Below are 72089 nucleotides of genomic sequence, written 5' to 3' on the forward strand. Positions count from 1 at the left end.
CAAGGACAGTCAATCCGAGGCACACAACACCACAAAACATATCCAACAAGGCCAAATACATCCTATACACAGACCTGCAACTGACAAACAGAAAAACAGAGGCCCAAACCACTACCACTCCTTATAACACACCCACCCAAAGTTCAAACACAGCCACACCCACAAATGGACCAATAAAAAGGCCCAACACACACAAACCATGATCCTTTGCAACAGATCCACTGCTGCCAGACCCCAGAGACAATGCACTGCACCATACTTCAACCATCAATACACCTTACACTTGCACTCCTTCACACAACCACCATCACAAACACACCCTCATCACATTCACACACACACACCTGCACAACCACACTCACACACCCACAACCATCCACACCCACACCCCAAAAACCATCCACACCCACACCCCCACAACCATCTACACCCACACCCCACACCATGCCCACCAACAAGAATCCAAAGTTCACAAAGGTCGAGCTGGAGTCCCTTGTCGACGAAATCATCAGAGTCGAGCCACAGCTCTTTGGAACATTGGTCAGACGGACCAGCATATCAGAAAAAACTGCCATGTGGGAGAGGATAGTTAATTCCGTGAATGCTGTTGGGGCCACCAGAAGGACCAGGCATGAGTGCCAAGCCAGGTGGTACGATCTGCGGAGGACGGTCCGCCGCAAGATGACTGACGAGCACAACCAGTCCAACATCACTGGAGGAGGGCCGCCCCGCAGACCCGTACACTACCATCCCTGGGAGGAGAAGGTGATGGCCACGCTGCTGCCGTTGGGAGTCGACGGACTACAAGGAGTCCGAGAGCCTGGTGAGTACACAAACAACTCACCTCACATGGGGGGAACGCCATATACAACCCAAATACCAATCATGCACGCAACCCCCCCAAAGCCAGCACCGGACACAACCACACTCCAAAAAACACACACATGCCACTAGCGCCTCCATGCCCCATGCCCCAAGCAAGGCCATGCCAAGTCACAGGCCACACAAAACACCAACACAAGACAGGATGTCCCAGATGCCGGGAGGGTGGGCCTCAAAACTACCCTAGAGCAACTCTGAAGCACACAATAATGCCCTCAGCCCATATGGCTTAGGGCACAGCCATACCAACAGTGTGTCCCCACACAGTACTGTTTTGCCAGCTAATGGTGGCCGCGTTGCAGGACGACATGGGTATGAAGGCACAATTTGCACATAACAGCAGCCAATGAAGACGCAGCACACTGAAAGAGTGTCAGCACACACCGCCACAGCAGCAGCGCAGACTCAGACACTACGCCCAATGGGTGCCGGCAGAGAAGAAACAAACCCACATGAACAAGCCAATGGCCTTTGCAAGACCTGCAAACTGTGTGTGCCCAGGAAGCTGGGCTGAGGTGACAGAGGGTGACACACAGAGGGAGGGAGAGGGGCAGAGAGAGGGACAGAGACAGAGGTGGACACAGGGAGACAGACAGAGGGAGGCTCACAGAGGGAGGGAGAAGGGGAGACAGATGGAGACGGACAGTGGGAGGAGGCTGACAGAGGGAGGGAGAAAGGGAGATAGAGGGAGACGGACAGTGGGAGGAGGCTGACAGAGGGAGGGAGAAAGGGAGATAGAGGGAGACGGACAGTGGGAGGAGGCTGACAGAGGGAGGGAGAGAGGGAGATAGAGGGAGATCGACAGTGGGAGGAGGCTGACAGAGGGAGGGAGAAAGGGAGATAGAGGGAGACCGACAGTGGGAGGAGAATGACAGAGGGAGGGAGAAAGGGAGATAGAGGGAGACCGACAGTGGGAGGAGGCTGACAGAGGGAGGGAGAAAGGGAGATTGAGCGAGACCAAATCACCCTTGGGTGGTGTGGCCATGTCCGCTTGTCAGCAGGTGGACTGTGTGCATGTAGACAAGGTTTGGCAGTGCCTTAACCCCCCCTTCAACCTTTGATAAACACTAGGCCATGTGTCAATCTGTGCACGAGTACCTCCGTGCTGCAGGCACAAACAGAACCTTACACCCAGTATACCTACCCACTGTGTTCGTCAGAACCCTGTCACAAATTGTTAAGTTACCTACCTGCATTCTCAAATAGCATGGAATAAACACTATTTGGCCACGTACAGTGCAACACGTAAGACGGCTCTGCATGGCTTGCTACGCCCGCTCACTACACTGCTGACTGCGTTCCCAAAAGATGCATCAACTAAGATTGTGTCATACATAGGTAAAGTGCCGAAAGCTGTGGCCAAGGGACATACCCATGCACAAGTGCACTGTGTGTGGAATACTAGCCAAATCCAACCACCCAGAGGAACTGTGCCAAATCAAAAATGAATGAAACATGGATGTCGCAAGTAACACAATTAACACTGTCTCTCTCACACACAGGTCAACGTCATCGATCTCCCCCCAACACTGGGGGGGAAGACTCACAGGACCAGGCTCTGCGTGAAGAGGACCCCACCAGCAGCGACGACTCTCACCACTCCGTGGAGGACCCAGACCAACCTGGCCCCTCTGGTGTCCAACCACCTGCAGCACCTGTGTCAGGTACAACTGTGCCAACCACCACCCCCATTCCTGCCACATCCCAGGAGACACCCAGGAGCCCTGCCCGCACACAACAACGCAGCCAGTCTGTCCAGGAGGGACAAGGTTCTCCGGGCACCCAGGAGGAGGCAGGCGACACCGCAAATGCCATCCCTCAGGGGTCCCGGAGACCCGATGTGCCCACAACGGCAGGCCAGGCGCAAGTGGGCAGGGGTGGTGGGAGTGGAGGACGGCGGAGGCGCGAACCTGACCAGTTGGCTCAGGACCCGGCTATGGCACACGTCAGAACCATCCTGGACGCATACCGGCGTGACTCCAGAGGCATCGCCCAGGTAGTGGGGACCCTCAATGAGATGAAGGCCCTGCAGGTTGAGCATCATGCCAGGATGGAGGCAAGACTTGCAGAGCTCTTGGCAGTGCACAGGGACGTGAGCCAATCCCTCCATCAGATCGCCCAAAGCCCGTCAAACCCTCCCTGTGCCACCAGGCGTAGAGCAGCACCAGACACAGGGAGGGAGGAGGAGGAGGATACATCTGATGGAGCGTCCCATGCATCGTCAAGGCAGGCGTCTGAGGGTCCCCGCAGGAAGGTGGGTTGTCCACAAAAAAGACCGTGAGAGTCAGCGGAACATCACCATCCCTCAGGTCACCTGCCCTGGCACCTGACCCTCTGGCCCAACAGCAGCACAGCAGCAAAGGACATTCTCTGCCACATGGCCTTGCTGGTCACTGTCTGACCAATGTTGACAAAGACTGTGGCACAGACTCTGATGACTGTCAATGGCAAGGACACCAACTCCCCCTGTGAACTTTGGATTCTACACTCCCGCCAAGCACCTCTTGTCACCCCCCCAAACACGTACCCCAGCACTAATAAAATTCATCACAATCACAAGATGATGCAGTCATTTAGCATTATTCCACTACATGTCTGTGTTGTAAAGTCAAACCATGCCTGATTACTTAATTAACTCCAAACATCCATACCCTGGGGTCTGAGTCTGGCACAGGACACACATGGGTCACAACGTACCATCCAAGACAGACATGGAGCACCATACTCACCCGTGATGGGCCCAACCAACTGAGGGGGTGCCCGCACAACTGTGCCCACAGACCTATTTAGAAGAGCAACAGTCATGCGCAGAGGTCAGGGATCATGTGGAGTGTCCTGGGGTGGGAGTCCCAGGTATGTGTAGACACGTGGCAGAACCATGTCCTGCATGCTTGAGTCAGGTGGATGTGGAGAATGGTGGGCACAATTGGGTGTTGGATCACAGTGCCACAAGGTTGTGTTGTGGGTGTGGGCTGCATCCTGAGTGAGTGCGTGGATTGAGAAGGTCATCCTGCAGCTGGCAGTGATCCACTCCCCCGATCTCTGTTGGACGTTGATGTGGCCTGGTCGCCGGATGTAGTAGCAGAGCTGTGCAGATGCACCCTGGATGTGGACAAGTATCATGGGATTTCTAACGCACATGTCCGTAGAGTGAAGGGTAGGATTAGACACGGATGTCATAGTTGACCTGCGGGATGGTCTCCCTCTTGCCTTGAGGTGGATGGAACTGGGGATCTTGTGCATAATGCAGAGTGTGCTGCCGCATGAGGCTCAGATGCTGCTGATCAGCATAGCACATGTCAGCAAGCAATCCATGATGAACACCAGCTCGTTTGCGTGGACACTGGGTGCCCTTGCAGCAGGGCCTGCAGCAGCATGCACCATGTCAATGAAACAATGCCACAAGTAGCACACAAAGACAAGGATCTCAGGAAGGAACCATGCAAAAGGTGTATGTCAAGGAAGGAATGTCTGGTTCAACATGGCACACACACACACAATGGATTCACATGCGGCACAGTGGCCGTCATGGAGACTGACATGCCACAAAACCTACACAGCCATGGACATCATGCACAATACAGAATCTAATCCCTGACAAACAGCTTGCATCTTGCTACTCTACACATAGACTCATATGCACCATCTCTGAGAACAATGCCAGACATGCCGCATGCACAGTGGCAACAGACCACCATTGACAGAGATGAGGCACCTTGGAGGCAGAGGGACACCTTTATTACTCATGTGTGTCGGAATGCTAATGCAACTCTGTCAACACATACACAGGTCATGTGGATGAACACGTGGGACCAACACTGGCACCCCCCTTACCACCACAGATGCTGGAAATCCATGGCACTGGCACACAAGTGACGGATTACAGCTAAACACCCCCTGCTGCTCACGGAGAGCCTGCTATACACCATTGAGCCCCTAATGGGGAATTCACACACCATGTCAACCCGGTGCAACCCGTATATTTCTGAGGCCAGTGTTACACACATTGATGGCTCCATCACAATCCCATTACAGATGACTGTCACCAAGTCTGACCATCAATTCAGGTGAATTCTGCTCCAGGTCATGTGCCCCATGGTGAATCTACATGTATGTGAAGTATCCAAACATGAACAGGAGCAGTGCACACACATTCAAAACAAATACCACTCCCAAAAAGCTGTGTTGCATCCCTTGCCCGAAGGAGATTTTCGAACTTGTCCTTGCATGTCACGCTGATTCAGCACATGTAGCTGTGTTCATGAGGAATAGCAGGAGCACAACAATGCCACCAGCAGACAGCATGCGCAAGTACCTGTGGATGGGAGACACACCAGAAGTCAGCCAAAAGAAGCACATCCGCATGCATGTGCATGTACTCGACACGTATTAGGTTGTCAACATGCGAGGTGACAATGATGACTCTGGAACAACATTATTCTATTGCACCATCACTCCAGTGACACATCCAAACACCTCAGACTCACTTGGAAGACATGCTGATGGACACACACATTGCAACACATGCCACACACAGCCAAATGCGTGCACACTCAGACACTGGAACTCACCACTAAGCAATGAAGTCGCGTATGAGCCGACTCCGCATGTCCTCTACCGCCTCCTCCTCCTCCACATCACTTGCCTCGTGCCCAAACCCTTTATCCTCCACGGGTGGATGGTCCTGCTCATCTGGATCCAGAATGAGTGGCACAGCTTTCTCCACTGCCTTGTTGTGCAGCATGCAGCACACGAGGAATATCTTGCAGACCTTCACCGGTGCATATGGGAGTGCGCCACCGGTCTTGTGGAGGCAACGTCCTCTCTATCACTCGCCTTGTCCGCCCATGGGCGTTGTTGTAGCGGTGATTGGCAGCCGTGCTGGGGTCGCGGAGACGCGTGATCAGCCATGGCATGTTGGGATAGCCAGCGTCCCCTACATGGAAACATCATGGACAAGAGTGGGTCAGGAGAAGCAGTAAGACAGGAAGATGACGTTAAATACAGGACTGCCAGAGTATACCCACCAACAATACATGCCCGTTCGTTGCGCAGCTGCAGCATCATTTCAGGCACCCTGCTACGCCTCATGATGTACGCATCGTGTGCTGATCCTGGGAAACGAGCACAGACATGTGAAATCACCATGTTGGCAAGACACACCGCAAGGGCATTAATGGAGTGGTAATGCTTGCGGTTACGGAAGGCTACCTCCTGTGCCTGTGGTGGTACCAAAGCCACATGTGTTCCATCTATGGACCCAATGACATGGGGCATCCCTCCCAGGGCATAGAACTCATGCTTGACAGCTGTCAACTGCTCAGGAGTTGGGAATTTAATGAACTTATCAAGGTGCTCCAACACGGCCTCTAAAAAATCATGCAGAACACGGCTTAACATGGTTTGGGACATCCCACCCACATGGGCAATGGTATGTAGAAAGGTACCCGTGGCCAAGAAATGTAGGGCTGCCATCACCTTCATCTTGGGTGTCAGTGCACCAGGATACCTGTGTAGCGGTTGAAGGTGTGCTGCCAGCCGTGTCGTCAAGTCCACAATCAAACGTTGGGGGAAGCGGTAGCGGCGTATACAGTCATTTTCCCGCATGTCAGCCAAGTCCTGCACAGACAATGCCTTGATGTCCAGCCTTGGACAAGTATGTCAGCTCTATTCCTTTCTGTGTGCTGCCTGTCACCACTGTCAGGTGTGAAATGCACCGTACATGCGCTCTGAGGGCGTGTGTACGTTCCCCATCACTATGGGAGTGCTGCTGTAGGACTACCCATAGTGATACGGAGCGTACACGCGTGTGTACGGGGCGTATCACTATGGGTACGCATACGCGAGCAAACCCATAGTGAAACGTTTGGGGTACCCTAGGGCCCTGGAACTCACCGTACCTGTGTGTGAATGCCCAAATTACATAGGGGACACATGAGGGACAAGTATAAAGCCCTACATGCATGCTGGTTGTCATGGAGACGAGTTTAAAGTTTGAATTTATTTCATCAGGTGGCCAGCTAAAGTCGGTTTGAAAGAATCTACTTTGTTGCAAAGTGGTTGTTGAGTTGACATCATGCTCAATAAAAAAAAAAGCAAAGCCACTGACTGTGGTAGGTTTAAAGGGATTGGAGGAAACATAGGATGCAAATGTGAGTGACCAATCACTCTGTACTCCTGTGAATGAAACAGGGCAGCAAGGCAGATATAAGGCAGCCAGGTCCCATGAGAGAGCACTTGCCTGCACATCCTTTGATTCCACAACACTGCTGCTGCTCGTGAATCCTCTGGCACCATGTCCAGGTCTGTGGAGAGGGCCCAGCCTTTCACCCACGAGGAGAACCAAGCCCTGCTGGATGTGATCCTCCCACAGTACACCATGCTGTATGGTCGACCAGGGGTTCAGGTGAGTGCTGAGTCCACTAGCAAAGACTGTGCCCCTTTTTTGTGACTGTGACTTCTGCCATTGTGTCCAGGTGTAACACACATGCAATGTACTGTAGGGTGGGTCCCGGGTGGGGGAATGCCTAATGTCTCCCAGCCAGAGCATGCTGTGGTGCATGTCTGCTATCCTCACTTGCATTGTGTGTACTGTGACAATCACTGCATGTGACATTACACATTCTGCCTGTCTAATCCTCCTGGGAATGTTGTTACTACAGTCCTTATGTGAATCTGTGGTCCCCCCAGTGTGACAGGTGGCAGTACCCACAGATGTGTGTTTGTTTAGTGTACCTGTGCTGAGAGTGTACAAATGATGTGTTTGTCCCCTGGACATTGGTGTGTGTGTGTAAGTCCCCTGTCATGTGGGTGAGTGCATATGTGGAGTGTAGCACCCCAGCTGCATGAGGGATGGATATACCCTGCCCATCTGATGTGAGCAGGGAGCAGTGCTGTGTGTCTGCGGTGATGGGCCAGCCCCACACCTGTGACACACCCCAGTCTAGTGGCACATGTGCAGAGTGAGGTGTGTAGCTGCAGTCGGCAATGGCAGGTGATTGTCCTGTGGCTGTGTGTGTCTGTGTACTCTGCTGAGGGCGCCTCAGTGGCCTGTGGCATGTGACAGCTTTGAGGTGCTGCACATAATCCTGGTGTCACTTGTGATGCACAGTGTGAGCCTGGATGATTGATTGTGTCGTACCCCTCATGCCACCTGTGTACTCTACAATGCCACCTAGTGCATTTAGCCTTCCACAGAGGAAAATGTCCCTATGACACAGGTGTAATGAGTTTGATGCATTCTATGCCCTGTTAAAACCAACCAAATTGTCCTAATGTGTGTCTCTGTGACATGTCGCAGGTGTATTGATGTTGTCTCACTTTTTCATCCTCACAGGTAGGTGCCTGTGCCAAGGAGCAGATCTGGAAGGACGCCGTCAGTGCCGTGAGGAAGACGGAGGGTCGGAAGCGGCGCCTAGCCCAGGTGAGGAAACGCTGGCAGGATATCCGGTGCTGGACGCGGAGGATTGCACAGGTCCTGCTGGGGGACTCACCTGTGAGCCAAAAGAACCATGGGCGCCGCCGTCTGACCCACATCCACAAGCGTGTGCTGGCGGTCGTCTTCCCTGACATGGACAGGTGCTTACGGGAAAAGCAGCAGCAGGTAGGGGTTAGGTACATGTGTGTTTGTTGTGTGTCACCAGCATTTGTAAGTGCACAGTTGCATGGATACACTGCCAGGGTTTAAATGTGCAGTGCAGTTCCTGGTCCCCAAAGTGTAGCGGTGCTGTCCTTCCTCCCTTCCCCTCCTTGCCATGTGTACCCTGGTCTGTGTGTAGTCACACTTGCACAAGGTTATCTAGGCTGCCAGTTTATCGATGTGCCCAATGCTTGCAGCTTCATGTGTGGGGGTGGTGTGTAACAGGTTTTGGGACCTTGCCTGTGCCCTGTCCAGTTCAGTACTTGTGGGGTCCATGTCAGTTGTCACTGATGCTGAGTCCAGACATAGGAGTGTGTCTCAAAAGTGTAATGCTTTACAGCATGCATGTCCTATTTTGTGGCCTGTGACATGATGTGCATGAGTGTGAGATATGCAGAGTGCAGGGATGGTGCCTTGTGTTGCAGTCATTACCATTCAGGACCATGGAGTAGTCTGGCAACTACTGTCCCCTGGGGCATCTTTTCCTAGGTATCATGTGTGTAAACCAAAAATGTCGACAATCTCTGTGTCTACAGCATAGGTTGTGCTCTGTGCCATTGTACCCTGGCACCATTTGTATTTACGTAAACTCTGCTACATGTGTCCACTGTACAGGCTGACCAAATGTCCCTTGTTCATACTCACGGGGGCCAGTGCCTGTGTGTCTTGGTAAAATGATCTGATGATGGCCATTTGTAGATGATGTATTTGTACCGGCGCACCAGGGGTATTTTGTGTCCAATCAGGATTTCTTGCAGGCCATGTGTTTTTATTCCAGACTAAGAGATGTAAGTGCTTCCTGTGTCTCAAAAAATTGTCTCATGTAGGGGGTGGTTGGTGCGGGCAAGGCCTACATGTCTAAAGCTGAAGTCTCCTTGCTAGGTCTGGCCAGTGTGTGATGTTTGTCTGGACATACACTCAAGGTGCAGTGACCCATTAATGTTGGGCATGTTTTTAAGTATTATCTATGCAGCATGTGCCTACAGTTAATAGACATGGTTCCTGCTCATCCCTTTTTACGCCAACCCTGTGTGCTGCAGATGCTGTGCTGGATTGTCCCCAGTGCCTGGCTCCTCTGTCCAAATCCATATCATGTTATTTGCTTTTGTGTCATGCTCTCCATAGTTGGTCAGTGGCATGGTGGGTCAACCAACTGTGTGTTGCAGGGCCTACATATGTAGCTTGTATTGTAGATGTTACTCATTTTGCTTTTCAGGCTATGCACTGTGACATATGTGGATTTGACTCATGTGACATATGTATACAGGTGTCTGATTATTTCCTGTCTCTTCACCTTGCCCACAGCATCGTCGGGGGACACCGAGGGAGACACTGGCACGGACCGTGAGGAGGGAGCGAGCACCAGTGCCAGCAGCGCAGAGTTGTCTGGCACATCGAGTGGCACGGAGGCCGACGGGAGTGCAGCGGAGGACCTGTCCAGTCAAACCACCACTGACTATGACGCAGACGGGTCCGAGGCTGAGCACTCCGAGGGGTCCCACAGCTGACACCAGCACTCCATCACTACCCGCCCCCTCCATTCCGATCACCGGCCTCCCACTTGCTCGTGTCCCTTCCCGCCATGCTCGGTCACCACGTGTCTCCTTCTTGCCAGGCACCGCACCCCCTGCCCCTGTCTCCACTGCTGCCACCAATGCCGAGTCTGTGGACATCCTGCGGCAGTTGCGGGTTGGTCAGACTGTGACGCTTAATGTCCTCCATGGCCACAGCCGAGTGCTGAACCAGATGGAGGCATACTTGGAGGGCATTTCAGCCGCGCAGTCTGACCAACGCAACTTGCTGAGGTCCATAGACTCGACACTGACTGCAGCAGTGGGTCTCCTGCAGTGCTACGTCCCACCCCCTACCCCTGCCCCATCCACACTTCCCACTCCCATGCCTGTCCCACGTACACCCAGACGTCAGCATGCGCGCACCCCACCAGACACAGGCACCACACCAGCAGGGCAGGGCAAGCGCACACCTCCTGGCACGCACACACAGGGTGAGGAAGGCACACCCACTGGGTCGGGGGGCAAACGTAAGTCACGCAGCCAGAGAGGGAGTCCGCATTCCGCAAAATCCACTCCCTCCAAATCCACTCCACTCAGCTCTCCTGGCCACGAATCCAGCAAAGATTCCTTCATGGCCGCTCTGTCCCTGAGCCCAACAGTGACACCACCCCGCAAGCGGGCAAATGAGTCCCCAGTCAGGTAAGTTGAGTGCCCCCCCTGTCCACACCCTCTCACAGTAGCGCTGCGACCCATCCCTCCGACCCCCCCCCCTCCTTGGGGCCTGTGGTTCCTTCGGGTGCAGGGTAGACGCTGGGGGACCTTGCTGACGTGTGCAGCGCCATCCTCACCACCTCCTTTGGCGCTGCCCCACCCCCTGTGGTGGAGTCCTCCGTCCCTGCACCCACAACGCCTACCCTTGCCCCTCCTGTCCCTGCGGTGCCTGGTCCTTCTCCCCCACATTTATTTATTTATTGAATTTGTTGAGCGCGAACAGCTACCCCTGAGGGTTTCCCGGCGCTAAGAGACAGATTGACAACATCAGGCAAAAGATTTAGAGAGCGAAGAGCCAGGTCTTCACCGCTCTGCGAAATCGCATGTGACAGTTTTCCATCCGTAGGGCCAGTGGAAGTGAATTCCACAGTCTGGGTCCTAAGTTCGCAAAGCTACTACCGCCCATTCTGGTAAGTTTGAACTTAGGTACCTTAAAAAGATGATGGGATGAAGAACGGAGAGCCCGAGTAGGAAGATAGGGGCTGACAAGGGCCTGAAGGTAGAGGGGTGCTGATCGGATTTTGATCTTATGCATAAAGCTCAAAGCTTTAAATTTTATCCGGTTTTCAACACGAAGCCAATGCAGCTCTCTTAGGCGTTCTGTAATGTGGTCACGTTTATGACAGCTACAGAGAAGCCGAGCTGCAGCATTTTGTACCAGCTGAAGGCGCCGTGTGACGGCCTTTGAGGACCCCAGATAGAGCACGTTGCCGTAATCCAATCTGGAGGTCACCAAGGAATTCACAACAGATCTCTGGGTGTTTTTAGAGAGCATCCAGAGGATTTTACGCAGCCATCGTAGAATGGTGAAACAGGTGGCTGTGACTCTGTTGACCTGATCTTTCATGGATAGTCCCCTGTCAATAATTACACCCAGGTTACGCACTTGTTCAGATGGAGTTGGAAGGGGACCCATGGTAGTGGGCCAGTGACTCAGGTTCCAGAGATCAGGTTTGTTGCCAAAAATCAGGACCTCCGTCTTTCCGCCGTTTAACTTGAGTAAGTTGTTGCTCATCCATTTAGATATTTTGCTGAGTCCAGTTTGCAACGGGGAGGGAGTTGTGGGATGAATTTGAGACAGTGAGAAAACAATTTGTGAGTCATCGGCATAAGAATAAAGATTTAATCCAGAACTTTGTGCAACATAAGCCAAAGGTGTGACATATAAATTAAAAAGAAGAGGGCTAAGGATAGACCCTTGGGGTACCCCATGGGGGGAGGGGTAACTCTTAGAGGACGATGACTTGGAGAAAATGTGAAAAGTGCGGTCAGACAGGAAGGATGCGAGCCAGTCCAATGCTTTGTTTCCAATGCCAATGGCCGCAAGGGATTTGAGAAGGATACTGTGTAACACAGTATCAAAAGCTGCGCTGAGATCGAGTAAGATCAGCACAACTGTTTCTACTCGATCCAAGAGCAGACGCAGGTTGTCCGTAACGCCCAGTAGGGTCGTCTCTGTAGAGAAGCCGGGGCGAAATCCTGATTGGGAAGGATGTAACAGGTTATTTTCAATTACAAATTTTGAAAGATGGGCATGGATGTGACGTTACAAGATTTTTGAGAATACCGGTAATAAAGAAATGGGACGGTAATTGGCGGATATTTTGGGATCGGCTAGTGGCTTCTTCAAAAGCGGGGTGACCATGGCATGTTTCCAACAGCTAGGAACAATAGCAGTATCCAGTGAGTTGTTTAGCATTTTGCAGATGGTGGCTAAATGCGAAGAGTTTAGAGAGCGTAAAATCGGGGTGGGCAAAGGGTCCAGCGGGGATCCTGACTTGATTTTGCTCAATGTTTCTGAAAGAGTTATCGGACAGAGATCAGGCCAAGCTAGCAGTAGAGGTGAAGGTGACCCAGAGGAGTTCATAGACACGTTACTGGTCTGAGGGAAAATAGGGGGAACTTGGGTTTTGCTTTGAGCGAGAATGTCCTGATGTATGTTTGTAATTTTAGAAATAAAGTACTGGGCAAGCTCATCGCATTTCGTGTTGGACAATTGGGGAGGTGTTGCCGTGGTCTGTGAACCAGCGAGCTCTTTCACCACGTTAAATAGGGTTTTTGATTTATTTATTGCTTCGTTTATGGATTTGTTGACGTGGATGGCTCTGGTTGTAGCACACACCTTATGATAGTATTTCAGCTCAGTTTTATAAGCGGTACCCGATGTAAGTGAGTAGTCTTTCCTCCATAAGCGTTCTAATTTCTTGCACTTTGATTTGTGCAGACGGAGCGTCTCATTGTACCAAGGCGCGGGGGCTTTGTGAATAATACCTTTCTTGTGGGTAGTGGGAAGACAGGTATTTAAAGCTTCCGAAAGCCAGTCATTAGCAGCACTGGCTAACCCATCCATATCATTGGACGCAAATATATTTTCTGGCTTAAGATCAGATAGAATTTTATTGAAAGCAGCAGGGTCGAATTTTTTCCACTCTCTTTTCTGTGAGAAGGGATCAGATTTGTAAGTGGGTGTGTTCACATAGTTTGTAGTAAATTTGATTAGGAAATGATCAGACCAGATGATTGGCACCGCCGCGGAACACTTTACATGGGTACTGTTAGAGAAAATTGGGTCGAAGAGGTGACCGCCTATATGAGTGGAGCCCTTGTTGGATAGGCTGAGGTTCATGGAAGCAAGGTCTGTAATAAGATTGCAGGCCAAGTTATCATTTTGATCGTCCAGATGAACGTTCAGATCGCCAATGACGAAGAAGTTGCTAGATGTAGATAAGGCCGAAGCTATGAGTTCAGAGAGCTGTAACTGCCAGGCGTTGCCAAGACCTGGAGGGCGATACACTAGTAGACCTGAAAGAGTGATTTTGGGTTGGAGAGCCAGCTTAAAAAACGCTGCCTCACAGCCGTATAACGGGACAGGATCCAGATGGCATTTGTAGGTATTTTTAAAGATTATTAGAACATTGGAACGTTGGCAGCTCCATTGAAGACAATGGAGCGCTCCGGGCTAATACTGGCTGGTATAAGCCCGGAGCTCCAACATTCCAATGATTGTCTTTGTTCACAGCTCTGGCTGTGAACAAAGACTTCAGGGAGCCGGAGGGGATTTGAATCCCCTCGCGCTCCCTGAAGGGCTTCGTTTTGTTAGAACATTCTGCCCTCTAGTGGCAGAATGTTCTAATAGCCTTATAGCCCTTCGTAGCAGGGCTATACCGCTGTTAATGTCCCGCTGCTGTTGTTAAAGTCCATCGCCTTCGGCTCGGGCCTTTAACGCTGCAGCGGGCCATTAACAGCCGGTATAGCCCGCTACGGCAGGCTATAAGGCTATATTGCTATACCGCCCCCAATTTTCTTGGGGCGATCATGTCTAACAATCGCATATTGAGCAGGAAGAGCTTCTGCCATATCTGGTCCGGAACTATCACGGAGCCACGTCTCTGTAATGAAGAGTGCGTCAGGAGATTCATCCGTGAGGAGATCGAAAATCTCACGTTTGTGTTTGGGTAAGGAGCGGCAATTCAAGCTGAAGAGGATGTAGCTTGAAGGAGAGTGGATTACTGCTCGGGGAGATAGACTAAAACAACGTTGTGGGGTCTCCAGATGGAAGGAGCAGTGGGGGCAACATAGTGGGAATTGATCTAACATATTAAAAGTAGCTGTTGGATGGTTCAATTTAGAATTAAGAGCGAGAATCTGATCAGCGTCATAGCACAAACGCGGGCATACCGTTTGACCAGGGGATATGGCCCCTGGGCCCGGAAGGGCGTGGACGGGCGCAGACGGGCTTGCCTTAGGCGTGCCTTCGGCATGCTGAGGGCGCGCCCGCTGCGCCCTTCCGCTGCGCGTACGGGGAAAGCACATTTTTATAGGATGGAAAGTAAGGGGGAGGCGTGGCCTGTTGGAGGGGGGCGTGGCCAGCAGCCTCTGGAGAATGGCGGCGTTGATGTTGTGGCACCGCTGCAGCTATACGATCAGTTGCGCGGGAAATGCCAAGACCTCATGTGCAAGTGCCCAGGAGGGGAAGGTGAGTGAATAAAAATAACAATCAGTTATCACACTTTTTAAAATACAAATTTCGCTATCTCCCGGCTTCCGCCTCAGGAGTTCTATCTGCCTCTGCCTCGCGCTCGTATTCAGCGTGTTTTTAAAAGCTTCGGCGGGGGGGCGTGGCCTGTTGGAGGGGGGCGTGGCCAGCAGCCTCTGGAGAATGGCGGAGTTGATGTTGTGGCACCGCTGCATCTATACGATCAGTTGCGCGGGAAATGATGCCCCTCCCTGTGGAAGACAGGGTGGTCTGAACTGTGCAGGCAAGCTAGGGGACACGCGTCCCACTGTGTCCCCCATCCAGCTGTGACTTATGGACTGCCCTATGGGCTTTGTATATATTGAACTTTATCCACACAAACATTTTTTGATCATGCTGAATAAAGCAATTTTTTTTCCTTAGCACACGACTGCTTTTCTGGTATTGCTGTTGGTGGGGCTGCTACATGATTTTGGGTGGTGATCATGTGTTGGGTGTGTGGGAAATGTAGTTGTGTGCTGGTCATAGGGGGGACCCTGGTATCTGTGTGCCATCACAAGGTGTTAGCTAAGTTTCTTAGTTCATGTAAGCAGTTACTGCATGGTGAAATTGTCCCAAGGTGTGTTCCTTCCTCTGTGTACCCTGACATCTTCCCTGCAGGGTGTTTCCAATATGTTGTGCTGAGCTGTGTCTACATTAGCTGGGTGTGTGACGGACCCCTTAAACTTTGGCCATGCATGCAGAGCGATGTCTCCACCTGCATCATTCGTGGCATCCTTGGTGATCACTGTACTTGTGTATGTAGTCTGTTGACATGACTTCATGTGGACATGTTCCCTTTTACGCACTATGCATGTGTGTACTCCCAGCCTCGCACACATGTGTTACATGTACTGCAGGGTCTTTGTGCACCTGACTGACAATTGTGGCCATTGGATCTGTGGGTACTCCACCCTTTTTCTTTCCATGGGCACTGCTGGGGGCCTCTGCACCCACCCCTCCTGTGTCTGGGCACTGCTGGGAGGACTCTGCACCCACCCCTCCTGTGTCTGGGCACTGCTGGGAGTGATAGGCACCCACCCCTCATATGTCTGGGCACTGCTGGTAGTCCTCTACACCCACCCCTCATATGTCTGGGCACTGCTGGGAGGACTCTGCACCCACCCCTCCTGTGTCTGGGCACTGCTGGTAGTCCTCTACACCCACCCCTCATATGTCTGGGCACTGCTGGGAGGACTCTGCACCCACCCCTCCTGTGTCTGGGCACTGCTGGGTGTGATAGGCACCCACCCCTCCTATGTCTGGCCTTGTGCGCTCCCTACATACACGGGTGGGGGTAAGGTCCGTACATACACTGTTGGGGTGGGGGTACGCTCCATACATACACTGTTGGGGTGGGGGTACGCTCCATATATACACTGTTGGGGTGAGGGTACGCTCCATACGTACGCGGGTGTGGGTACGGTCCGTACATACACGGGTGGGGGTACGCTCCGAACATACGCGGGTTTGGGTACGTTCCATGCATACACGGGTGGGGGTACGGTCCGTACATACACTGTTGGGGTGGGGGTACGCTCCATACATACACTGTTGGGGTGAGGGTACGCTCCATACGTATGCGGGTGTGGGTACGCTCCATGCATACACGGGTGGGGGTACGGTCCGTACATACACTGTTGGGGTGGGGGTACGCTCCATACATACACTGTTGGGGTGGGGGTACGCTCCATACGTACGTGGGTGTGGGTACGGTCCGTACATACACTGTTGGGGTGGGGGTACGCTCCATACATACACGGGTGGGGGTACGCTCCATATGTACGCGGGTGTGGGTACGGTCCGTACATCCACGGGTGGGGTGTTGGTACGCGCTGTACATACACGGGGGGGGGTACGGCCGGTACCCAGGCCTTTAGAACGTGGGTACGGGCCGTACCGCCATTATTGGGGTGACGTAGGGGTGGGCGTGGTACGACTCGTACCCACGCTCTTAAGGCGTGGGTACGGTACGTACCGGACTTGTTGTGTTGCCGGTTCGCGTCTACATCCACTTCCGTTGCTGGACACGCCCCACCCCCTCGAAGTGACCAGGCCCTCAAGGTCAGGTATGTCCAGGGCATGTATGATTGGTGACTTGGGTGGGGGTTTTGTGTCCTGCCCCAGCCCCCCCCTTTGCCCCTGGGTGTTGTTCTGACCTTCTGCGGCATCTGCGTTGGTTCCTGTAGAGCAGGTGGACTGCTATGAGGGCTGGGATGACACGTAGGTTCGGGTCCATGGCTGTCCGTCGCGTACAGGTGGTCCTTGTGCGCGTCGTCCTGATTTCCCGGCAGTTTTTGGCAGTCGGAAAATATAATCCGTGCGGGGTGATGTCGGTGCGGATCGTACTTCCTGGTTCGTGATACGCAGCCTGAATGCGTCCCGACGTCACGCCGGCGCTTTCCCGGATCACATTTGTATGGATATTTTCGTCGGTCGGGGTTTTGTACGATTCGTACGGAAATAGTTTTTTCCATACGAATCGTACTTGCAATATTGTAATGTTTTCTGACCAGGTATGCGTCGGACGGAGAAAACGCTCCGACCGACGGTTCGTACCCGGTTTCTCCAGGGTCCGAATCGGCACCTATATGTTGAAAGAAAATACTTTAACTGTGTTCTGTGCTGCCCTAGTGACCATTGACTGATAATTAAGTAAAGAAAGACAGAAAGGCCACAGTAATAATCAACACGGAAAACGTCTGTAGGACTTGGCCTTTTTGGCTAAAGTTCCCTAAACCTTTTGCTTTCGCCCTAGATCGTTTTCCTGACATAGAGTTGCCAATTTGGATGCTTTGGGTACTTTGCCACTGCTGATCAGTGTAAAAGTACAAGTGTTCCCTGTGTAACATGTAATGGTAATTGGTTGGCCATGATTGGTATGTTTGCCTTACTAGTAAAGTCCCTAGTGATGTGCACTGTGTGTGCCAGGGCTAGTAATGCAAAGGCGCGCAGAGTTGGGAACTCAGGCCTGCAGTTTAGGGCCTGCGCACAGTTTGCTAAGTTAGCATGTTGTCCTGGCAAGTGCAACCACTTGTCAGGCCTGACTTTCCCTTTTACATACACATTGGGCACCCCGATGGTAGGTCCCGGGTAATCCCTGGGCAGGGTGCAGTGTAGGTAAAAGGCAGGACATATACTAAGGTGTGTTATGTCCTGACAGTGAAAAACACTCCATTTCGTTTTTCACTGCTGAAAGGCTATCCTGCCCATAGGACAGAATGGGGGAGGCTTGGTGTTGTGTTTAGTAGCCTACTTCCCTGTAAGTTTATACTGGAGAGGTGAAGTTTAGTATGTATGAACTCACAATGTAATAACACATCTTTCTGTGAAGGTTGTTTTGTCCCTGTGTGTTCAGAAACCACTCTTTTAGAAAGTGGCTGAGTTTTGTGCTTTAGGCATTTCTGTGTGTCTCTGCTGAAATGTGGATTGTCTGTCTGGATCTGAAAGGTGAGAGGAGCTGGGAGATGTCTTAACCCAGGGAGGGGTTGAGAAGGCACCAGGCCACTCTGCATCTGGAGAGTAGGGGGAGGAGAAGCCAGGAGGTGAAAAGGCTGGTGCTATAAACAAATTGACCCATCTCCTGCTGCGTGACTAAGGATCCAGACCCCCAATATCAAAGGGAGAGAAGTGACAGTGTGAGGGAGAAACCGAGAACTGATTTAGGGAGGGGTCAGGGACAACTGAGCACAAACGAACTTAAAAGACATTAAGGGGTATAACTATGAGAGCTGAAACCCCTGAACGTTGGAGTGAAACAGAAATGGATTGAGACTGAAAAGGCTTGGACCCATTCTGTGGTCAAGAGGAACCTCTGCTAAAGAAGGAGCAACGGAAGAAACTGCGGTGGAAAGACCAATCCTTGCTTCGTGATTTGGGGCTGGTCTGCAGTTTGCTGTTCTAACCAAGGGAGAGACTGTTGGGACTGTGCTTGGAGGTGCTGGGTCCCCCTGCTTAAAGAAGACTGCGCTTTGTGCTGGGTCTTGTAACCCCACGGGCCCGAGGTGAGCTGGCTCCCTGTTTGGAAATACAGGATCATAAAAGTTTCTTGAGAGGTCCCAAGCAATGCAGTGTGCGTGTGCTTATGCTGCTTGAGACCCTCAGAAGTTGTGCCTTGTGATCGTGGGCACTCAGGAGTAATCTGAGTCTCGGACACATGGGTGCGTGTCGTGGTGCAGGCCGAGGTGTTGGCGAGGAGCGCCTGGTCGTTGTGTGCACCAAAAGAAGAAGTGAGTCTCGGACGTGCAGAGAGCGTGTCGTGGTGCAGCCAGGGCATTGGTGAAGAGCGCCTGGACATTGTGTGCACCGGGAGAAGAGGAGAGACTCGGATGCACAGAGTGCGTGTCGAGGGGCAAACAGAGGTGCTGGTGAAGAGAGCCGGGTCATCATGAGCACCAGAGAAGAGGCGAGTCTCGGACACGGGGTGTGTGTGTCGAGGTGCAACCTGAGGCGCTGGTGAGGAGTGCCTGGGTAAGGTGTGCACCTAATTTGAAGTAAAGTCTCCACAGTGCTGAGGGCTGGTCTCGGTGTTCACTGAGACCGCCGGAAGGAGGGCCAAGTCATTGGGCCCTCGGAGTAAAACAGCAGCGGCCCGGACCGGCAGCCCCGGAGGAGCTGAGCCACCAGCCTGAGTCCGCCGCACCCCATGGCGGAGTTCTGGATCAAGACCCAAGTCGCTGAAGTCAGAGAGGAGAGTGGGGTCGCGCCCCCCCCAGGTACCGTGGATCACCACCTGGGGTGTGGTGCAGGCCCGGAGGGACACTCTCTTGGCCTCTCACTTCTGTCAGCTGCACAAGCCTGTTGCTTCGGCTCGAATCTCGGCCCTTGCTGACCCAAGGAGGGGCAGTACTGCGCCGGAGTGAGAAGCAGTACGTTTGTGTCATCATTTGATCCATATCGGGGGCACTGTTAACGGAGCACCTAAAACTGTCGCATTACACTTTGCATTATTGCTGCTAACGAACTATCGAACTGTCGTATGACGCCTAACCTCATTTGTGCCTGATGAACTACATGCTTGCTGCGCTACGCCCTGCGTTATTTTTCCCTTGCAGATTACCTGATTGTAACGTGGCGCATTGCATTATTTCTTCATTGCACAGTATTTGATTATAACGTGGCGCAGTGCATTATTTCTTCATTGCACGGTACAGGATTGCAGCGCGACCCATTGCTTTGTTTCTTCCTGGTACAGGGCATGCTGGTGGTGATACGCATTGCATTATTCCTTTAATTGCAAAGTAGATGACTGTGGAGCTACGTGTGGCATTGTTTCTTTGTTGCACAGTATAAGAGAATATCGTTACGCATTGCAGTATTTGTTTCTTTTTGCAACGTGTGTGATTCTAGCAATACGACTGGCCTAACCTTTAGGAAACGGTTAGAAGTGAATTTAACTGTCGGTTAGAAGCGTTTTTTGGGATTAGAACCGACCAACCCACCGGAAAGAATACTACCCTCTCTTATATGTTGATTTTGTATCGTGTGGTCATATCGTATAACTTCTTATATAAAGATTATACTAATTTTATCAAAACTTGTGTGGAGTCTATTTGTGGTGACATCATTGGGTTGCTGTGAGTGTGGTTGCACATACTGTACACTCGTGCCTTGGAGATAAGCCTGGCTGCTCGTGCCAAGCTACCAAGGGGGTGAGCAGGGCTATCTCAGATGGTGTCCTTACTTAGCCTAACGTTGAAGCGAGGGGTCGGGGACTCCCGCCTCCAGCATTTGGTGGCGGCGGTAAGCGATAAGGACCCCCACTTCCAACAACGTCATATAAAGTTCTACTTAAGAATCCCGTGTGGCTCTGCAAAATATTAACACCTGAACGAATGGCTGGTATTTTTCTCCGGCAAAGGTGGCAACCCTACCCCAAGGACACTATAAATGGGTACCCTATTCAAGCGAGCGTCTAGGCAAGCACTGGCAGTACCTAGTCCTACACAACACCTGAGGCAATAACAAATGCCCCTCCCCCATACTTTTACCACCACTTCCCTGCTCCAAATAATGAGAAATACAAAAATTCGAGACAGAGTAGAAAATAAACTCTATTGGCATTGCTAGTGTTTGGTGGGCTCTCATCTGATACACAATCACTTGTCTGAATGTGCCACACCGGTGAAGAGGTTTTGTGACATCATGCACTAATGCCCAATCAGATGATGCCAACCTACCTACTGGTGAGAAGGTTTTTTGACGTCATGCATTGATACCCAATTCGGTGAAGTCCACCTACCCAGAATCAGGCTGAGACTGACACATATCTCCATGGACCAATCACAGGTAGAGGGCGGGGTCAAACATGCGCACTTGAACAGCGGCGGCTCCTCCATTTTGGCAGAGGAGTATCGTCCCGCCTGCTGTAAGTGCAGTAGGCACACACAATAATAAAATGGTAATAAATACCATTTTATTGATGTGTCCCAGGCTCGCGCTGTTACAGCGCCATTGAGGACGGAGGGGCTGATTAGTGCAATTGCACAACTATTTCAGCCCCTGCCAGTGCGCAGGTCAGATCGGCCGGCTGCCTACAGCCGACCAATCTGACCTGCGCACTTCAGTGTCTGCAATCCCAGGGCTAGGAAACAGCCAAGGGATTGCAGCCACAAGCTACCAGTCTCAAAATGAGAGCTGGGTTAGCCTCTGCAGCTCCAGGATTGGTTGGTTTCATATTGTACTTGAGCGGAAGTCTTTCTCTTTTGCCCGTGTCAGAACTGACAGGAAGAAGGACACCGCATCCAGAGCCTGCGCTGCAGCAAGGACACGGAAAAGAGCATCGGCGCCAGGAGGAAGGTAAGTTATTTTTTTTTTTTATGTTTATATTTTTTCCATTTTCCCTCCCTCCTCCCCGTCGTCCCCATCCCCCACGCCCCCACACCAGCTGCTACTGCACTTGGAGATGGGAGGTTCATTGCATAGTGCACGTTTATGTTAGAGCACCACGGCTCTCCAGGTTGGACTTGAAAACAGAGCAATATCATAAGTTCTAAGATTAATTAAGAGAGCGATAGTGCAGTGTTTTCTTCTAGTGATTTAGTAGCACCGAGAATCATTTTAGTTGGTCTGTGCTGTCTTGGAAGGACAGCACCAAATCACACCATATTGACCTATGCCTTTATGGAACTGTCACCCAAAATACATGGTTTTGCCCTCGAGCCCCAGACTAAGGGCCTTATTTACAAGAAAGTGACGCAGTGCGTCACCGTAAGCCATTTGGCTGGGCCATGCTGCATCACTTTCAAAGCACAGGGATGCGTCATGTTTAGAACAATATGACATATCCCTGCGCTCTCCCCAGCGCTGCAACCACTGCTGCCATGCGCCGATGCAAGCACCCTTGCACCATGGTGCCCGAGTGTTGGCGTTGTAGGGGAGATTGTTTTTGTGCAGGAAGGGACACCTTCACAAGAGGTGTTTTCCGCTTTCTATGTGTGTTGCAGAATGCAGCGTGCACAGAAAGAGGAATAAACTGGAGAAATAATAAGTATTTCCCTTCGTTGGGCCTCGTTCTTACGCCTCCCCTGTAGAGGCGTAAAATTCTGACGCATTCCAAGGTTTACAAAATGCTGTCAATCTGGGAATGAGGCAGAATCCACCCACGGCAACACCCACGGGACGCCCCTTTCAATCACAGTGCTGTGTGAAAAGGGGCTGTATTTACATGTCCTTGTAAATATGGGGCAGCAAAATGCACCGCTGGTGTGTCACAAAAAGTGATGCACCAATGGCGCAAGGGGCTTGTAAATATGCCCCTATATGTGTTTGGACCCGCTGGTATTGCCAGCCCGTGAGCATCAGTTGGATGTTCCACAGCCCCTATGTCTAGCAGGAGATGGTCTTGGAGGCCAGGACCCCCCTGAAGGTTATTGAAACACTTATATCCCAGTGATCCCCACTTCCAAGACAAAGCTTCCCTGATGAGACACTGCCACTGCGAAAGGGCCCTTTGCTGCGCTCTCTATTTCCAACGCACAGCGGCGCCCATGAAGAATGTATGAACAGGGGGGATAGGTTTCCATAATTGTGGATTCCAGGGCCCTCCATCCAGACTTGGGGGTGTTCACCGTCGTTATTTCAGTTCTCGTTACATCAGCTCAGTGACCCGACGCCCCCGTCGCTGCCAGAGACCCCCAGAGTCCGGGTGGAAGCGAGGGATGCCATTAGCATTTTAATTCACCTCTTTACATATCCCTGTCCCCTTTGATTGGATTAACTAACACTTTCCACACAGTCAATTACGCCTTCATCTCTTTTTCCTGCAATTTACTAGCTGTCTGCTGCGAATGTCAATGTCTAATTAACTTGTCTCGGGTTTTCTGGGCAGTGACTGTGCACGAATATCCCGGTTTATTTTAGGAGACCTGTTGAATCCAGATTCAGATGCGGAGGGAATGTCCAGGTGTGGGTGTCGGTGCACCCCACATTAAAGAGCAGGTGCCTTGCCCAGGAGGATGCTGATTGGCATAAACTGATCTATCCGCTTCTGGTGCACGCTGGGTTGAAACTATGAGGCCCCAGGAGCCTTGTGAAGGGAGTCTTGCGGGGCAATATATTTCATCTGTGAGCCTGGGGGTGTAGTGGTAGCTTCCATCCCCTCCACCCACGGTTAGATGGGGAGTTGGTGCAGTCCTGACACCTGCCCACTCTGTCTGATCATGTGGGGGCATGGGTGTTTTGGAAGTGTGTGAGAGGGAAGCTTCTCTTTAGCTTTCACTGCAAACCTGCAGGGATCATTCTACCCCCCCCCCCCCCTCCCTGAAATGTTTTTGGCGGCTTCACCTACGACGGAGAAAGAGGAAGAAAGGAAGAGAAATAAAGATATTTCTACCTGTTAGTCCACCCCCGGAAGGTGTACGCTTTTGATGCATCTCCAGATTCTTGTAAGTCCGGGAATGCATCAAAATCCACAGGAGTTGTGTGGGCGCACCCACTGCAGTGCCCATGGGGCGCCTTCCAAGGGCAGAGTAACGCAGCGATCTGTGCAGTGTTGCGCTACTCCAGATTTTGGAAGCCACTCAGAGCCACACAAAGTGACAACAAAAATCAGACTTAGAGGTTTGCATCACACATGTACCACGTTGCGTGGTGGAAACATGACGCACCCGTCGCATAAATGAGGCCCTTACTCGGCTTCTGTCATATTTACAGCCACGGCTTTGCCTCCCCCCTCCTTCTTGCCGCAGGCCTAGCATTAAGCAGGGGACTTCAGATCTGTGAAACAAGTGGCTCATTGAACCATAGAAGATAATGCAAAATATTGAGCCCCCCCCTTGCCTGAGAAAACGGACATACGCTCTCAGCCCCATGGCAAGGCGTTGGCTTCACTTTGAGGCCGAGTTGTATGTGATCCTCTCACTGGTGGAGGAGATTGGGTCCAGAGTATGACCTGCAATGTGTATTGGGTAAGTGACAAGCTGGGTGAGTCCGATGTTGTTCAGGGGAATAACTACACAACAAAACAAAAAAGGGTGGGCAAAGAAGGAAACTCTTTTGGATGAAGAAGCGCTACGATGCCTAACCATACAGAATTCTCCATTTGCAAGGTTTCACAAGTAGGAGCAGAAGGTAGCCCGGACTGCAGGAACATACAGAAACAATGTAAATATCTAAGCAATTCAGAGTTTGATGCCACGAAGAACCACGTTAAATTATTGTGTATCAGTATGTCAGACGCGTCTATAGATTTCTTCCATCGGTGTTTCAACTATCGGCGTGTCAGCAAACCTTGCAAATAGAGGATCCTGTATGGTTAGCCATCGTTGTGCTTCTTCATCTGAAAGAGATACCTTCTTTGTCGTCTGGATACACTGTTGTTTTTTACACCTGCTGTCTTGTCAGGTAATCTAACCTCTACAGTGCTTAACAATTTTGCTCTGGGTGTACACCTTGCCTTTTTTCCGGCTTGAAGGTTCTAGCGCCCCGAAGAAGGTGTGACCAAGATTGTGGGTCATCACCCAAAGGCTCACCGGCACATTATCAGGAAACAGACACGTCGATTATGATATTCGTCTGATGGTAATAAGGTACCAATTCTCTTATTTGCAGACGACTCCCTTTTAATTTCTAAGACTTCAATGGCTCTCCAGCTCCTCGTCGACAAATTTACCATGTTTTGAGTGTCAAGGGGCTTGGAGCTCAATGAGAGTAAAACAAAGTATGTGGTATTTGGTAAGGGAGCGGTCAACAATTCACTTATACACGCTGGGGGAGAAGTACCTAAGAGGGTGAGGAGCTTTGATTACCTAGGAGTTAAGGTAATGGGGAGTATGAACTGGAATGATCAGTTAGAGTAAAGTACACTACTACTAGAGCACAGAGCAATTGCTATTAGTAGGCTGCATAGGCAAACAAGTTCTCGTGCACTATCGCCAGCCCTGCAAGTCTATCATGGCAAAATACAAGGGGCAGCCCTATATGGAGCCGAGAGAAGGGGCAGCCCTATATGGAGCCGAGAGAAGGGGCAGCGCTATATGGAGCCGGGATTTGGGGATGCACTGATGTTTCTCAACTCACTGCTACAGAGAAGGGATTCGCCAGAACACTGGTCTCTGTCCCCAGAAGTTCACCACTAATTCCATTGATGTCTGACTTAGGACTCAAAAGAATTGCAGATTTGGCCGCCCTTTGACCACTCGTTTACTGGATTCGATTATGGGTTACTCCCGAGCTGAAGGAATTCAGAGATTGCCTTGTTGAATTCTTGTGCATAAGACGTGCCAATTCAATACCCTGGGTCAAGTTTGTCTCCGACTGGTTTAATAAGCTGGGATTGACAAGGTTATGGGCTAACCCAGAGAGAATGTGTAAGACTGACCTTAATATCATAACATCTAGTTATTGGACTTACATCCAAGATATTCACTTAAATAACCATTTAATTGGTAATTTAACAAACAGATTTTTAGACATAAAGCCATTTTCTCGTTATGAAGGTTTTTTTTTTTAAGATTTCATCTCCTCTCCTCTAGCCAAAAGTCTTTATATCCGTTTTTAACTTGGACTCTCCCTTTGAGACCAGTAACGAGTCAATGGTACAAGGCCCCCGGTATTAACACTTGTCCTGCATGCGGCTTGGCAGATGAAGATGCGGCTGACATATTCTTCTTCTGTCCGAGCTAACATGACTCACGCCAGAAATGGATTATTCCTGTATGCCAAAATCTGAATCCAACAAAATATATAGTGGCCCTTAGAATATTAAGGAGCGACACCATTCCAGTAATAGCTATTGCTACGAGCAAATTTTTACTGGCGGTATGGCATAAATGTGGTAGACTATTGATTATGCCCTCAAGTGATTAGGCCCCAAAAAATTGTTATCACTGTTTTATTCTATCAATTCTGTTTTTATGTATATATATAGTTGGAAGATAGTTTTTATGTATTTATTGCTTGATTTACACACAGTTTTGCTTGACTTCTGCTTCCATTTTGCACATTAGTATTGGCTAAAGTAAATTTTTTGCATAGTGATATTTTCAATGAATTGTGCTGTGACATGTCTTAAAATGGTCTTCTGTTGTAATGTGTTTATACATGTGTACTTTGATGGTACTACTACTATTCGTCTGATGGTATATACAAATAAAATATTGTGATAATCTATAAATGCGATTAATTCACATGTAACAACTGAGAGACAAATAACTTACTTTTGTTGTTATGTTTATTGATTAATCTGTTTCATATGTATGTATGTATGTCTATATGTATTTTACATTTGTAGAGCGCACTGTAACCCTACGGGTATCCTGGCGCTAAGACACAGCAAAGAAATAAAACACAACTGCGAACTAAGCTGGACAGCTGGTTACGCTCTGGGAAATAGCCAGGTCTAAACTTGCTTGCGAAACAGCAACAAGTCCTGTATCTGTCTCAGCTCTAATGGAAGACTGTTCCACAGGCACGCGGCTGCAACGCTAAACGCTCGTCCCCCCATGGTAGATCTTTTTATCTTTGGGATCCTTGCCAAAGTAGCTGCCGAGGAGCGCAGGCTGCGCGTAGGTACATACCAGCTGAATCTACGTTGCAGCGGTCTAGGTCCGAGCCCATGAAGAGCCTTAAAAACAATGCACAAAGACTTAAACAAAATCCTTTGTCTCACCGGGAGCCAGTGCAGCTCCGCTAATGCCTGAGAGGTTGATGCTTTACATGTTCTCATTAAGGCAAGCTTTGCTGCTGCTGCCTGTATGCTCTGGAGCCGCGAAACCAAGTAGCCAGGAGACTCAAGCAGCAAAGCATTGCAGTAGTCCAGGCGGCTGAGAACAACACACCTGACTACTGAACCTCTTACCTTAGAGGGTAAGAGTGGTAGGACCCTACGTAGGCCTCTTATAATCAAGTGGCAGTTCGTGACCACTTTATTCACATGTGATTCCAAGCTGAGCTTCTCATTAAAGCTGACCCCCAGATTACGCACTGTCTTCGCGGGTACCAAAGGTGTGTCCGTGGGGAACGGCCAGAAGTTAGATGGTAGAACCATCGGCACTTTGCCCACTACACAGTGCAGAATTTCTGTTTTGGCATTATTAAATTGCAAAGCGTTGTTCCTCAGCCAAGACACCATTTCAGTCATACACTTATGGAAAATTTCTTGGGAGTCAGCATGGTCTCCCTCCAAGGATACAATCAATTGCGTGTCATCAGCATAATTGACCACACTAATGTTATTAGCTTTAATAATGTCCACCAGTGGCCGCATGTATACATTAAACACAATAGGGCTAATTGAAGATCCCTGAGGGACACCATGCTCATTAGGAAGAAAAGCTGATTGAAACGGAGGCATAAACACAGCCTGCCGTCTACCTAACAGGTAAGAGCGGAACCATTGCAGAGCCAAATTTGTCACTCCCACCTCCTCTAATCTTAACAGCAGAATGTCATGGTTAACCGTGTCGAATGCGGCAGACAGATCCAGCAATATCAACGTTTCAGATTGTCCCCTGTCCGCTCACATACGAAGATCATCCAGCACGGTGACCAAAGCGGTCTCCGTCCCGTGACCGGGTCGGAAACCAAATTGATCTTCCTCCAAGTTATTATTCCCTTCCAGGAAACCAGAGAGCGCCTGGCTCACCAAACGCTCCACTATCTTTACTGGATAAGGCAAAAGGGAGATAGGTCTGTAGTTCCCATAGCAAGTAGGATCCAATGAAGATGTCTTTAAAAGAGGTGAAACCATTGCTTCCTTCCAGCAGAACGGAACCACTCCACTACTGAGTGATTGGGTACACATCTGGTAGAGCTGTGGAAAGATCTCAGAGCCCAACTCTTTCCAGAATTTCTGAGGAATGGGATCCAACGGCGAACCAGAAGACACAGCCTTTGCCACCCTGATGAACTCCTCCTCTGTAGGAAGGGCCCAGTGATCAAGGGAGGTCCCTAGCATTGATAGCTTCGTCCCAGTAACCCTACATCGTGGAGGATTGTCTAACACTGTCTCCTCCCCTACAATAGTGCCCGGCAGGGAATCTGGTTTCAAGCCTTCAATAATTCCTTTTATCTTATCCTGAAAGAAAACTGCTAGGCCGTCACATAACTCCTGCGACGGAGTTACCTTATTACTAACACAGTCCGGATTAGCAATATCTCTCAGAATATTAAAAACACATTTAGCACTATTTGGAGCTTTTAATATAAGATCCGAATAATAAGTTGCCTTAGTGGCCACTATGGCTTTTTTATACCTGGCTAGACAATCCTTCCAAATAACTTTATCGTTATCCGTGTAATGCCTTCTCCACTGTCTCTCTGCACGTTTGCATTGCACCTTACAGCTCCTTAATTCCTCTGTAAACCACGGGGCAGAGGGTTTCCCCCGTTTCCTAATCTTCTTCAAGGGGGCATGCAGATCAATAGCATCCGTCAAGTGCCTGCAAAGAGCCAAGTAATTCTTGTCAACCGACTTCCCAGGATAAAAAAAGGAGTCAAGGCCAAAGAGCGGCGCCATTCGAGCTTTCCTCAATAAGGCCTTCAAGTCCCTGCTCAGGGCACACCTTTCCTCCCGGGGAGAAGGCCTAACTCTATGGACAAGAGTCACTCTGAATTTAACCATATGGTGATCAGACCATCCCACTGGTAAAATTCCGTCCATGGCAACCAAGTTGTCCCCAGAAAATACCCAATCTAATACATGTCCTGCAGTGTGAGTTGCCTCCAGGACCAATTGCGGCAGATTCAGGTTAGCACAAGATTGAATAAAATTATTATAGGCTGTCGCCATCTTCTCATTAGGCCAAAGATTAAAATCTCCCAATATCAGCATTCACTCGTCGCTTCCTCCTCGAGTGATCGCTCCCCTGCCTGCGCTCTCTGTGCAACGTGGTATCGTTATTTCAAAGCTGCACTGTTTGGCGATTTTAAAGCGTGTGCATTTCTTTGCCATTACTCGCTCATTTTAAGTAGACCTGTGCATTGTTTGTGTGAGCCCCCGGCGCCCTGCTCTGCCCTCCCCTCCATTTTGAGCTTGTTGTTGTTGTTGTGCTCCGTCCCTTGAGCCCGCCACGCCTCCCAGCTGAGCCGCCCTCCCACTAGCATTAAAGCGCGTCCTCTGACCACGCAGCGCTGTGATTCACTCGTCGCTTCCTCCTCGAGTGATCGCTCCCCTGCCTGCGCTCTCTGTGCAACGTGGTATCGTTATTTCAAAGCTGCACTGTTTGGCGATTTTAAAGCGTGTGCATTTCTTTGCCATTACTCGCTCATTTTAAGTAGACCTGTGCATTGTTTGTGTGAGCCCCCGGCGCCCTGCTCTGCCCTCCCCTCCATTTTGAGCTTGTTGTTGTTGTTGTGCTCCGTCCCTTGAGCCCGCCACGCCTCCCAGCTGAGCCGCCCTCGCCCCTCCCCCTCCACTCTCCATATATGACAGTAGTTCCCGCGCGCAGCGTTTACGCGCAGCGCCCGCGCCCAACCCGCGCCGAAGGTGCGCCAAAGGTAAGCCCGTCTACGCCCGTCCGCGCCTGGACCGCGCCCAGCGCCAGACCCCCTGCCCCTCGCGCTGCGCTGCCCTCCCGCATCACCTACGATGCCGCCACCCTCCTAGCCCTCAACCCCGGTCGCGCCCCCAACTGCGTCCAAGCCGCTCCTGGACACACTCATGGACCTTTCTCCTGCTACTCCTGCAAATTCAGCGGCACCGACAACATCTCCGCTACGACCACACCACAGATTCCCGACCCCAACCACCTACAATGCATCCTTCTCAACACCCGCTCGGTCCACAGGCACACCATTGACCTATGGAACCTACTAGACACCATCTCTCCAGACGTCGCCTTCCTAACAGAAACATGGATGAACGCTTCCTCCGCCCCAGACATCACCATTGCCATCCCTGAAGAATATAAGATCACACGCAAGGACCGTACCAGCCACACAGGAGGAGGCATCGCCATCGTCCATAAGAAATCTATCCGCATCTCAACCAGCTCTGACGCCAACCTCGCCAACTCCGAACACCTTCACTTCCAGATCCACATCGACCCCAAGACCACACTCAGAGGCACCCTCCTCTACAGACCACCAGGACCCCGCGCAAAATTCAGTGAAGACATCACGGACTTCATCACTCCACACGCGCTCCCTTCCAAAGACTACATCCTTCTGGGAGACCTCAACTTTCACCTTGAAAAGACCAACGACCGCAACTCCACCACCCTGCTGGACAACCTCGCCAACCTCGGACTTAAACAACTAGTCACTTCCCCCACCCACATCGCAGGGCACACACTCGACCCCATCTTCACCTCCAGCAACCATGTCTCCTTCAGCCACACTACGGATCTCCTCTGGACTGACCACAGCTGCGTTCACTTCACCTACAACAAGCCAAAACCCACCAACCACCTCCAACCAACTCTGCAAAGAAACTGGAACAAAATCACCACCGACCAGATCTCCGCATCGCTCCTTCTAAACACCCCAGCCCACTCTTCTAACCCAAACCAAGCCGCCGCCAACTTCACCCTATGGCTATCCAACACCGCCGACACCCTAGCACCACTGAAAAAACGTCAAAGCAAACCTGGCAGCAAGAAGGCCTCATGGTTCAACGATGATCTTAAGAAGTCCAAGAAACTCTGCCGCTCCCTTGAAAAGGCCTGGAAAAAAGACCCATCCACTAGCACCAAGGACGCCTTCAAAAACGCCACCCGCACACACCACCAACTAATCCGAAAGGCCAAGAAAACAGCATTCAAGGATCGACTTGACAACAACGCCCACAACAGCAAGGAACTTTTCAACATCGTCAAAGAATTCTCCAACCCCTCAGCCAACTCCAACGACATCACCCCCTCTCAAGCCCTCTGCGACTCCCTAGCCTCATTCTTCCACAACAAGATTGCAGACATTCACAACAGCTTCGACAACCAACCCGGAGACCAACCCACCCAACCATTTGCTGAACATTCTCCCCCCGTAAACACCCTCAACGACTTGAACCCAATCTCCACTGAGGACACAATCCGCCTGATGAATTCCATCCACTCAGGATCCCCCACAGACCCATGTCCTCACCACATCTTCAACAAAGCAGACTCCGTCATAGCACCGCACCTCCGAGACGTCATCAACTGCTCCTTCAACTCCGCCACCTTCCCGGAAAACTGGAAACACGCTGAACTCACCGCCCTTCTGAAAAAACCCACAGCGGACCCCACCGAACTCAAAAACTACCGCCCCATTTCGCTCCTTCCATTCCCAGCCAAAGTCATCGAGAAAGCCGTCAACAACCAGCTCGCCGCCTTCCTCGAAGCCAACAAATCCCTCGACTCCTCACAATCTGGCTTCCGAGCAAAACACAGCACTGAGACCGCCCTAATCGCAGCAACAGACGACATTCGAACTCTATTGGACAATGGAGACACAGTCGCCCTCATCCTCCTCGACCTCTCTGCAGCATTCGACACAGTCTGCCACAGCACCCTGTTACAACGCCTCAATAACATCGGAATACAAGGAAAAGCACTTGAATGGATCACCTCTTTCCTCTCCGGAAGAACCCAGAGAGTCCGCCTCCCACCATTCAAGTCCGAGGCCACTGAAGTCATCTGTGGCGTACCACAAGGATCATCACTCAGCCCCACCCTCTTCAACGTCTACATGAGCCCCCTCGCGGCCATCGCCCGCCAACACAACCTCAACATCATCTCTTACGCGGATGACACTCAACTAATCCTTTCTCTCACCAATGACCCCAGCACCGCCAAAACTAACCTACACAAAGGAATGAAAGAAGTTGCCGAATGGATGAAACAAAGCCGTCTGAAACTGAACTCAGACAAAACAGAAGTCCTCATCTTAGGTACATCCCCCTCTGCATGGGACGACTCCTGGTGGCCGGAAGCCCTTGGAAAAGCACCCATCCCGACAGACCACGCACGGAACCTAGGCGTCATCCTGGATTCTTCACTCTCAATGAACAGACAAGTCAGCGCCGTATCCTCATCCTGCTTCAACATTCTTCGCATGCTCAGAAAAACATTTCGCTGGATCCCCACCAAAACAAGGAAAACAGCCACCCATGCTCTAGTCACGAGCCGACTGGACTATGGAAACACCCTCTACGCAGGTACTACCGCTAAACTCCAGAAGAAACTCCAACGAATCCAAAACGCCTCAGCCAGGATCATATTAGACATCCCGCGCAACGAACACATCTCCAGTCACCTGAAAGACCTCCACTGGCTACCCGTCAATAAGAGAATCACTTTCCGACTGCTAACTCACGCACACAAATCACTCTACGACATCGGACCAGAATGCCTCAACTCACGACTGTCCTTCTACACCCCCTCCCGCCAACTACGTTCTTCCAACCAAGCCCTCGCCACTGTACCTCGCATCAACAGGACCACCATGGGAGGCAGATCCTTCTCATACCTGGCTGCTAAAACATGGAACTCACTCCCCGCTTACCTTCGCCTCACCCAGAACCCCCTGGCATTCAGAAAACAACTTAAAACGTGGATATTTGACAAGTAATCCTCCTCCCCTTTCTAAGCGCCTTGAGACCCTCTGGGTATGTAGTGCGCTATATAAATTCTCTGACTTGACTTGACATGGTGAGTGAGAGCCAAATTACTAATCACCTCAAGTAAGTGCTGCTGTGATTGAGCACACACTACACCTGGGGGTCGATAGCAGACCATACCAGTCAGGATATGCCCTGATCTATCTTTCAGAGAAAAGCCTGAGGTTTCAATATGCATGATCCCGGTTCCGCCCCCTCTGCGCTGGATCTCGGTTTGTGAAAAGCTTTAAATCCTGCAGGGCATGCTAACCCCAGCTCAAGGTCCAGCCCCGACTCCATCCAGGTCTCTGTCATAAACAAGGCATCCAAGTTATACATGTCAATTAACAGCTGAATTTCAGTAGCATGTTTAGGGAGTGACCTTACATTAAGGAGGCCACAAATCAATGCATCCACCTGTAATGCTTCAAGACCGGTCCCCGCCAAATGACTTAAGACCGTTACACCAGGTACAGAGCTGCGCTTACCAATATCGCATAGCTGTTCTCTAGTGTAGCGATATCTAGAAGTGTCTACAGGCATGTGGGCTGAAACGGCATAGTTCCTGGCGCTGTGCGCGGACGGGCGCAGACGGGCTTGCCTTTGGCACGCCTTCGGCGCACCCGCTGCGCGTGTCCGCTGCGCGTGTCCGCTGCGCGGTCGCTCCAGCGTAGCGTAATATAGCCGCCACAGGGTTGCACACTAGAACGCTAACCCCCTCGGCGCGACGGAAGGCTCAGCCGAGCAGGTCGCCCAGGTAGGGGAAAGCGGATTTTATTTTGAAAAGGTTCTATCGTTTTAAAAACATTAAAACAATAAAATGCTAACAGTGGAGCTAAGACAGCCCGCTTCCACTGTTAGTGTGCAAAAATCGCCAATTCTAACAATACAGTACAGTACTATTCCTGCGTTACAAGCACCAAAGCCCAGCCCCCAAGCGACACTTCTTGCTTTGTCTAATGGAGCACGGTCGCTCCAGCGTAGCGTAATATAGCCGCCACAGGGTTGCACACTAGAACGCTAACCCCCTCGGCGCGACGGAAGGCTCAGCCGAGCAGGTCGCCCAGGTAGGGGAAAGCGGATTTTATTTTAAAAAGGTTCTATTGTTTTAAAAACATTAAAACAATAAAATGCTAACAGTGGAGCTAAGACAGCCCGCTTCCACTGTTAGTGTGCAAAAATCAACAATTCTAACAATACAGTACAGTACAATTCCTGCGTTACAAGCACCAAAGCCCAGCCCCCAAGCGTCACTTCTTGCTTTGTCTAATTGGGCGCGGTGGCTCCAGCGTAGCGTAATATAGCCGCCACAGGGTTGCACACTAGAACGCTAACCTCCTCTGCGCGACGGAAGGCTAAGCCGAGCAGGTCGCCCAGGTAGGGGAAAGAGGATCTTATTTAAAAAAGGTTCTATCGTTTTAAAAACATTAAAACAATAAAATGCTAACAGTGGAGCTAAGACAGCCCGCTACCACTGTTAGTGTGCAAAAATCGCCAATTCTAACAATACAGTACAGTACAATTCCTGCGTTACAAGCACCAAAGCCCAGCCCCCAAGTGTCACTTCTTGCTTTGTCTAATGTCTTGTCTTCTTTTGTGTTTTCTTATTCTGCTTATGTTTTAGACAGTGAATGATTGAAGTGTGAGTGCTATATGTAATGAGTTGAGTGTGCATGGGTTGCGTATCTTGTTTCCTCAAAGCAGGTAATAACTTTCTTTGTAATTTTTGACAGATATGTGTTTGAGATATTTGGCGATTTCGTGCCAAGAGTATATATATATATTTATGGGTACCTACAACTGTATGAATACAAGTACAAAACATGGTATTTGTCATTAAACATTGTGATATTGAAGTTGATGATTGTTGTCATTGTGTCTAAATTATTATATAAATATATTTTAAATTCTGGTGGTCGCCAGTAGGTAGTTATAGTTAGGACCTAGTTTCCATAGGAAAAGCATTTTTTGATTTGCCAATATCTTTGGCACCGTCTGACGAATCTTCATGAAATTATCAAAACTAATGGTTCGCTCAGGTCAGCTCTTGTATTGAAAGTTTCGGGGTGATTCATCGAGCGGGGGCCCAGAAGAAAGGGGGTCCCATAACACATTTTCTCTATGTTAATTTCCATAGGAATCTTGAGACAAAGCTACAGTCCGAACTGCTGAACGGAATTACACCTAATTTGTTCAAAAATGTAGGTCTTGGTTCAGAAAGCGTTCTTATTTTAAATGGTGTAAATCCATTCAGTAGCTCCTGAGAAATTCAAAAATAAAAAAATAACGTTATCTGGTGACCGAGGAGGATTCGTGAACCCTCCAGACCACAAGCTTTATTCTGATTGGCTGCCAACACTCCAAACCAAGAAGTGTTGGCAGCCATCTTGTGACTTGGTAAAACTGAGTCACAAGAAAAAAGGGAATAAAAAGATAAAAAAAGAAAAGGGGGCAGGGTAGAAACACACTGACCCCCTAGGCCTGGTTAGTGGGTACCACAGGGACACCCAGGACCTCAAAAAGCATTTATTGCTACCGCTTCATTTTAATGAGCCCCCGGGTGGGCCAGGTCCCAAGGGCAATGCGCATAATATATGCGGGGGAGAAGCGGGCCCCTGCAGCCCCTGGAACCTCCACCTCCCAGGGGCTTATTTATTAATAGAAGCGTAGGTGGGCTCCTTCCTCCCAAGCTGCCCTGAGGACTACCACCACCACGGGGCATTGTAAAATAATGGGTGTGGGGGCCTCACAGGCCCCCCAAGCCCTGGGGACCACCACCTCCCCGGGGCTTCAATGTTTAAATGTGGGGAGGCCTCGCCCCCCCTGCAGCCGCCACCTTCCCGGGGCTCCTTTGAAAACTGTGTGTGGTGGTCTTGAGCCCCCCACACTGCCCCGGGGACCAGGACCTCCCCGGGGCATAGATGAATGAAGTGCGGAGGTCTGTTGCGGCCCCCCGGCCCCAGGGACCACCACCTCCCCAGGGCTATTTACATGTTGGCCCCCCTGGAGCCCTCCTTGTCCCTGGGTACTGCCACCCCTCAGGGCTGACTCCAGCAATGTACCGGGGTGCCCACCCTGGGACAATGTCCTGCCCTGTCATTGCAAACTCTGATTCGCCTCATGGAAGCGAGAGCAGGAAACCTGCTCTCGCTTCCATGAAGTGAAGCAGATTGCTTTTGGACAAGGGGAGATGCATGTCAGCAGCTCTCCTTGTCTGAAAGCAATGCCAGCTCCCGCAGGAGGCGGGAAGCTGGCAGGGAAGGCAGGGCATTGGAGCTCCCCCCGCAGTCTCCAACGTGAGGGCCAGCCCGGAGACGGGTCTCCGGGGACAGAAGTGGCCTGGGAGGGGGGCCACTTGGCCCACCTCCCTGGTTTTTTTTTTTTTTTAAAAGGCCGGGCCCAGATGGATGGGTTCCTTGGGGCCAAAATTGGCCACAGGAGGTGGGCCATGCAGCCCCCCTCCAAAACCAATAATAAAAAAAGTCAAGCAGGGCTCAGGGGATGGGGTCCCCAAGGCCAAAAGAGGCCCAGGAAAGGGGCTCCAGTAAGCCCCACACAGTGGGATTGCTGAGATGTGGTTGGAGGCCACGCCCTTTTTATACCACTCTCCAAACATGCCTCTTGGTGCACTGCTGGTGGGGTGATGCGGTCCTATTGTGTCCTGTGGATCACAGGACTGAAGTGGAGGCGCGTTTGCAGAGTGGTGGACAAAGAGGGCATGGCCTGTGTCCACCTCTCAGCAATCCCACTGTGTAGGGCTTACTGGAGGTAACAGGTAAGCTAGTTGGCCCCTAACCATCCCCAGCAGCGAAGTGGACTTTAATTCCCATCAAAGAGCAAGCCAGGGAACGTGTTTACAGACTGGTGGGCAAAGGGGGCGTGGCCTGCTATGAGAACTTACCAATGCTGCTGTGTGGGACTTTCTGAAGGTAATAGGAGGAGTAGTTGGCCCCCAAGGTAGTCCTTGGGGGCCAACTACCCCTCCTGTTACCTCCAGTAAGTCAAACACAGTGGGAATGCTAAGAGGTCTACGGAGGCCCTGCCCCTCTTTCTCCACCACTCTGCAAACGCACATCATGGCACAGTACGGGTTGGGGGATGAAGTCCACTTTTCTCATGAGGGACTTTGGGGGCCAAGAAGCCCTACTTGTACCTCCTGTAAGTTCTACGCAGCGGAATTTCCGGGCCCAGCCCTCTTTCTCCACCTCTCTTTCTCTCTTAAAAATACATTGACATTCACTGAAAAAACCATAGTTTTCAGGCACGTTATAGATAGAAATTAGCATTTTAAAAACCTTTGAAATTCACTGAAAAAACCATAGGTTTCAGGCACGTTATAGTTAGTAATTAGCATTTAAAAAAAACTTTGAAATTCACTGAAAAAAACATAGGCTTCAGGCATGTTATAGTTAGAAATTAGCATTTTAAAAACCTTTGAAATTCACTGAAAAAACCATAGGTTTCAGGCACGTTATAGTTAGTAATTAGCATGTAAAAAAACCTTTGAAATTCACTGAAAAAACATAGGCTTCAGGCATGTTATAGTTAGAAATTAGCATTTAAAAAACCTTAGAAATTCACTGAAAAAAACCATAGGTTTCGTGTACGTTATAGTTAGAAATTAGCATTTAAAAAACCTAGAAATTCACTGAAAAAACCATAGGTTTCAGGGACGTTATAGTTAGTTGGACATTTCACTCATACAAAACCATAGAAATTCCCCTGTTATTGTTAGTTCAGCTAACTATAACTCGTGCCCCCGCAATGCACTGCTGATGACGTCACATATTACATCATTCATGACATGGTCAGTGACTTCACTGATGACATCTCAAATGACTTCACTGATGACATCATCCATGTGACAATCTGATGCACCTCCTCACACACTAATATAACCTTTGATACACTCACTGTAAAATACAGACTACCATTTTCAATACCATTGACACACTAATACCAGTTACTACATACCTACACAGTGATTCCTAGGTCTACACACACATCTACCCATTCACCGATACAATCACTCATACATGCAGTCACTGAACAATAGAACACTATCAAGTGCACTCATACACCTATATAGACATTGACACACCAGCACTCATCCTAGTCAGTTATGTACTCATCCTAGTCACTCATGCAAAGAATCAATCACAGTTCCATTTACTCGCCTACACAGATATAAACACACCACCTCATTTATTCATACAGATAGTAACACATACTTAGTCTCTTATATAATCACTAATACAAGTATACACTCATACATACAGCCACTCTCACAATCACTGACTCACATATATGCATTTCTATACACCAACTCTCACATACACTGCCTTTTATATATATACTTAGCTGGAAATGTGCACTGAGACATCGATTCACTCACCAAGATGCTCATACACACACGTACCACCCATACAACTGTTTCAACATGCACTCTTAAACTCATACACCCTGTCAATCAACCACTCACACATCTATGAACAGAGTCACACACCCCCACCCAACCACACACACACTCAGTCTCCTATACAAATACGCAGGCAACTAATCAATAACCCATATTCATGTAGCTACTGACCAACCGATGCAGCAGCTTACACAACAACAGACAGAGTGATACAGACATTCACACACTTTAGACACTAACCCATGTATTCAGTAAGATACATTTAATCATTCACTTAAACAGTCAGTCACACACCTACTAAATCCTCCATCCAGACACTTATACATCCATTCGTTCTTCAATACAGCTTGGTATATATATAATACATATCTAAATTTTAAAGAAAACCACATTCACTGTATGATGTCATCAGTGATGTCATCAGTGATGTCATTTGAGATGTCATCAGTGATGTCATCAGTGATGTCACTGACAATGTCATGAATGATGTAATATGTGACGTCATCAGCAATGCATTGCGGGGTACGAGTTATAGTTAGCTGAACTAACTATAACAGTGAAATTTCTATGGTTTTGTATGAGTGAGTGTCCAACTAACTATAACGTCCCTGAAACCTATGGTTTTTTCAGTGAATATATATATATATATATTACCTAATGGCGGTCACCAGTAGCTAGTTATAGTTAGGACCTATTATCCATAGGAAAATCGTAACATTCTTTTCCCAATAATTTTGGCGTCGGTTGAGAAATCTTCGCAAAATTTTCAAAACTCGTGGGGCGCTCCGGTCAGCTCCTATCTTAAAAGTTTCGGGGTGACTCAGCAAGCGGGGGCCGAGAAAAAAGGGGGGTCCCAAAACGTGTTTTCTCCATGTTAATTCCCATAGGAAACTTTAGACACGGCTACAGCCCGAACTGCTGAACAGAATTGCACCAAATTTGGCAAAAAGGTAGCCCTTGGTTCAGAAAGATCCCTTTTTGTTAAATGGTGTAAATCCGTTCAGTAGTTTATGAGAAATTAGAAAAAGAGAAAGTTTCAATATCTGGGCGGAGCCTAACGACACATCTCATTGTGAGATCTGATTGGCTGTCAGCACTTCATCCTGGAATTGCTGGCAGCCATCTTGGGACCAATATACATGATGGTACCCCATTGAAATACATTGCAGTGAATCGAAGATTTTGAGGCTTACCAAAAGGAGAACTATAAAGGGTGATAACAGACTTTAGTTACATTAGAATTCATTTGTTGATGGTACCATACTAATTTCGGGAATTTTGGTGTGTTCTAAGGTGATATTACCCTGTGAAAAACCTTCTGCTGGGATATCATGAATCATGTTTGAGAGAAAACTGAAGCTAAAATGAGAGCATATTTTCTGTAAATTCACATTATCTTTCTCAGTCATGTGAGAATGAAGCCTGTCATTCTCAGTAAATCATGTACATCCATCAAGGGCAGAGACTGTCAGTTGATTCCTTTGTGTTCTACTGCAGCTTCCCAGAGTGTTCTAAAGAACAACTAGAGTGCTAACAGCCTTACTTATGAAAAAAGTATGGCACACCTGAAGCCATCTTGATTGGTATAAACTGGTAACACTTAAAACATTTAATTTAAAAAGGAACAAAATGATGGGGTTCATTTTTTCATAGAAATTATGGTTAGTGCTGTAGAAAGAAAAATTAGGACATGTTTCAAGTGTGATCTCAAATGTCTTCCTGATATATTTCAACAGGGGCAGCCTGTCAGTTGATGCCTTTGTGTTCTACTGCAGCTTCCCAGAGTGTTCTAAAGAACAACTAACAGTCTTACTTATGACAAAAGTATGGAACACCTGAAGCCATCTTGATTGGAATAGACTGGTAACACTTAAAACATTTAATTTAAAATGGAACAAAATGAGGGGTTCATTTTGCCATATAAATTGTGGTTAGTGCTGCAGAAAGAAAATGTAGGGCATGTTTTAAGTGAGATCTCAAATCCTCTTCTATTTCATTAGAAGATTCTGACATGCAGACTGAAACAATCACTTTCAATACCAGCAGTAGGCTTCCATTTAACTCCCTGGTGAGCAGTGGCTTTACTACAGTGATCTAATGAACAGCTAGAGTGCTAACATTCTGAATTTATGGCAAATATGTGACACATCTGAATGCCATCTTCATGGAATCAACGTAAAAAACTGAAAGCATTTCCTACTCAGGAGACTCCAGTAAATGAGGAAATTAGGAAACTTCATAACAAAAATGTCTCCCAAGATGGCCACCAGAGAAAAAAGAGCCCACATGTAGCACAAATATCACCCAGATGTAGCCCACATATAGCCCAATGACAGAAGTGTGCAAAACACTTTTTATTTTTAGTTTTTCTGCAGTTTTATATAGTGCAGACTGGTCAGGTATTGGAACGTTACATCTTACTTGGACCCCTTATTGCGTATTTTGCACGAAGTACATGAGATTGATCTTGCGAAACATTGAACTTTACGATTCTGTTAACCTGAAGTTGCTCTGAACCAGGCTTTGTAACACCCGTTTTTACCTACTGGTTTTAATTAATTCTCACTGTATTGTATAAGGAATGAGGATTTACTGTTTTTATGTACACTTTGATGATCTATGTTTCTAAATCAGATCGAATAAAATGTAATGAATTCTATGGCGGGACGGAGGCGAGGAATATGCATATCTTTCCTCACTTTATTTGCAGAGCAGTTCACAGAAAACATAACAGAACAATCATTAAACAAAAGACTACACAACCCATGAACCATTAGGGGGGTAGTCTCCAAGGCAACTATAGTCCAATCATATCACAGTCCATCGTATATAATATTGTGACGTCCCTTCCGCTTCCTCTTTCTTCACTGCTCATCAGTTAAGTGCATTCCTTACATTCTTGGCTTAATCTGACGTTGTTGCTGTTTGTATAGCGGTTTCTTGTGCACGTTATTAGCATTATTGTCTTGGTATTGTTTTATATTCCCTGCGCAGCAGGCTCTTGCCCAAGAGCATTCTCCCCCTCGCAGTTTCTTCCGCTGTGCGCTCTGCACGCGGTGAGATCCTGTCAGGCGTGTCTGGTCCGAGCGAGGCAGCTCCGTCGAGCGTTCCCACTGGTCTTTACGCGCGTTTGGGAATCCGGTCACTCCTTTAGTGTCCGCTTGATTCCCGACCAACCCTCGCCTAATTTTGACACACTACTCGCTGATTTCCCAACACAGCCACGTTAGTAATTGGTATTGCGGCTCAGTATATTCTTATAAATGCTTCGGGGAAAGGCCAGCTGTTGGAGCAGCTGGGGGGGTTGACTTAAGGATTTTAAGGGCATTTGTTCTATGCTCACACCTTCTCCAGAAGACCATTTTTACTCCTCCCAGTGGAGGAGGAATGGCCCCCCAACTTCTCCCCCCAGCAGTGAACCAAGCCCTATCTCTGGCTATTTCTAGGGCGCTGGCTCCTCTTACGGATTTGGTCGATAAGCTGGTGAAAAGCATCCCTGGGGTTTCAGTGACCCAGATCTGATGGTGGCGGGTCCCAGTAGCTCCCAGATAGGGAATAAAAGGGCCGTTAAGCATAACGCGGGGCACTTGGAAGCATTTGATAAACTTACGGAGACCTTCCTCAAGAGTGCGCGAACGCTAAAACATGCAGCATGCCGGGAGGAGGAGGAGTCCGGAGAAAATTGCGACGCTGTCACCACTATTGTAGACCCCGACGGCGGGTTTCCCTTAGAGGGAGAGGGTGTATCGGAGGACAATTTCTCCTCCGATGAGGATAAGGACTCGGGGTGTCCCTGCCATCCAGAGTCCCACTCCTCTCAGTCCCGGGTTGGGGACAGGGTCCACTCGGACATGTTCGAGCCTACCCAAATTTACTATCCTAGGTCGGCGGAGTGGACCCCTAACGCCAAAGTGGCAGAGTATGTGGTCACTGACCATGTCATGAGTGATGTAATATGTGACATCATCAGCAGTGCATTGCAGGCGCACAAGTTATAGTTAGCTGAACTAACTATAACGGGGGAATTTCTATGGTTTCGTATGAGTGAAATGTCCAACTAACTATAACGCCCCTGAAACCTATAGTTTTTTCAGTGAATATATACATACACACACACACACACACACACATACATATATTATGACTCCCAGATGACTGTTTTTCAGCATCCTAAGGTTAGGTGAGATATTCCACCGACAAGAGAGACCAAGCAAGCCCCCCCTTTTTTGTTTTATTGTGCAAATGTGACAATTCATACTATTTCAGAACCCCAAAGCTATAAGAATGTCTTGGGCGGCAGGCAATATACATTTTTTTATGCATATTAAGTTAAAAGTTAACTGGTATTGGTGTTATCTCTAAAATGCCAGATAGTGCCACCTTGTGGCGGACTGTCACAGGCCTGGTGCTTACAATTAAGTGCCGGTGCCGTGCACAGGAAACCACTCGCTCAAATTAAGCACTGTTGGTGACCATTAGAGGGGCGCATACCCTGCCTCTTACCTGCGGGGCTTTGACCTACAGGGCTACAGTTTTGTGCACTGTCCTCTCCTAGTGCGACTTTTAGAAGCTGAATCCTATTGAAATGGTCAGAAAAAAATATCTTAGCTTTTTCTCGGATTGAGTTCCGATAAAGCTCAAACTCTGACACTTTCGTTCATTTCAGGTTTTGTAAGCAGGAAGCTAAAATCAAAGAGCTTGAGGACGTTCAATCATACAAATTGTGGAAAGGTAAGAGCTGCCTTGGTAATTGCTGAAATCTATGTGTACCAGCCTTGGCCCCGCCCCCCACCCCGCTGGAGCCCGTGGTCCACTCTCTGCACGTGGGAAACATGCTCATTAGCGCCCTCAGAACTGAGCCGGATCCATCTTCACATCCCAGATCAAATAATGTATTTAACATCCAGATTTAAATATTTCATCTCAACAAAAGACAGCTGAAAGTCTATTAATCCCAAACCGCGCCATCTCTCAATTCAGGCCACACTTCCCCTTCATCCCTCCAATCCACTGATTGTGCTTTCTTTTAAGTGACTATTTATTTTATACTTCCAGTACAGAATGTACTTTTCAATTATAATACGTCTCTGCTTCTCTGGGGTTCAAGAGCTTCTCATATGATTAGCTGCAGTGTTTTTTTTTTTTTTTTTTTTTTTTAAATCTAGCTCTTTCCCTGGATTTTTTTTTTAATGAAACGATATTTGTATTCTAACCGGGTTGTGCTCTTTTGTATGCTAAATTATTTATATTTTTTTGCTAATTTAAATATTTCTCAAACAGCTGCCCAAGTCCACTCCTTTCGTGGTAAGGGATGCACTGTATGAATATCAAAAGAAATAAAAGTAATTGAGATTCAGATGAAAACTCCAAATTCTTTCAAAGAAGGTCCAGCCACCTTAATCAGCTAAATGAGCAAATAATCCAAAGGGGTGTTCACCACTTTGAAAAGGTCTAGTTATTTACGTCTGAATGAGTACACATGTCAATAGAAAGAAGTCAGTATTTTCTGAAGCGCATATTAGCGTGATCTTTTTTATTTTTTATATTTCTTTGTTAATATTTTCGCATATAGAAAATACAGTGCCAATACCCTACCCCACCCCAACACAACACATACAAAAACAACCTCAAAGAGGCTTCAACCCATGCAGTACAATGCCATTATAGCATAACCTATGACAGCATGTTAGCCCCCCCCAACAGCTGGGCATTCATCTCGCCTACCCATGCAGGCCATCGCCGCCTACGGTTTATATCATGCCCGGGTGTTCCAGTAGATAAATGGTAAGTGGGGCCCATATATACTTAGGTTTGGACGAGACAGGCAGCTCCATTGCATAGTTGTTCAATTGTTCCCTGCAATATACAATGGGGCAGATTTATGTTTGACTTGCGCCTCATTTACGCCGCCGTTGCGTCACTTTTGTGACGCAGCAGCGGCGCAAATCCTGCGCCATGGTGCGGGGTATTTACAAACGTGACGCATCTCCCAGATGCGTCACGTTGTAAAGCCCTGCGCCACATGTAGGCGTTCCAGGGCAGGTGGGGGCGTTCCGGCGCAGGAACGCCTCCTAAAAGTGGCTGAGTGAAATCTACAAGATTTCACTCAGTCACTTTTAGGCCCCTGCTGCGTCAAAACCCTGCGCCTGCTTGAAGCAGGCGTAAGGATTGACGCAGCATTGTAGAGATAGGGCCTCCCCGGTTCATTGCTGGAGCTGCGTCGCGCTTGCGACGCAACTCCAGCAATGCGCCACTTTTCGGCACAGATGCGTCACGCATCTGTGCCGTTTTTGCCCCATGGTGCGCCGCATTATAAATGCGGCGCATCCATGGTGGCGCAGCTGTGGCGCATAATAACTGGCGCATCCCTGCTGATATGCAGGGATGCGCCAGTCGTCATAAATCTGCCCCTACGTCCCTAAACCAACCTCCACTGTAGGTGCACTATTCTCACCCCACTTGTTCGCAACCAACCTTTTTGCTAATAACACAGTAACAGCCACCAATCTGCGATTACATGGTTTTAATGATTTTACCGGTCCCAACAAGCACTCTTGCGGAGTATACCGCACCTCCTCCGCCACCGTTTGCGATACAGAATGGTATGCATTAACCAGCTTACAGCTCCATGAGAGATGGAGGAAATTCGCCGCTTCCTCTCCACATCTCACACATTTATAGTTCTCCCTTAACCCACATCGGTGAAGACACGCTGGCGTGTAGTACAATTGCTGAATACATTTGAAGTGAATTATTCTGGGTTGCAGTTTGCTCTGAGCCGCCCTGTAAGCGTACAGCAGTACCCCCAGTCCTCCAATGACAAAGGCACCTCCAGCACCTCTTTCCACCTGGCTAGGGCAGCCGAACTAACTTCTGGGTTCTCCCGTAAGGTTCCGTTATATAGTCTGGTACTCAACCCCTTCTTCTCTGTAGAAGTCAATAGCATTTGGAGGGCGTTTAAAGACTGCGGTTCACTGGGAAAGTCAGAGTGTAATGTGCGCACCGCTGCACGCAGCCTGATGTAAACAAACCCAGCATAGCCGACTCAGGCTGTGTCATCGCAAGCGCATTCTGTGTCCTGAATTTCCCCCCCTGATATAGCTCCCCTAGATTGGTTATCCCAGCCTTCCTCAAGAATTCTAATGCTGGTACTTCATGAGTGACTGAAATATGAGGGTGTGCCTCCATGGGCAAAGTTGGCGCATATATGTATGTTCTGCCCGCCCTATCACCCAATCCATTCCACGCCCTAGAGGGGCTTGCCACTGTGTTAATCCCTGTTCTCGGTATTTCGGGTCTATTGTGCAGTACCATAGCGGTGAGCGGAAACATAAGTGCATCTTCCGTTTCCATCACAAGGTGTGGCAGATAGCGTTGCGGTAAAGGGCCAGTAACGCGCAAATTGAGCCTGTGCACATAAGTAATATACTTTCTTGTCAGGAGAACCAATTCCCCCCCTTTCATATGGTTTGGTCAATGTGTCCCAGCTACATCTGGGCTGTTTGCCCGCCCACACTAATGTCGGCATGCATGTTTTGACAGACCTAAACACAGCCGTGGACAGTGTTGCTGGAATATTCAGAAAGAAATACAGCATTTTGAGGAGTACTATCATTTTCATGATCGCAATATGGTCCGCCGGTGACAGCGCAAGGTGAATTCATCTCACGATACAAATGAAAACTGGAGGTCTAAAGATCTATATAACCCACACCGAAGACAATGACCCTTAGAAATGTATGAAACAGAGTCTTAAAGAAAAATAATCTTATAAAACAATAGATGAGAACCCATCACCCACCGAAGTGGTTTGCTTCATCATCTGGGAACTCTCAATGAACCTAGCTCTCATTAGAGAATTGAGAGATAAGGTTCAGTAGAAAAAGCAACAAGGCTTCACTGTTATAAACAAAGCCAATGTTTGTTGTCGGGGGGGTGGTTGCAGTGCTAGTGTTTGAAAAGTGCAAGAAAAGTGATTTAAAATTGACTAACCAAGACACAAAATTTTTTATTCAACGCTGTCTTGGTGTCAAAAATAAAAGCAGTGTCATACAGTTTTAACAAATAGCTGTAGAATAAATCGGTCTACATGTTTCAGCCCCTGGATATTGGAATCCCGGCTTTCGTCAGGACCTCAATTTAATTAGCTACTGCGAACAAAAAAGTGCTAGAATGTGCAAAAGAAAGTTTTTAAACGAAAACAGAGTTGATGGATCATACAACCTGCATATATCTGTAGATCCAACTTGGACAGAATATAGACAGAAGTATTAATATAATACCCGGCTTTGTGCGGGTGCGCGCCTCACCTCACCTGGCATCCGCTCAGTACGTGTGGCACCGCTCTCTCTGTCGGTACCCCTCGCTTAGTCTAAGCATTCCCATCAACTCTGTTTTCGTTTAAAAACTTTCTTTTGCACATTCTAGCACTTTTTTTCGCAGTAGCTAATTAAATTGAGGTCCTGACGAGAGCTAGGAATTCCAATATCCAGGGGCTGAAACATGTAGACCGATTTATTCTACAGCTATCTGTTAAAACTGTATAGACACTGCTTTTATTTTTGACACCAAGACAGCGTTGAATAAAATATTTTGGTGCCAATTCCGATCCGGTAAAAACCGGGTACGAACCGTCGGACGGAGCCTTTTCTCCGTCCGACTCGTACCCGGTGCGAAATCCATCCGAAAATGCAAGTACGATTCATACGGAAACACCATTTCCGTACGAATCGAACAAAACACCGACCGAACAGAAACAAAACACAATTCCGATCCTGAAAGGCGCCGACGTGACGTCGGTACGCATCCAGCCTACGTTTCACGAACCAGGAAGTACGATTCGAACCGACGTCATCCCGCACGGAAAATATTTACCGGCTGCCAAAAACTGCCGGGAAATCAGGACGACACACGCAAGGAGCAGCTGGACGCGACGAACAGACATGGACCCGAACCTACGTGCCATCCCTGCCCTCCTAGCAGTCCACCTGGCGTACAGGAACCGACGCAGACGCCGCAGAAGGTCAGCACAACAACCAGGGGCAAAGGGGGGGGCAGGGGCAGGACACACAACACCAACACATGGTACCAAATCACACATGGCCTGGACATACCTGACCATCAGGGCCTGGTCACTTCCAGGGGGTGTGGGCGAGGCCAGCAACGCAAGCGTCCGCCACAACGGAAGTGGATGGTCACGCGAACCCGTACGTACCCTACCCAGGCCGCAAGAGCGTGGGTACGGAACGTACCATGCGTCCCCCTACGTCACTCCAACAATGGCGGTACGGCCCGTACCCACGTCAGAAATGCCTTGGTACGGCTCGTACCAGCATTGCTGGGGTCATGTAGGGGTACGCGTGGTACGACCCGTAGCCACGCCCCCAAGGCCTGTGTACGGTGCGGACCCCACGGCACCGCAACAATGGGGGGACGCACCGTACCCACCCACCAAAGGCATGGGTACGGCCCGTACCCAGGCACGCAGAGCGTGGGTAGGGGTATGTACGGACCGTACCCCCACCCGTGGAAGTACGGCCCGTACCCCCACCCGTGTATGTACGCACCCAAGCACCACCCGTGTATGTACGCACCCAAGCACCACCCGTGTATGTACGCACCGAACCCCCAGCCGTGTATGTATGCACGGAACCCCCACCCCACCCTGGTATGTACGCCCCGAACCCCCACCCGTGTATGTACGCACCGAACCCCCAGCCGTGTATGTACGCACCGAACCCCCACCCCACCCTGGTATGTACGCCCCGAATCCCCACCCGTGTATGTATGCCCCGAACCCCCACCCGTGTATGTACGCCCCGAAACCCCACCCTGGTATGTACGCACCAAACCCCCAGCCGTGTATGTACGCCCCGAACTCCCAGCCGTGTATGTACGCCCCGAACCCCCAGCCGTGTATGTACGCACCGAACCCCCAGCCGTGTATGTACGCACCGAACCCCCACCCCACCCGTGTATGTACGCACCGACCCCCCAGCCGTGTATGTACGCACCGAACCCCCACCCCACCCTGGTATGTACGCCCCGAACCCCCACCCGTGTATGTACGCCCCGAACCCCCACCCGTGTATGTACGCACCGAACCCCCAGCCGTGTATGTACGCACCGAACCCCCACCCCACCCTGGTATGTACGCCCCGAACCCCCACCCGTGTATGTACGCACCGAACCCCCAGCCGTGTATGTACGCACCGAACCCCCACCCCACCCTGGTATGTATGCCCCGAACCCCCACCCGTGTATGTACGCCCCGAACCCCCACCCGTGTATGTACGCCCCGAAACCCCACCCTGGTATGTACGCACCGAACCCCCAGCCGTGTATGTACGGCCCGAACCCCCAGCCGTGTATGTACGCCCCGAACCCCCAGCCGTGTATGTACGCCCCGAACCCCCACCCCACCCTGGTATGTACGCCCCGAACCCCCACCCGTGTATGTACGCACCGAACCCCCAGCCGTGTATGTACGCACCGAACCCCCACCCCACCCTGGTATGTACGCCCCGAACCCCCACCCGTGTATGTACGCCCCGAACCCCCACCTGTGTATGTACGCCCCGAACCCCCACCCGTGTATGTACGCACCGAACCCCCAGCCGTGTATGTACGCACCGAACCCCCACCCCACCCTGGTATGTACGCCCCGAACCCCCACCCGTGTATGTACGCCCCGAACCCCCACCCGTGTATGTACGCCCCGAACCCCCACCCGTGTATGTACGCACCGACCCCCCAGCCGTGTATGTACGCACCGAACCCCCACCCCACCCTGGTATGTACGCCCCGAACCCCCACCCGTGTATGTACGCCCCGAACCCCCACCCGTGTATGTACGCACCGAACCTGCAATAAGAATGGTGTGTGCCAAACACCCCCAGCAGTGCACAGACACAGGAGGGGTGGGTGCAGAGTCCTCCCAGCAGTGCCCAGACACAGGAGGGGTGGGTGCAGAGTCCTCCCAGCACTGCCCAGACACAGGAGGGGTGGGTGCAGAGTCCTCCCAGCAGTGCCCAGACACAGGAGGGGTGGGTGCAGAGTCCTCCCAGCACTGCCCAGACACAGGAGGGGTGGGTGCAGAGTCCTCCCAGCAGTGCCCAGACACAGGAGGGGTGGGTGCAGAGTCCTCCCAGCAGTGCCCAGACACAGGAGGGGTGGGTGCAGAGTCCTCCCAGCAGTGCCCAGACACAGGAGGGGTGGGTGCAGAGTCCTCCCAGCAGTGCCCAGACACAGGAGGGGTGGGTGCAGAGTCCTCCCAGCAGTGCCCAGACACAGGAGGGGTGGGTGCAGAGTCCTCCCAGCAGTGCCCAGACACATGAGGGGTGGGTGCAGAGTCCTCACAGCAGTGCCCAGACACAGGAGGGGTGGGTGCAGAGTCCTCCCAGCAGTGCCCAGACACAGGAGGGGTGGGTGCAGAGTCCTCCCAGCACTGCCCAGACATAGTACAAGATACCCCATCAACAAGTTCAGTGACCAACAAGGGTGATACCCCAGATGCAGGCGGAGCCATCGCTGAGCCAGCATGGCTATATTGAACGGCAACCCTCACACATCCAGGAAATGTAGACACAGCACAGCACAGCATTTGGGAGACACCCTGCAGGGAAAATGGCCGGCTCCACAGAGGATGGAACACACCTTGGGACAATGTCACCATACAGTGAGAGCAAACATGACCAAATACCATTGGCAGAGACCTTTGTGATGGCACGCAGATGGCAGGGTACACCCCATGAGCAGCACACTCCAACATTTCACAGACCCCTAACACATTATCACCACCCCAACTCAGGGAGCACCAGCACCAACAGCAAGTCCATGAAAGCATCAGTGTGCAAAACCAAAAGAAAATGCTTTATTCAGCAGGAAAATATCTCTGAGAAAATGTCCACTATGTACAAGGGCCATGGGCCAGCCCAGCAGCAAAGTCCGGGGGGGGGGTACACATCGGGACGTGTGTCCCCTAGCTTGCCTGCACAGTTCACAAGTCCATTTCATCCACAGAAGAGGGGGCATCAGGGGGGAGGGTGGAAACAGGCACCGCAGGGACAGGAGGGGAAAGGGTAGGTGTTGTGGGTGCAGGGAGGGATGATTCTGCCACAGGGGGGGTGCCAGCGCCAAAGGTGGAGGACAGAATGGCGCTGCACACGTCGGCAAGTTCCCCCAGCGACTCCCCCGCACCCAATCCAACCACAGGCCCCAAGGAGGGGGGGGGCAAAGGGATGGGTCGCATCGCCACTGGGGGAGGGTGTGGACAGGGTGGGGGACTCAACTCCCCTGGCCGGGTCCCGCCTCCACCGCTTGCAGGGTGGTGTCATCCTGGGGCTGGGGGGCACACTCGCAGTGGATGATGCTGTCACCGACTGTTGGCCAGGAGAGCTAAGGGGAGTGGATTTGGAGGGAGTGGGTTGTGTGGAATGTGGACTCCCACTGTGGCTGCGTGTTCTACGTTTCCCCCCCGACCCAGTGGGTGTGCCTTCCTCACCCTGTGTGTGCGTGACAGGAGGTGTGCGCTTCGACTTCCCTGGTGGTGTGGTGCCTGTGTCTGTTGGGGTGCGTGCACGCTGACGTCTGGATGTGCGTGTGACAGGCACGGGAGTGGGAATTGTGGATGGGGCAGGGGTAGGGGGGGGTACGCAGCGCTGCAGGAGATCCAGTGCTGCAGTCAGTGTGGAGTCTATGGACCTCAGCAACTGCCGTTGGTCAGACTGCGCAGCCGACATGCCCTCCATGTATGCCTCCATCTGGGTCAGCACCTGGGTGTGGGCATGGAGGACATTTAGCATCGCAGTCTGACCAACCTGCAACTGCCTCAGGATGTCCACAGACTCCGCACTCACCGCAGCAGTGGTGACAGGGGCAGGGGGTGCGGTGCCTGGCAGGAAGGAGACATGTGGGGACCGAGCACGGAGGGAAGGGCCACGAGCATGTGGGAGGCCGGTGATGGAACCTGAGGTGGCGGGGGGATGTGGAGGGCTGCCATCAGCTGGGGGGGCAGACTCCGCCACCTCTGGGAGCTCAGCCTCGGACCCGTCTGCGTCATAGTCTGTGTTGGCAGTCGACAGGTCCTCTGCCTCACTCCCTTCGGCCTCCGTGCCACTCCATGTGCCAGACAGGACAGCACTGCTGGCACTGGTGCTCAATCCCTCCTCCCGGTCCGTGCTAGTGTCTCCTTCCGTGTCCCCCGGCGATGCTGTGGGCAAGGTGAAGAGACAGGAGATAATCAGACACCTGTACACATATGTCACATGAGTCAAATATACATAGGTCACATTGCATAGCCTGAAAAGCAACAGGAGTAACACCTACTAAACAATGTACACATGTAGGCCATGGAACACACAGTTTTTCGACCCACCATGCCACTGAGACACAATGGAGAGCATGACACAACAGCAAATCACTGCACCTGAAATTTTACAGAGGAGCCAGCCTCTGGGGACAAATGTGCACAGCACCTGCACCACACTGCGTCTTCAAAAAGGGATGAGCATGAATGATATACATTTACTCTTGCCGCATGCTGCAAAGGCAATACATGAAACCAGGCCAAACATGACTGGGTCACTGCACCTTGAGCGTATGTCCAGTCAAACATCACACACAGGCTAAACCCAGCAAGGAGGATGAAGCTCCTGACATGTAGGCCTTGTACGCACAAACCACCCACACCTGAGACAATCTCATTGAGACGGAGAAAGTATGTACACCTCTTACTCTGGGATGAAAACACATGGCCTCCACTAATTAATGACTGTACACACACAGCCCCTGGTGGGCATGTCCACACATCATTGACAGGCAAACATCATCAGATTGTCTCAACAACACGCACAGGTAATGCCCACTGTGAGTATGCACAAGCAAAATGGGTCCCCCTGTACAGTGGACACATGTAGCAACCTGTAGGTCCTAACAGTTGAGCCCAGGGTACAATGCCACCCTACCCAACCCATGGCGAAGACACAGTGAATGGCCATATTGTTGGATGACGCACATGATACCTAGGAAGAGGTGCCCCAGGGCACAGTAGTGCCCACACTCCTCCATGGTCCAGGATGGACATGACAGCAAATTAAGCAACCGTCCCTGCACTTAGCAGGCCTCCCACTCAGGCACATCATGTCAGAGGGCACACAATTGGACATGCATGCTGGAAGGCTGTACAGTTTGGAGACACACCCCTATGTCGTGATTCACAATCAGTGCCAAGTGACATGGACACCACAATGACTGAAATTGGCCATGGCACACGCAAGGTCCCCATACCTGTGGCACATCACCCCCACACATGATGCTGATGGCATAGGGCACCTGCATGAACTGCCTGCCTAAATAACCTTGTGCAAGAGTGGCTACAGACAGACCAGGGAACACATGGCAAGGAGGGGAAGGGAGGGAGTGAGAACAGCACCGGGCTAAATTGTTGAGAAGTTGACGCACTGCACAATCAAACCCTGGCAGTGTATCCATGCAACTGCACACTTACATTGGCTGGGGACACACAACTGACACACATGTACCTACCCCCTTCCTGCTGCTGCTTCTCCTGTAGGCGCCTGTCCATATCGGGGAAGACCACCGCCAGCACACGCTTCTGGATGTGGGTCAGACGACGGCGCCCACGGTTCTTACGGCTCACAGGTGAGTCCCCCAGCAGGACCCGTGCAATCCTCCTCGTCCAGCACCGGATGTCCTGCCAGCGTTTCCTCACCTGAGACAGGCTCCGCCTCCGACCCTCTGTACCCCTCACGGCACTGACGGCTTCACTCCAGATCTCCCCCTTGGCAAAGGCGCCTACCTGTGAGGATGCAAAAGTGAGAATACATTAATCCACATGAGCAGAGACACAGAGACACACATATAGAACAATCCTCTTTATGAACAGGCCATGGTATGCATGCAACTAATTGCACCTTTGTCATAGGGACATTATCCACTGTGGAAGGCCAAATGCACTACGTGCCATTGAAAGTACACGGGTGGCATGAGGGGTACCACACACTCACTGACCAGGGATCACACTGTGCCTCACAGGCTACAACAGGATTATGTACAGCACCTCACAGCAGTCACCTGCCCCAGCACACTGATGCTACCTCAGCAGAGTACACAGACACACACAGGTACAGGACAATCACATGGCATTGCCAACTGGGGGTACACACCTCACTCTGCCCATGTGCCAGTAGACAGGGGTATCACAGGTGTGGGGCTGGCTCAGCACGGCATGCACACAGCACTGCTCACATTTGATGGCCAGGCTACATCCATCCCTCATGCTGCTTGTATGCAACACTCCCCATATGCACTCACCCACATGACAGGGGACTTACACACACACCAATGTGCAGGGGACGAACACCGCCTTTGGACACTCACAGCACAGGTACACTGAACAAACACACATCCATGGGTACTGACACCTGTCACACTGGGGGGAACACAGGATCACATCAGGACTGTGGAAACAACATCCCCGGGAGGAGTATGCATGCAGAATGTGGCATGCACCGTGCATTCATTGTCACAGTAGGCACTATGCAAGTGAGGAGTGCACACAGGAAACACAGCATGCTCTGCATGGGTGACATGAGGCCTTCCACACCCTGGGACCCACTCCAAACTACAGTGCATGTCTGTCACACATGGATACAATGGCAGAAGTCACTGGCACACAAAAGGGGCACAGTCTAAGCTAGTGGAGTCTGCACTCACCTGAACCCCTGGTCGACCATACAGGCTCTGGAACTGTGGGAGGATCACATCTATCAGGGCAAGGTTCTCCTCCTGGGTGAATGGCTGTGACCTCTCCACAGTCCTGGACATGGTGCCAGAGGAATCACTATCAGCAGCAGTGGTCATGGATGAATGGATGTGCAGGCAAGTGCTCTCTCATGGGACCTGGCTGCCTTATATATGCCTGGCTGGCCTGTTCATGTACAGGAGTACAGATTGATTGGTCAGTCACATTTGCATCCTACGTTTCATCCAATCCCTTCAAACCTACCCCAGTGTGTGCCTTTGCATGGTTTCAGTTTTGATGATGATGTCAAGTCATCATCCACATTGCAACAATGTAGATTCTTTCAAACTGACTTCTGATGGGCACCTGGTGCTCAAATTCAAAAATCTAACTCAGTCTCCATGGCAACCATCATGCATTTAGGCCCTTATACTTGTCCCTCATGTGTCCCCTATGTGTTTTCATACATATACACACAGGTACGGTGCGTTCCACGCCCTAGGGCACCCCCCAAGCAGTGATACCGACCGTACACGCGCTTGTACGGTCCGGATCACAATATGGGCGCTGGCGTATGCGTACGCCACAGTAGTACGGACCGTACAAGCGCGTGTACGGTCCGTACTACTGTGGCGTACGCATACACCAGCGCCCATATTGTGATCCGGACCGTACAAGCGCTTGTACGGTCCGTACTACTGTGGCGTACGCATACGCCAGCACCCATATTTTGATCCGGACCGTACAAGTGCGTGTACGGTCCGTACTACTGTGGCGTACGCATACGCCAGCGCCCATATTGTGATCCGGACCGTACAAGCGCTTGTACGGTCCGTACTACTGTGGCGTACGCATACGCCAGCGCCCATATTGTGATCCGGACCGTACAAGCGCGTGTACGGTCCGTACTACTGTGGCGTATGCATACGCCAGCGCCCATATTGTGATCCGGACCGTACAAGCGCGTGTACGGTCCGTACTACTGTGGCGTACGCATACGCCAGCGCCCATATTGTGATCCGGACCGTACAAGCGCTTGTACGGTCCGGATCACAATATGGGCGCTGGCGTATGCGTACGCCACAGTAGTACGGACCGTACAAGCGCGTGTACGGTCCGTACTACTGTGGCGTACGCATACGCCAGCGGCAATATTGGCCCAGGGACCCTATACACGCACTCCGAGCGTATGTACGGTGCGTTTCACAACTGTCAGTGGTGACAGGCGGCACACAGACAGGAATGGAGCGGTCAGATATTGCCAAGGGTGGACACCAATGCATTGTCTGTGCAATACCACATGTGTGTGACACAGGTGTGTCAGGATGTGATGTGGCACTTTACCCCTGAGGTGTGGGCAAAGCACATGTACGATGAGCTGTGTACACATGTCGTGTGTGATGGTGCGCATTGTACCACACATCCCCTGCACTCCTTTGACATGTGTGCATGTCGTACACACTAGTGGAGCCATGAGTCACTTGCATGTCCCAGTCACGGACACCCGCACCTGTCCCCTGATGCCAGGTACACGGAATATTACACATGACATGTGTATGGCTGCGTTGCACGCTGCAACCATGTCATGTGTGTTGCATGTGTTTCCATGATTTTGCTGTAGGTGTGTGGTCCAATGCATCAGCAGTTGCTGCTGCCAACATGTGTCTGTGTGCAGATGGCCATGGCACACTGTTCCGCACACCAGCCCACATATGTGATTTGCCATGAGGTGTGTATGTATGCAACTACACGGAGTATCAACACAAGTACATATCCACATGCTCTCTATGTATGTTCTGTCTCGACATGTACTCCTCCAAGGCAATGTGTGTGGCCTGTCCTATTCCTATGACATGTGACCAGTGCATATCGCATCCAACAACCTGTCTGTACCATACGCATACTACTTCTGCACATGTGTGGATGTCTGTGAATCCTGTGATGCGTGTGCATGTTCACTTACACTGGCCCACAGCTAGTCTCATGCCATGTCATCGTGATCTTGCCCCCCTCCGTTAGTGGCTGTCCCTTGGTAGGAGTGTCTCCTGACTGGCGTACGTGTCCAGGAAATGTGGCACAGACCTGACTCAGAATGTGGCATATGTGTATTGGCTGTGTAACATGTGCTTAGTGCATTGACAATGTCGTTGTACAGTGCTCACTCTTCGGTGTTCCTTCCATGTCACTGCAGGGCTCCGCCTCTCCCTCGACGTATGCCAGACATGGCTGCCCTGCATGAACGGGACTGTATACGCCGCTACAGATTCAGCCAACGGTTGATTGATGAGTTGACTGGCCGGCTGGAAGCACAACTCCTCCCGCGCCACAGGTATCCCAGTGCACTGACACCCAAGTTGAAGGTGATGGCAGCCCTACATTTCCTTGCCACGGGTACGTTCCAACATACCATTGCTGATGTCGGGGGCATGTCCCAGACGATGTTCAGCCGTGTTCTGCATGATTTCTTAGAGGCCATGTTGGTTCACCTGGATGAGTACATTAAATTCCCAATTCGTGAGCAGTTGACAGATGTCAAGCGTGAGTTCTATGCCCTGGGAGGGATGCCCCATGTCATTGGGTCCATAGATGGGACACATGTTGCGTTGGTACCACCACAGGCACATGAGGTGGTGTATAGGAATCGCAAACATTATCACTCCATTAATGCCCTTGTGGTGTGTCTGTCCAACATGGTGATTTCACATGTCTGTGTTCGCTTTCCAGGATCAGCACACGATGCCTTCATCATGAGGCGTAGCAGGCTGCCTGAAATGATGCTGCAGCTGCGGAACGAGCGAGCATGTATTGTTGGTGGGTAGACTCTGGCAGTTCAGTGTTTGGCGTCATCTTCCAATCTCACTGCCTGTGCTGACACACTTCTGTCCATGATGTTTCCTTGTAGGGGACGCCTGCTATCCCAACATGCCATGGCTGATGACGCCTGTCCGCAACCCCAGCACGGCTGCCGAGCACCGCTACAACAACGCACATGGGCGGACCAGGAGAGTCATTGAGAGGACGTTTGGACTTCTGAAGAGCCGATTCCGGTGCCTCCACAAGACCGGCGGAGCACTCCCATATGCCCCGGTGAAGGTGTGCAAGATCATCATCGTCTGCTGCATGCTGCACAACATGGCAGTGGAGGAAGCTGTTCCACTCATACTGGATCAAGATGACCAGGACCATCCACCCGTGGAGGATGAAGGCCTTGGTGACGGGGCAAGTGATGTGGAGGAGGAGGAGGAGGCTGTGGAGGACATGCGGAGTCGGCTCATACGCAACTTCTTTGCTTAGTGGTGAGTTCCAGTGTCTGAGTGTGCACGCATTGGGCCGTGTGTGGCATGTGTTGCAATGTGTGTGTCCATCTGCATGTCTGCCAAGTCAGTCAGTGGTGTGTATTGAAGTGTCACTCGAGTGATGGCGCAATGGAAGGATGTTGTCTGAGGGTCATCATTGTCACCTGTCATGTTGACAACATGATACGTGTTGAGTACATGCTTGCGGATGTGCTCCTTTGGGCTGACTCCTTGTGTGTCTCTCTTCCACAGGTCCATGGGCATGCTGTCTGCTGGTGGCATTGTTGTGCTCCTGCTACTCCTCATGAACACAGCAACATGTGCTGATTCTGCGTCACATGCACGGGCAAGTTTTGAAATCTCCTTAGGGTAAGGGTTGCCTCACGGCGTTTTGGGTGTGTGAATTGTTTGTAGTCTGTGTGCACTTCTCCGGTTCATGTGTGTTCCATTTACATACATGTGGATCCTACATGGGGAACATGACATGGGGCAGGCTTCACCTGGAGCCATGGTCAGACTTGGTGACTGTCATGTGGCAGGGGATTGGGGATTGTGATGAGGCCATCATTGTGTGTAACACTGACCTCGGAAACATACAGGTTGCACCGGGTTGACATGGTGTGTGATTGCCCCATCAGGGCCTCAATGGTGTATAGCGGCCTCTCCGTGGCAGCAGGGGGTGTTTAGCTGTTATCCGTCACTTGTGTGCCAGTTCAATGGAATACCAGCATCTGTGTTGCAATGGGGGGTGCCAGTGTTGCTCCCACATGTTCATCCACATGACCTGTGTATGTGTTGACAGAGTATCATTGTCATTCCAACACACATGACTAATAAATTATTCCCTCTGTCTCCAAGGTGCCTCTTCCCTGTCAATGGTGGCCTGTTGCCACTGTGCGTGCGGCATGTCTGGCATAGTTTTCAGAGGTGGTGCATATGTGTATATGTGTAGAGTGACAAGATGCTAGGGGTTTGTCAGGGAGTGGGAACTGTATTATGCACAAGATGCACAGTTCCATCCACCTCAAGGCAAGAGAGACCATCCCCCAGGGCAACTACAACATCCGTGTCGAATCCTACCCTGCTGTATACGGACATGTGCCTTACGACTCCCATGATACTTGTGCATATCCGGAGTGCATCTGCACAGCTCTGCTACTGCATCGGGCAACCAGGCCACATCAACGTCCAAACGGGATGGGGGGAATGTTTCACAGCCAGCTGCAGGATGACCTTCTCGATCCACGCCCACACTCATGATGCAGCCCACAACCCCAACACAACCATGTGGCACTGTGATCCAAAACTCCATTCTGGCATCTCCATGCATCCAACCTCGGGCTAGCCACCATTCTCAACATCCGCCTGACGCAAGCATGCAGGACATTGTAGGGACACATGTCTAGACATACCTGGGAGCGGCAAGCCAGGTCACTCCACATGATCCCTGACCTCTGCGCATGACTGTTGCTCCCCTGAATGTGTCTGTAGCCACAGTTGTGCGGGAACCACTCAGCTGGTTGGGCCCAGCACAGGTGAGTATGGTACTCCATGTCTGTATCAGATGATACATTGGGACCCATGTGTGTCCTGGGCAAGACTGCGACCCCACGGTTTGGATGGTTGGAGTTAATTCTGAGATCAGGCATGCTTTGACTTTACGACACACACATGTATTGTAATAATGCAGAATCACGGCATCATCTTGTAAGTGTGATTAATTTATTTGTGGTGGGGTACGGGTTTGTGGGGATGACAAGAGGTGCACAGCGGGAGTGTAGAATCCAAAGTTCACTGGGGGAGTTGGTATCCTTGCCGTAGCAAAATGTCAGAGTCCATGCCACAGTCTTCGTCAACATAGGTCAGACAGTGACCAGCAAGTCCATGTGGCAGAGAATGTCATGTGCTGCTATTGGGCCAGAGGGCCAGGTGCCAGGCCAGGTGACCTGGGAGATGGTGATGTTCTGCTGACTCTCACAGTCTTTTTCGTGGACGACCCACCTTCCTGCGGGGACCCTCGGAAGCAGTCCGTGACGATGTCTGTGACGCTCCGTCGGATGAATCCTCCTCCTCCTGATCCCTCCCTGTGTCTGGTAATGGCCTTCGCCTGGTGCCACAGGGAGGGTTGCCCATGTTGTCGGCAATCCGACGGAGTACACCGGTCATTTGGGTTTGCACCGCCACGAGCTCAGCCTGTCTATCCTCCATCCTTCCTTGGTGTTGCAGTTGACAGGCATGTTGCTGGGACTGCAGGGTCTTCATCTCCTGGAGGGTCCCCTTGATGTCATTGAGGGTGGACGCAATCTGGTCCATGCCCCTGGTGTCACGCCGGTATGTATCCAGGATGTTGCTGACCTGGGACACTACCGGGTCCTGAGCTGCCTGGTCAGGTTCGCGCCTCCGCCGTCCTCCACTCCCGCCACCCCTGCCCACGTGCACCTGGCCTGCCGTTGTGGGTGCATCGGGTCTCCGGGACCCCTGAGGGATGGCATCTGCGTTGCCGCCTGCCTTCTCCTGGGTGCCCGGAGGACCGTGTCCCTCCTGGGCAGACTGGCTGGGTGGTCGTGTGCGGGCAGGGCTCCTGGACGTCTCCTGGGATGTGGCAGGAATGGGGGTGGTGGTTGGCACAGTTGTACCTGACGCAGGTGCTGCAGGTGGTTGGAAACCAGAGGGGCCAGGTTGGTCTGGGTCATCCACGGAGTGGTGAGAGTCATCGCTGGCGGTGGGGTCCTCATCCCGCGGAGCCTGGTCCTGTGAGACTTCCCCCCCAGTGTTGGGGGGTGTTCGTCGACGTTGACCTGTGTGTGAGAGAGACAATGTTAACAGTGTCACATGTGGCATCCATGTTTCATGCATTTCTGATTTGGCACTCTTCCTCTGGGTAGTTGGATCTGTCTTGCATTCCTCTCACAGTGCACTTGTGCATGGGTATGTCCCTTGGCCACAGCTGTCAGGGCTTTACGCATGTGTGAGACACAATCTTAGTTGATGCATCTATTTGGGTACACAGTCAGCAGTGTGGTGTGCGGGCGTAGCGAGCCATGCAGAGGCGCCTTACGTGTTGCACTGTACGTGGCCAAATGGTGTTTTGCCAAGGCAATTTGATGTTGCAGGTAGGGGACTGAAGCATTTGTGACAGGGTTCTTACCGGCACAGTGGGTGGGTATACTGGGTGTGTGGTTAGGTCTGTGCCTGCAGCACGGATGGACTCGTGCACAGATTGACACATGGACCGGTCTTCATCTACGGAAGGGGGGGTTTGAGGCACTGCCAGACCTGGTCTGCATGCACACAGTCCACCGGCTGACGAGTGGACATGGCCACACCACCCAAGGGTGATTTAGTCTCCCTGTGTCTCCCTTCCTCCCTCCCTCTGTCACCCTCCTCCCTCCCTCTGTCGGTCTCCCTCTGTCACCCTACTCCCTCCCTCTGTCTGTCTCCCTGTGTCCCCCTCTGTCTCCTTCCCTCTCATTCCCCCTCTCCCTCCCTCTCTTTGTCACTCTCTGTCACCTCAGGCCAGCTTCCTGGGCACACACAGTTAGCCGGTCTTTGAATGGCCATTGGCTTGTTCATGTGAGTTAGTCCCTGTTCTCCGGGCACCCATTGGGCAGTGTGTCTGAGTGTAGGCTGCTGCTGTGGCGGTGTGTGCTGAGACTCTATCAGAGCGATGCATCTTCATTGTCTGCTGTCATGTGCAAATTGTGCCTTCAGACCCATGTCATCCGGCATGGCAGCCACCATTTGCAGGCAAGACAGTACTGTGTGGGTACACACAGTTTGTATGGCTGTGCCCTGGGCCATATGGGCTGAGGGCATTGATTTGTGCTTGTGAGTTGCTCAATGTTAGTTTTGATGCCCCCACTCCCAGCATCGACCACATCCTGTGTTGTGTTGGTGTTTTGTGTGGCCTGTGACTTGGCATGGCCCTGATTGATGCATGGGGCATGGAGGCGCTAGTGGCATGTGTGTGTTTGTGGAGTGTTGTTGTGTGCGGTGGTGGCTTGGGGGGGGTGGCATGCATGATTGATTGTGTATGGCATCCCCCCCATGTGAGGTGAGTTGTTTGTGTACTCACCAGGGTCTGGGAGTCCAGGCAGTCCGTGTAGTCCCTCCACCGCCAGCGTGGACATCACCTTCTCCTCCCAGGGATGGTATTGTACCGGTCTGGGGGGCGGCCCTCCTCCAGTGATGTTCCCCTGGTTGTGATTGTCAGTCATCTTCCTCTTGACCGTCCTCCGCAGATCGTACCACCTGGATTGGCACTCGTGCCTGGTCCTTCTGGTGGTCCCAACAGCATTCACAGAATCGACAATCCTCTGCCACATGGCCGTTTTTTCGGATATGCTGGTCTGTCTGACCAATGTCCCAAAGAGCTGTGGCTCGACTCTGAGGATTTCGTCGACAAGGATCTCCAGCTCCTCCTTCGTGAACTTTGGATTCTTGGTGGTGGACATGGCGTGGGGTGTGGGTGTGGATGGTTGTGGGGGTGTGGGTGTGGATGGTTGTGGGGGTGTGGGGGTGGATGGTTGTGGGTGTGGTAGTGGAGGTGTGTGTGGGAATGTGATGAGGGGGTGTTTGTGTAGGTGGTTGTGTGAAGGTATGCAAGTGTGAGGTTCAAGTATGGTGGTGTGGGTCGTCTGTGGGCTCTGGCAGCAGTGGGTCTGTTGCAAAGGCTCATGGTTTGTGTGTGTGGTCCATTTTTATTGGTCCATTTGTGGGTGTGGCTGTGTTTGAAATTTGTGTGGGTGTGTTATGAGGAGTGATTGAGTTTTGGGCCTCTGTTTGGCAGTTTGGCAGTTGCAGGTGAGTGTATGTGATGTTTGTGGGGTTGTTGGGCATGTTTGGTGGTGTGGGGAAACTCTAATTGACTCTCCTTGTGTAAATATGGTTTGTCCTGGTTCAGTACGTGTGTTTTTGGCGTCAGTACGGTCCGTACATGCACTGGTGGGGGTACGGTCCGTACATTCCCTGCTGGGGTGTGGGTACGGCCCTACATACACGGGTGGTGGTTCGGTGCGTACATACACGGCTGGGGGGGGTTCGGTGCGTACATACATGGCTGGGGGGGGGTTGGTGCGTACATACACGGGTGGGGGTTCGGTGCGTACATATACGGCTGGGGAGGGGGTTCGGTGCGTACATACACGGCTGGGGGGGGGGTTCGGTGCGTACATACACGGCTGGGGGGGGTTGGTGCGTACATACACGGGTGGGGGTTTGGTGCGTACATACACGGCTGGGGGTTCGGGGCATACATACACGGGTGGGGGTTCGGGGCGTACATACACACACGGGTGGGGGTTTGGTGCGTACATACACGGGTGGTGGTTCGGTGCGTACATACACGGCTGGGGGGGGTTCGGGGGCGTACATACACGGGTGGTGGTTGGGTGCGTACATACACGGGTGGTGGTTCGCTGCGTACATACACGGCTGGGGGGGGGTTCGGTGCGTACATACACGGGTGGGGGTTCGGGGGCGTACATACACGGGTGGTGGTTGGGTGCGTACATACACGGGTGGGGGTATGGTGCATACATACATGGCTGGGGGGGTTCGGTGCGTACATACACGGCTGGGGGGGGGTTCGGTGCGTACATACACGGGTGGGGGTTTGGTGCGTACATACACGGGTGGGGGTTCGGGGCGTACATACCAGGGTGGGGGTTCGGGGCGTACATACACGGCTGGGGGTTCGGGGCGTACATACACGGCTGGGGGGGGGTTCGGTGCGTACATACACGGCTGGGGGTTCGGGGCGTACATACACGGGTGGGGGTTCAGGGCGTACATACACGGCTGGGGGTTCGGGGCGTACATACACGGCTGGGGGTTCGGGGCGTACATACACGGCTGGGGGTTCGGGGCGTACATACACGGCTGGGGGTTCGGGGCGTACATACACGGGTGGGGGTTTGGTGCGTACATACACGGGTGGTGGTTCGGTGCGTACATACACGGCTGGGGGGGGTTCGGGGGCGTACATACACGGGTGGTGGTTGGGTGCGTACATACACGGGTGGTGGTTCGGTGCGTACATACACGGCTGGGGGGGGGTTCGGTGCGTACATACACGGGTGGGGGTTCGGGGGCGTACATACACGGGTGGTGGTTGGGTGCGTACATACACGGGTGGGGGTTTGGTGCGTTCATACACGGCTGGGGGGGGTTCGGTGCGTACATACACGGCTGGGGGGGGTTCGGTGCGTACATACACGGGTGGTGGTTGGGTGCGTACATACACGGGTGGGGGTTTGGTGCGTACATACACGGCTGGGGGGGGTTTGGTGCGTACATACACGGGTGGGGGTTTGGTGCGTACATACACGGGTGGGGGTTCGGTGCGTACATACACGGCTGGGGGGTTTGGTGCGTACATACACGGGTGGTGGTTGGGTGCGTACATACACGGGTGGGGGTTTGGTGCGTACATACACGGCTGGGGGTTCGGTGCGTACATACACGGCTGGGGGGGTTTGGTGCGTACATACACGGGTGGTGGTTGGGTGCGTACATACACGGGTGGGGGTTTGGTGCGTACATACACGGCTGGGGGGGGTTTGGTGCGTACATACACGGGTGGGGGTTCGGTGCGTACATGCGCGGGCGGGGGGGTGGTGGGGTGTTCGGCGCGTATGCGGGCACATGTCTCCATGGTTGCTATGGGAGTTCGGTTCGGACGGTGTTTTTTGCGTACGGTTGTGAAATGGGGAGGACGGGAGGGATCGTACTTGCGCTGTCGGACTTTATTTTTCCGCACGGTGGGTTTTTCGACCGGGGACGTGTCGGTGACTTTTCCCGACCCGAGGACGTGTGGGGAAATCTTCCCAATGCGATTCGTGTGGACTTTTTTCCGTTCGAATCGTACTTGGCAGTTTGTACGCTACTTTGACGATTCGGACGGAAAAAAATCCGGATACGAGTCGGACGGGGAATTTTTTTACCGGATCGGAATTGGCACCAAAGTCTTGGTTAGTCAATTTTAAATAACTTTTCTTGCACTTTTCAAACACTAGCACTGCAACCACCACCCCGAAAACAAACATTGGCTTTGTTTACAACAGTAAAGCCTTGTTGATTTTTCTACTGAACCTTATCTCTCAATTCTTTAATGAGAGCTAGGTTCATTGAGAGTTCCCAGATGATGAAGCAAACCACTTCGGTGGGTGATGGGTTCTCATCTATTGTTTTATAAGATTATTTTTCTTTAAGACTCTGTTTCATACATTTCTAAGGGTCATTGTCTTCGGTGTGGGTTATATAGATCTTTAGACCTCCAGTTTTCATTTGTATTGTGTACTATTTTGGGGATTTAAAACTTTTGAGGTCTTTAAAAGTTATCCCTAGGACCCCCCCTCTTTTTTGAAGGAATTTTTGATGAATTCACCTCACGGCCTGATCCGTTAGTTTTGATATGGCCTTCCCATAGTTAAAACGGATCACAACCTCGGGATCTCTATGCCCCCATATACCTAGGTACTTCACCGGATTAACTGTTCTCTTAACGGTAACACCTGTTCAAATGGAACAGTACACTGCGTGAGGGGTAATTCTGTAGATTTATCCCAATTAATCTTTAATCTGGAGTATCTCTCAAACCGTACATATTCCCTGATTACCAGCTCGAGATTTGTCTCGGGCTCTCTAACATACAGCAACATGTCATATGCATACAATGAGATGGCAAGAGGGCGCTGACGAAATCTCAAAACTGCCTGGCCATGCCTCTGTCTGATTTTACAAGCCAGTGGCTCAAGGATGCGGGTAAACAGCATTGTAGATAAGGGACATGTTGGGTTGTATAATTATGTTTTTCATGTTTGTTAGTTATTTTGCTTCTTGTGACCCTAGGGAACTTCCACCACTGTGGAATTCCAGAATGTTAGGAATGGGAGATTTGACAGTTGAGCCTGTGCATAGGGACCTACGGGCGTTGCTCCTGTCTTGTTGGCAAATAAAGAATTGAAAGACTTACGTATTGTCTTCTCTTCACTGGCGACGATTACTTCTGCCCTCAAGACAACCACGCGTGCCTGCATCGCATCAATCTTTAATTTACTTGTCTTTCATTGACAATTCACAGCAACTTGTCTTCCCGAAGGCGTTGGAGCAGTGAGGTCTCCTAAGTCGACACTCCACCCTCCTAACACTCTGGAGAAGAAAACCGCATCTCCTACTAAAGTTGTGGTGAGATTTAATGCCTTTTTAACTTTTTCAGCGCTGCCTCGCGCTTATCAGCAAGTGTACGCTCTCGCTCTGGACATCATCCAATGTCATGCACGTCATTGAATCCTACACGGAAACTGCCTGGCTGCCTGGCTTCGCTTCATGTTGCGTCCTCACACTGCGTACCGCCATTTTGTTGATTATCTTTGTCTTTGCACCATAGCAGCACCAGCTCCGCTGACACGCACAGTTTTTACGCATTTTCATTGAGCGCAGTCACAGAGCCATCGCTGACGCGCACAGCTTATTTAACTTTCAGCGCTAATACTCACAGTTTTGACACCGCCAGCTTCTTTATCAATGTTGATGCGCACAGATATTTGGTTTTAATGCGCACAGTTTATTGAAAACATTGCTGATGCGCACAGCTTATTTAAACCTTCAACGCTGACGCGCACAGCTGTTTAGCATTTTTTTGAGTAAAGGACTAAAAGCATTTGTTCTTAATCGACACGCTGACTCGCACAGCTCATTAATTTAAAATGCTATATTTGCGTGTCTCATCATCATATGCAATTTTGCATACAACTTACAAGTATAAGTACATACATCTACACAACGGTGACACATACAATCTTTTAATTCTGGTGACACACTCAATGTGTGCACTTTGTCTGTAATCTTATTTTTAGTCACTTTTTCAAGTCATGCAGCAATCTCTGTCATCTCCTCCTGCGTTTTCACCCAATCCTGCATCTCCTGAGTCCGATTGGGAAAAGTCTAAGGAAAGTTTTGAGGTATACCTTGATGCTCTCGAAGGAGACTCCTTTACGAACAAGAAAGAATTTGCAATTTTAAGACATTGTCTTACTTCCGAACGACGTACTATTCTTAAGCACACTTCTAAAGTACTAGTTTTGTGCATTGAGGGTGAAGGTGACGGTGTTGAAGATGAATATTCCACGGCTATCAAGTCTTGTGATACTAGGTTCAAAGCTTGTAAAATGTTAGAAAGGCATACATTCTATAAAAGAGCGCAACTTCCAGGTGAATCTGCATATGTAGGCGCTTTACGAATTCTAGCAGTTTCATGCAATTACAAAACATTTGGGGAAGAAATGATTAGAGATCAACTTGTGGCGAAAACTAATAACAAAAAAGTTCAAGAGGCTCTTTTGTCTAAGCCTGAGTTGACTCTACAAAAGGCATTGGAAATTGCTACTAGGATTGAGAGTACCACATCGTATCTAGAACAAATGTCAATTTCTAGTTCAAGTTCTAGCTCATCAACACAAAATGTTTTGGCCGTTAAAAGCAAATACAAAACTTCAAAAGAAAAACCTCGCCAAGAAAAATCTGGAGTTTATGCGAGAACTAATTTTACTAAACCCACGAATAAACATTGGGAATGTTACCGTTGTTGCAGCACTTCTCACCTTGGGAATGCCAAATTCTGTCCTGCTCTGAACAAAACTTGTAGCAGATGTTTTACGAAAGGTAATTTCGCAAATGTTTGTAAATTAAGTGGTAAATCATCTGTTAATCCTGACTCATCATCCAAGAAAGTTCTCAATGTTGAACAGCTCACTGGTGAATCATCTTCAAGTGAAGAGGACCAAATCTGCCTAATAACTGAGTGTCACAGCACTGATGTCTCTGCTGTATCGCAAGGAACAAAATGACCTTTATGTACTTTGGCTGTCAACGGAAGAGATATCAATATGTTAGCTGACTCTGGATCTCAATTCACACTCATAAGTGACAAAATATGGGAAGATTTGTTTCAATCTCAGGGTATTGTTTTAAAGCATTCATCAGTTTGTCCCATTGCTTATGGTGGCAAAACCATCTAAGTACTTGGTGAATTTCATGGAAATTAGTGTTTTAAAGGTAGCAATGCCCAAGGTGTAGTTTAGGTTGCTAAAGATGATACCTGTTTAATGGGGTGGCATGACCAAGGTAATCTGGGGATCATTCTGGATCCTAATGATCCTCACCAAGTCATATTGAAAAAGGATTTAGTTTGTAAACAAACGGTGAAGGAAAATTCATGGGAGTCAGTGTACCCTGAAATGTTTACTGACAAGATAGGTCTATTTAAAGGATTCAAACACAAAATCAAATTGCTTGACGGTGCCAAACCTGTGGTGCTCAAACTTCGCAGAGTACCATTAGCTTTACGTGATGCACTTAAAAAATAATTAAATAAGCTATGCTCTATCAATGTCATAGAACCCATTGAATCTTCCGATTGGGATTCCCCCATTGTCTTAGCTCGTAAGGCCAATGGCGCGTTTCGCATGTGTGTTGATCTTCGCAATTTGAATCGCCATATCTGGGTTGATCAACACCCATTGTCCAACATCACGGAGATGACTACTACTGTTAAGAATGGTGAATGGTTTAGCTTACTTGATATGACATCAGCTTACCATCAAATTGATTTACACCCCGATTCCAGGCACTACACTGCGTTCATCACCCCAGAGGGTTTATTCCAATACAAACATATGCCTTTTGGGCTTGTTTCTGCATCTGCAGTTTTTCAAAGGATTGTGGAAAGCATGTTCAAGGATACCCCGGGGTGATGGCTTTCCAGGACGATGTGATGATTTATGGTTCTAATCAGATTCAACATAATAAGAGATTGCGTAATGTATTTTCTATCCTAAAGGGAAAAGGTGTCACTTTGAGTCTTGAAAAATGTAAATTAAATGTGACCTCTGTGGATTATTTAGGATACAGAATATCTGCTAAGGGTGTTGAACCTAAAAGTAGTCTAGTTAAAGCTATAGAGGATTTTCATGCACCTTGTGATAAAGATCAGAGGACTGAAGAAATCTCCCTTGGGGGTCAAGGAGTGACTTCCCTGCTTGGCAGGCACCAACAAAGCAATTTGCCGGTCTGCATTTCCGAAGCTCCCGCCAGATTACAAAGTATTTGCAGCCCAGGAAGAGGATTTCCAGACATTTCAGAGGCCGACCCGAGTCCCCAGCAAAGCTGAGACCCACAGCCCTCGTGAGTAGCGTGGAACCAGAACTCCTGGTCACCGTGCATTTCTGCAAGTGCATTGACTTCTTGACATCTCTTGAAGTCGTGCTTGGGCTGACTTGTAGCCCCCACCTCGAGCACTGAATCCACTGAAGTTTGTCAGCCTGGTCATTCCGAGTGACCCGTGGCCCCCCATTTTGTGTTTCATCTTGAGGTTCATTTGCGATCCCTGGTCCATTGACTGGTGGGTCCCTGAGGGGGTAACTTTGAATTTCCTTGGGCTTCCCTGGTTGCTCCAGATGTGCCCCAACTCCCTACCAAGTGGTGAGTCCTCAGACCTTGATGGTCTGCACCGAAGCATCTTTCTCGTTCCCATGTGGGTTGCTGTTGCCAAGGCTTGTTGTGTCTAATCTGGGCACCGATGCTACAGCACTCGACATCCTTCATGGGACAGCTCGAATCCAGCTCCTGGTCATCCTCGACGCCTCCTGGTCCTCGTGGCTGAACAGTCAAGCTTCACCTCTTTCACCTGAAATCACCCGACATTGGTGGGCATCTGTCCATCGCCTTCCTGGTCACCGGCTAGTGACCCAGACTCTGTCCCCTCTGCTTTTAGGTTCTTCTCATCTTCGATCCAGGCTTGGATCTCTTCGGACACTTCGCATCTTCGCGGCAGCAGCACTTCTTCGCCAGCTCCCATTGAAATCGATGACGCGACCCGACACCAAAAGACACCTATGCACCCGGCTTCCCTGGGTGAGGTAACACGAGTACTCCAGTGCTCCCATGGGTGTTAGCCCTAGAACTTCCTAAGTCCAAAAGGGTTTGGTCCTGACTCATTTCTAAGTGTCCCTAATCTTTAAAAATCTAACCGCGACTTTCCCCATAGAAACTACCAGGAGCTCGCGGCTGTGTTCACACACTGCACATGGCCCCCGTGGGTCCCCTGTGTCACTACCTTGGGTGGTTCCTTGGTGTCCCAGTGATTCTACATGCTCTAGGCCTTGTGTCTAGTTAAGTCGTGGTTCCATTTTAGTATATGGTTTGGCTCGTCCCTAGGGCATGACGTGTATTTGTGCTATTTTACTGTGATTATTGAAGTGTAACTTATGTGTTTTGACCTCTAGTCTCATAAAGAGACTAGGAGGGTGTGTTTAGTAATAAATACATATATTTTATATATATACCTGGTGTGGATATCTTTCATTTAGGAACTCAAGAGATTATAGACTGGTAAAACAAGCTGCTTTACATTCCTTCAAGACTTAGCCTGACAGCTGCTCTCCGTAGCTACCAATAGGATAGCTTTCAATAAAGGTTGTCTTTAACCTATAACTAATAAGGGGTTGTTTGGACTGATACAAGGTGCCCACTATAACTAGCGGACAGCATATACCAGGCCAACTTCTCACAATGGGTGTGTTTGATTTACCAGTAGCTAAGATAAAACAAGTAGGCAAGAAAATAGAAGAAGCTCAGAGCAAGTACATTCAACATAGATCTAGAGAGCTGAATGTGAAAGTTGGTGATCAAGTCAGAGTCAAATGTTCTCGTATTGTGCCTAAGGGTGAATCCAAGTTCTCTAATTTTAAGTCTGTTGTAAGAGTTAACAAGAGTGCAGTACAATTGGAAAACGGTAGATGGTGGAACAAAAATAAGATCTCTGTTTTCGAATCAACCCATCTTTCGACGCACAATCATTTTGCATCTCAAAATAATCAAGGTGGAGTGTGTCATGGTTCTAATGCCTGTGTTCCCTCGTCCAGATTTACAAGAATACCTAACAAATTTCATGACTGTGTTATGCATTATTATATTTGGCTTTTTGTTGTTTTCGCCACTTTTAATTGTTTTTGTTTTGCAGAGGGGGAAGATGTGTTGGGTTGTATTTTTATGTTTTTCATGCTTGTTAGTTACTGTGCTTCTTGTGACCCTAGGGAAGGTCCACCACTGTGGAGTTCCAGAATGTTAGGAACGGGAGATTTGACAGTTGAGCCTGTGCATAGGGACCTGCGGTCATTGCTCCTGTCTTGTTGGCAATAAAGAATTGAAAAACTTACGTATTGTCTTCTCTTCAGGACACACGTGTCTAGTTCCCCTACATATCTTTATCTCCTCCGAGATTAAATCATGTATCCGTATCCTCACTGTGGGGTCTGTATATAGTAAACGCACCCAGTTCAGAAATGCCTTTGGCATCCCCATACGCAGCAAGACTATGAACATATACCCCCAATGTATGGAGTCAAATGCCTTGGTGGCGTCAAGGACTACTGCTGCACCCTTCAACTCCGGGTTTAACTGATGCAACACAGTGAACAGTGTTTGTAAGTTATGGGTCGTAGATCTCTCCGCCACAAATCCTGACTGGAGCGGGAGAACCAAGTTGTGTACTAAAGGTTGGAGTCTGGTGGCAATCATTTTCGCCAGAATTTTGGTGTTAATGTCAATCATAGATAGAGGTCTATAAGACTTGCACCGACAGAGGTCTTTGGTTTAGGGATCGCAATTATAAAGGCCTCCCGAAGAGTTTTGGATAGGGTACCAGCTTCGTATGCTGCCACATACATACTCAGCAGCTGCGGAGCCAGTTGTTCTGCATATGTTTTATAAAATACACTCTGCAGCACATCCGCCCCTGCCGCTTCCCCATTTGGCAATGATAAAATTGCATCCTTCACATCCTCCACTGTCATGGGCTGTGTCAAGTACTCTCTTTGGCCAAGGTACAGCCAGCTCAGAGCTACATCATCCAGATAGCTGGCTACGTCGCTATTCCATGCCTCTGGCCTAGTTCCATATAGCTCGGAGTAGTACTCCGAAAAAGTTGCCAAGATTTCGGGTGTCGAGTATCTTGGAAGTGAGTCGTGGCTTACAATTTCCGCTATGTGTACCTGCGCCTTTGACTCTGCCAGCTTAGAGGCAAGCAAGCGCACGGCCTCCCCCCTCCCCATATTGTTGAGCCTCCCGTGTTCTAGACCTGTGCCGTGCTTCGTGCGCAGCGATTTCCGCATGTTCCGATATTTTATTTAAAAAGGTTTTCTATAGCACTGGGTGCACCCATGGGTATCAGATCGCTTTACATAAGTTTGTAGATAATACAGTACAATGTATTCGAAGAAATGGTCATAGTATAGTAAATAAAGACAGTAAAGAATGCAACATTCAGACAAAATCAATATAGAGAACACATTAAAAATATAGTTTGCCCTGGTAAATAAGTAACAGAAGTATTAATTGCAAACTAAAGTGGCAGAGGATTTACAAGTTTTTTACAGCAACAGGAGGTAAGCTCAGTGGTCAGGGTATATAGGGAGTAGGTTAGGTGTGAAAGGAGGTGTGTAGGATTGGAGGGATGAGGTAAGGGAGAGGAGAAGGGGGAGAAAGGGTAGGTAGATAGATGGGCGGGAGAAAGGAGAGAGTGAGATAAGAGAAGATTTGAGGGCCCCAATATTTGTTAAGCAGGTGTAGTTTGAGGTCTTTTTTGAAGCTGACATAAGAGGGGTTAAAGCGCAAATCTGTAGGCATTCCAGATGTTAGGAGCATTACCAGAGAAGGAACGAGATTGTGAGGCTTTCTTTTTTAGCAGAGGGGGGACAAGGAGGAAAGTGTTGGTG

The sequence above is a fragment of the Triturus cristatus genome, chromosome 11 (assembly GCF_964204655.1).
Source record: "Triturus cristatus chromosome 11, aTriCri1.1, whole genome shotgun sequence".
Lineage (NCBI taxonomy): Eukaryota > Metazoa > Chordata > Amphibia > Caudata > Salamandridae > Triturus > Triturus cristatus.